This window comes from Anser anser (genome assembly GCF_964211835.1).
Source record: "Anser anser genome assembly, chromosome: 2".
In the NCBI taxonomy this organism is placed as follows: Eukaryota; Metazoa; Chordata; class Aves; order Anseriformes; family Anatidae; genus Anser; species Anser anser.
In genome coordinates, this window is record NC_139721.1 from 134588404 (window position 1) to 134660492 (window position 72089).

At 35.1% G+C, this 72089-nt stretch overlaps 1 long non-coding RNA gene across 1 annotated transcript; it reads right to left on the minus strand.

The window, feature by feature from the left end:
• Positions 1-33110: 33110 nt before the first annotated feature.
• Positions 33111-43845, minus strand: LOC310895744. Its single transcript, XR_014580924.1, has 3 exons — positions 42558-43845; positions 37783-37832; positions 33111-35690 (listed from the first exon to the last, which is right to left on the minus strand). It is a non-coding gene; the product is annotated as an uncharacterized lncRNA (long non-coding RNA).
• Between the last annotated feature and the right edge of the window lie 28244 nt (positions 43846-72089).

The window sequence follows — 72089 nt, forward strand, 5'->3', positions numbered from 1 at the left end:
AAAAAAAAAAACAAACCACAAAAACAGCAACTTGCACTCTTAAAATAAATGGTCAAAGAAAAAATCTGCCTTCTTGCATATGGAATTTCTAATTGCTGTCCCATTTTATGTGGTTAAAGGTGCAATGATGTCTTGCTAACTTTTTCTGCAAAGCAATTTAACTTTAATTAGCATGAATACTAATGAACTGAGCTTTTCCTGGTAAATATGGTCTGCTTTTTTAGATGTTTTTCTTGGTATTAAGAGAAATCTTTACCCTTAACAGCTTTTCCCTGTAACTCTGTTTTGAATAGAGTAAAAATTCAGTTATTTTTCCAATTCATATTGTAATATTACAGTCTGGAGAGTGAAGTGGTGTGATTAGAAATGGGTTGAACATTGAAACCCCAAATCATAGAATCATAGAATCATTAAGGTTGGAAAACACCTCCAAGATCATCTGGTCCAAATTTTGTTTGTTTGTTTGTTTGTTTTTGTTTTTGTTTTACCATAAAAATTCACTGATGTGAAAGTCTTACAGATATTCATGTTGAATGTATTTTGTGTGGTATCTCTCAGCTTGGCTATCAAACCAAGATGACTTCTTGTCCCTAGTCTCTACTAAGATGTACAGACCTTTCAGCTCTGTATCTGAAGACTGTAATAAAACTGTATGTTTTGTGAATCATATATAAAGGATAATTAAAAACAAAGAAAAAAACAACCCCCCACCCCCACCCCCCAATGTTTTATTGCTTACAATAATAATAAGAGAAACTAGTCTTGAGTATGTGAGCTTTATAATGCTTTTAATATGGCCATCTTTGCCCATACCAGTAATGTAAGCAAGAATGGATACAGGCAGGATGTAGAAGAGTACATAAGTTCATGCCATATGACATTTGACTAAAAGAATGAAAGAATGATAAGTCATATAAGTAAAGGAGTTTAGACTTGAGTACAGTTTCATATGATCCGTGTCACATCTAAGTAAGATTTTTTAAAATCCTTTTTTTTTTGTGTGTGTGTGTGTGTGCATTTTTTATTTTTTTTTTAAATAGTTTACTGCAGTAAGTTACAAATGTATTTATTTGGGTTTTCATCATTGTGCATATGAAATCTGTTCACATTTAAGTCTTTGCCACCACTCTGCTTATGGTTTGCAACACTTCCTCTTGGGAACAGTCACAGAAGCACTACTCATGGTGGATGAGGATTCCAGATTAGGACCAAAACTAAGCAATGGTGTAGCCTAATATTTTTAAGAATGGCAGTCTGTATGTGGAAAGGTTGCACAGAGGAAAAAAAATAAAAAAAATTAAAAAAAAGACAAAGCCTAAACACAGTATTTGTCCTGACTAAGAAAGGGGAGCCTGTAGTTTGCTTTATATTCAAGGTGTGGGAACAAAGCATAGATCACAGCATCATCCAGTAAAATGATATAAAGATGTGACAGAAACAGGAATGTTTTATGCCATTAAAAATGGTAATTAGTAATAAAAACTCTGTCTATTCTTTGTAACAACATCTGTCTGAGCATCCATTATAATTTGAAATATAAATTATCCTTAAATATATACCATACCTGCAATGCTTACATGGAAACAGTGACTCTCAAGACATTTTAACATGTTTAGATATTAGTTCTGAAGTTTTCTGGACAAGCTTTTAATTGCTTACTTGATAACTCTTTTTATTTAAGATATTGGGTTGGAAGCCAAGCTGGTCTTATTAAATGTATAAATGTTTTTGCACGTTATTTTTGCAATCCATTGGGACAAATCAAGGTTTTTACCCTATGAATTCATAGAATCATAGAATCATAGAATATCCTGAGTTGGAAGGGACCCATAAGGATCATCAAGTCCAACTCCTGGCACCGCACAGGTCTGCCCAAAAGTTTAGACCATGTGACTAAGTGCACAGTCCAATCTCTTAAATTCAGACAGGCTTGGTGCAGTGACTACTTCACTGGGGAGCCTGTTCCAGTGTCCAACCACCCTCTCGGTGAAGAACCTCTTCCTGATGTCTAGCCTAAACTTCCCCTGCCTCAGCTTAACACCGTTCCTGTGGGTCCTATCACTGGTGATAACAGAGAATAGGTCACCTGCCTCTCCATTTCCCCCTCGCGAGGAAGTTGTAGACTGCGATGAGGTCCCCCCTCAGCCTCCTCTTCTCCAGGCTGAACAGGCCAAGTGACCTCAGCCACTCCTCATATGTCTTCCCCTCTAGGCCCTTCACCATCTTTGTCACCCTCCTCTGGACACCCTCCAACAGTTTAATGTCCTTTTTGTACTGTGGTGCCCAGAACTGCACACAGTACTCGAGGTGAGGCCGCACCAGCACAGAGTAGAGAGGGACAATCACTTCCCTCGACCGACTAGCAATGCCGTGCTTGATGCATCCCAGGGTACGGTTGGCCCTCCTGGCTGCCAGGGCACACTGCTGGCTCATATTCAACTTTCTGTCAACCACAACCCCCAGCTCCCTCCCTGCGGGGCTGCTCTCCAGCATCTTGTCGCCCAGTCTGTACGTATAGCCAGGGTTGCCCCATCCCAGGTGCAGGACCCGGCATTTGCTTTTGTTAAACTTCATGTGGTTGGTGATCGCCCAGCTCTCCAATCTGTCCAGAACTGTTCATATAAATGCAAAATGAAGTTGTAGTTCTTTAAGACTAATGTTACAGAGAGACATGTAGAAGACATATTCTGTTTTTTAGATGATGTCAAGATTACATCCCGCACTTTGAGTTTTAAGGTAAGGCACATCAGAATTTACTTTCATTCTTCCAACGGGTATAAGAGAGAAACTTGTTTGGTGTGATTACTTATTGTCAACACTTTTGTGGAAATCATGAACTCACGTTATTATTTTACTAAAGTTCATACAGAAGCAATTATTTTGTTACTGTTTTACTTAGGTGAATAATAATACTTTCCTTAAAAAAAAATGAACTAGAAGGAGATTAAGGAAAAATAAAAGCATTTGAAAGTAGACATATTTGGTTTTCTTAGAAGATGCCAAATGTAATATTCTGACTGAATTTTAACTTGCAAGCTGGCAACAACTAAAGTCTGGATTTGCATCAGGAAATTACATCCAAATGTTGTGCACATGACTGGTTTCTCTCATTTGTGTCAGAGGTGTAGCTCATCCATATTATATTACTTTCTCTACAGGTATTTGAAAGAAGGAGAAAGATCTGCTGAAGGAGAGAAGGTATAGTCCTGTGTGACTCCAGTGCTGTTTAATCACCTGAAAGCACTTCCTCTTTCAATCTTGACAGATTCATATTATTACCTTAAATATTATTCATAAAGTTATGATCAAATAATGCAACTATCACGAATTGTGTCAAACAAGTCTACTCAGAGATTCTCATAGTAGTGCTGGATTTACTACATTAAAAGATTTTCCCTTAGTTTTCTTTAACTAACTGATGCATACAGAAATGAGATTTTTCCTTGGCAGGCAGTAGAAACTGGTGCGTATGTATTCTTATGCCACATTACCGTAGATGGAAACTTTATGAAAATAAATGAAATATATATATATATTTGTACTGGACACCCATAACAATATTTCTTGTCTGCACTATTTTCTTTTGTTGTTTCTAAAACTTACAGTTGATCAACATTTTCAGGGTGAAAGAAAATTCTGTAGCCACTTACATTGTAGAAAAACTTGCCCAAAGAATGCATCTAAAAGGGAAAAGTCAGTTCATAATTTTCTCCAACCAGAAAAAAATCTGAAATGGACCAGAATTCCTACTAGTCTCTCGCTTTCAGAGACAATTTTTACTTTGGGAACACCTTGCAACAAAAGCATAGCTATCATGCTCAAATATAGATAGATGTGGTGTTCAGAAAAGAGAGCTTCTAGTCAAATAGCTCTTTTCAGTTAAATTAATTCCACTTTTCTTTCCAGCAAGTGAAACTGACACTGTACACCTTTGATGCAAAAGAGATATAAAACTTTCAGTGTTAGTGCATCAGTGCTCTCAATGCTTTGTTTTGAAAACAAAGCCAAAAGTGCACTAGAATAATAATTTGTGGACTGCTATATAGATTAAAAGAGCAGGACTGAGGATTTTCCCCAAAAAAAGGCAAAGGGAGGAAAACTGTTGATCATCACCTGCCCCAATACATGGGTAAAATTAACATGCTATGACTTAATCTCTTTAGCAGATACATGGAAAAAAATAAAAATTCTGCAGCATACAACTGATACAAATGAACCATTTGTGGATCCTTACTTGGAGAAGGTAAACATATGAAAGGATAAAGATGCAGGTTCTCCTCTTCTGTTGGAAGTCTGCTGCCATTTGTCAGTGTATTGCTTTCTACTGTGAGACAAGAATTGAAATTCACATCAAATAAACATTTTCTAATTGGTGTCATTTAATAGATCTTGGTTGTTTATATAGTAAGAGAGAGATCTCTGAAACTGGAGAGTCCAATATGACCCTAGATTCTTAGGGTTATTAGTTTTTTTTTTTTAAATTATTATTATTTTGCTTTTTGAAAGAGAAGTACTCTTGTCTGAGACAGCAAATTTCTGAAGTGATTCTATTTGAGGGGCAAACAGTTTTTTAAAGGGAAACAGGAGTATCTTCAGTTCAATAACCCTGAAAATCAACAAAAATAAATGTTCTTTCCTTGTAGTGCTCCTCTTCATTTTCACAGTAACCTCACCTTAGGGCTTCCACTGCAACTATGAGATGCCTGAGGAATTCTTTAAAATCTTGTCTGAAAGTTCAGAACATTCTGAAATTTAGGGGGAAATATATATATATTTTAATTTATTTATTTTTGTCTCCTCAAAACTCATGTTGGCAAAAAGGCTGTTCCTGAGTCAGTCTAAATATCTGTTCATAGTCCTTTCTTGGTTGAATTGATGAAGATCTGACAATCTGAACCCCCAAATGATACCTTTCTTGTTTCTAGCTATTGGAAAACAGTTATTTGTCCAAATTTAATAATAAAAAGTACATATCTAGCTAATTTTCCTTAATCATTGAATGTACCATTTTTCTTGATTTAAAATTTCACTTTTAAATTATCCTCTCCATTTAGCTGTAATGCACATTGATAGCTGTCCAGTCTTGTTCTACTAATTTCTGTTCTTTCTAATTTCTGAAATCGGTCATTTCTGTTCATAGAAAATTTGGCCCTATTGAAAAATGTCGAATTATACCTTTTGTAGTAAATAGCAGAGTCTTAGAGAACATGCATTGTTATTGCATTCATTCAGAATATAATGTTGCACCCTTAAAATATACATTGTATGAATACAGTAGATTTGTAAGTTCATTTAAATTATATTATTTTTGTTCAGCTCTGTGTATTTAGCTTTAATGTTGAATTATTGGAAACATAACAGAAATCTCTGCCTTCAGAAATACTTTTCTTCTCATTCATTTTCATAGAGTATAACTGAAAACATAGGTCCTTCCCATGAATTTAAAAAGACAAAACAGGACTAAATCTCAGCGAAAAAGTGAAGTTCATTGCATTAATATATTTCAGGATATAAGTCTAATTTTTTTGCCTTCTGTTCTACTGAAGAATAGTAACTGAGAAGACTTCTTTGGAAAACTAGAAAAAAAAGAAATTGAGACATTTTTATTTTCCAAGACTCCTATAACTATTGCTCTAATATCATTGAGGTTCACTTGTCTGGAGAGATGTCCTTGTGTTTTTTTGAGAAGATTTATTTTTGACCAGAATCACATACAAAATAATAATAATAATAATAATAATATATATATATATATAAGACAATGGATTGTTTGACTTTAGTTCATTCAATTTATTACTAAGAACAGTAGTAGAGAAAATATGTGCTTTTGGATTCATGTAAGGTTTTACTATAAATTATACAACACACTAACATAATAAAGCCTAAACACTGGAACTGATGCTGATGTCCCAAAGACAGGAACCACAGACCAATTCCTTTCATCTTGTCTCTGTGACAACCTTGAATGGATGGATCAGCAGACTGCAATCCTGTGTTTTACTTATGGACTTCACCTCGTGCTGGCGGATAATGTCTGATTTTCTCAGTCTTTCTGGCAACAGGGAAACAGGAACAACAACAAAATTGGGCTGTTGTCCTGAATATTGTCTTTATATATATATATATATATATGTCTTTATATATATATGTCTTTATATATATTTATTTTTTATATATTTTTATATATATATAAATTCTGGCTAATAATTCTGGCTGTAGATTCATTGTAATCCCATGCTCTTTGCTTCTCTGCAGAAGGCTGTAGGTGGGCTCGACATGCACCACCCTTCCTGTCAGTAGTTTCTCTAAAATGTGCAGGCTTTGTTTCTTTTTTTTTTGGTTCTGTTTCAACCCTGTTCAGCCATATCCCCAAGTAACTACACAATGTTGATGATCAGCATAAAAAAGCAAACTTTTTAAATGGTTCCATGATTTTCTTGAAATGAAACTCCCTCTCCCTCCCCCTGTCCCCCCCCCCCCCCCCCCCCAGTTGAACCACCATACTTACAAACAGTGTCAGGCAGCCCAGACTACTACAAATTGCACTGTGCCTGGTAAGTCATGAAAACTAATGCTTAGAAACCCATATCTTTGTTTTATTCTCTTATAAAATACAGAATTGTAAAAGCAAACAAGTTGGCACACAGAACTGCCAACCTCAGCCTACATTTCCAGCAACTATATAATTAAAATAACTAGTACAAAAATATGTGTCTGCAGAACAATGTTTGCTTAGTTGAAGCAGTTAATTATGAAAAGACCCCATACTGTTGAAAATAATATTAAGGCATTTAATACTCTGGGCTTTATTAAGCCAAACCTTCCTCTCTTCTTCCAAAAGATCTCTCTCAGTGTGCCAAATTATTTTTTTTCTCTATAGAAGAGCTTCTACTAAATATAATAGTTTTTAGTTTGTTTGTTTGTTTTTACAGACCATACCATCCTCTGGGACAAAGCTGTTTCTTCCCACTTTATATGGTGTCATAGTGCTTTCTATTACCATAGAACTATAAACAATTCATAAGAAGTTTTCAGTGTTAGTAGAAAAAAGTGCACATGCATCTTCAGAGACATTTCTTGCAAAGGCAGTTTGCCTTATCTTGTCTTACAGCATGGAAAGTCATAAAACATTTGGAGATTAAAAGATATAAAACATTTTGTTCAAATTTTCAATGCTACTATTATTAACAGCTACCATTAGGCCAACAGAAATTCTACAGTGTGCATTCATTTTAAAACTAAAATATTTGGCTTTCTACTTGTTCTAGGATTTGAACTTTTTGTTCACTGAGGATAGGATAAAGAATGGGTAGGGAAAATATTAGGATATACTTCCAGCTATACTGTATCTCTCACTATACCTCAGAATATTACTTGTTTGATACAGGCAGAAGAGAAATCGAAGATCATATTATTGTTGCTATCTAGAAAACTAGCTTGACATGCTCAAGAGTATGATGACATGCTAGAGTTGCTCTATTCCTCTCATCAGAACTTAGTGATCAAGAAGTAATGGTCTAGTTTATTATGTATGTGCAAGGCTTAACAACTTAGTCATGTAGTAAAAGGCATACCAAGTCATTCATTTTGGTTCATTATGGGCAGGATGAACCCTTACTACAAATTGTCAACTACCTCAGGGTAGCTTGCCACAAATAAGCTGACTTCCCCTTCTTGATCTGAAGCTGTTCTTACCTGTACCATTGTAAGGGACAGGTGTGTGGTGGTTTTACCTTGCTAGGCAGCTGAACTCCACCACAACCGCTCTCTCACTCCCCCTCCTCAAAAAAGGAGGTGAAGAAGAAAAGGAAAGAAACAACTCATGGGTTGAGATAGGGATAATTTAATTAAAGGAAAAATAATTATTAAGGAAAAAAATATTAATTAAATAATTATTTAACTAAATGGAAAAAAGGGCAGGGGAAAAGGAAAACAAACAAAGAAACAACAACAACAACAACAAAAACCAAGCAAAGGCTGTGTGGAAGTGGAGAGGAAAGACATTACTTTCTACTTCCCACCGAGTGATGCTTGACCACATCCTTGAAGCAGGGCCTCAATGCATGTAGCTATTGTTTGGGAGGACAGACGTATTCACAACGAGAGCCCACCCCTCCCCTCTCCTTCCTCTTTGCACTTTTATTGTTGAGTGTGACATCGTATGGTATGGAATATCCCTTTGGTTGGTTTAAGTCAGCTGCCCTGGTGATGTTCTTTCCTCACTTCTTGCCCACCCCTAGCCTGCTGGCTCTGTGGGGGTTCGAAGAAGTCCTGATGTTGTGCCAGTATTACTCAGCAGTAGACACAACACTGGTGTGATACCAATGCTGTTCTAGCTACAAGTGCAGAGCACAGCACTGTATGGGCTGCTGCAGGGAAAATTAACTCCATACCAGCTAGACCCAGTACAACCTTCAACCCTTATTCCATAACATTTGTTTCGCTCTCAGGTCCCACATACTCTAGCATATAAGTATTCTCATCACCATTTTTCCTCGACCTTTAACAGATTGCTAGGTAGGTACTTCTTCTCATTCTGTAGTTCTTTCTCAAAAAATGTTCATAAGATCCATTGATGTTTTCAGCTTCATCTGCCAAAGTGGTCACTCAGGACAGGTGGATTTGAATTTTCGGATGCCAGCACCAGCTTAGCTCGAGTCATTGCTGCACTTGCCGGATTCCTTGCAAAGTTGACCTGTCATTGATCCTGCAGTGTCTTCCTAAAACATATAATTTAGATTACAGATTAGTTTTCTCCCAAGGTTAAATCTCCTTGAGGCATGCACCTGATATCCCCATTCTTTTGCATGACCCACGAGGTATACCTGGGTCCTTGATGGAAGACAATCCCATGGGTGGGTTTGTTTGCCTTTTCCTGAGGCAGGAGCAACGCACATCACCTTCCCCATCCAGTTCCCTACATGCACTACAGGGACTTTAGCTCCTCCCATCATGTGTAGGGTTTTTGTTTCAGCAGGACCAGGGTGGTTGTTGGACCCTCTGCTGTTAACTAGCCAAGTGGCTTCTGGTAGATTTATGTCCCATTGTTTCTATGTCCCAGCACCCAATGCTCGTAACATAGTCTTTAACAGTCCATTGTATCTCTCAACCTTCCCAGAGGCTTGAGGCTGATAGGGGATGTGATACACCTACTCAATGCCATGCCTCTTGGCCCAGGAAGCGGCAAGGTTGTTTCAAAAGTGACTCCCACTGTTGGACTCAGTTCTCTCTGGTGTACCATGTTGCCACAGCACTTGCCTTTCCAGACCCAAGGTAGTGTTTCGGGCAGTGGCATGGTTTATGGGGTATGTTTCCAGCCACCCAGTAGTTGCTTCTACCATGGTGAGTATGTACTGTTTGCCTTGGTGGGTTTGTGGGAGTGGTCCGATATAGTCAATTTGCCAGGCCTCACCATATTGAAACCCTACCCACCTCCCCCTATTTCAGGGAGATTTTACCCTCATGGCTCTCTTGATCGCAACACAGGTTTCACACTCATGGATGACCTGTGTGATGGCTTCAATGCTCAGGTCCAATGCTGTTCTTGCTACAGGTGCAGAGCACAGCACTGTATGGGTTGCTGCAGGGAAAGTTAACCCCATCCCAGACAGACCCGGTATAAGGTGATGCCACAATAAATTAAGCTACCATAAAGCAGCAGGAGGAAAGATAGTGTGAGGCCTTGAAAGCTGAGAAAGAAGAGTTAGAAGAGTAGAAGGTATGGAATCTTTCTGTGTCCCACTTGGCCCACAAAGGTGACTTGGTGTTTATTTCTCTGTTTATTTTATTAAACTCAGTGAGTTTTCTACACAAGTTTTATTTTTAATTCATTAGAAATCTGAAGCAGAAAAGTTTTCATCACCCCCAAAATAATAGTAATAGTAATAACAACAACAACAACAACAACAAAGGATTTTTGAAAGAATTAGAATTATATAAATGTCATGGAACTTTCCATTTCATTGTCAGATATTGTGTTAGGAAAGAAAGCCATCATTGCTTATATCATAAATTAATTTTGTCAACGTAACTGATTATTTTCACCTTCAGCTGAAGACTCACAGCCATTCCATACTGAAACCTGCATACGTGAGTGCACACAGCAGAAAGTGAAATTATTATGTTTTGTTTCCCCTTCCACACTATACTGTCATGTTCAATACAGTATGTAACAGGATTGTTACTCCACTATCTAGCATTGTGACCTTTGCAACATTCCGTTGACTTTTTGTGAGAGGCAGATGTCAGTATCATTGGTTAAATATGGTATATGATTTTTTCTTGGAAGAAAGCCAAGAGGTATAAACTCTTCTCCAGAGAGAATATATCTATTACTTAAGATCTCATCATTTCACTCCTGTCAAAGGCAGCAGCATATGTCAATAACAGCTTACCTTAGGTACTGAAGACTATTTTTGGATCTATTAGAAGGTAAAAAATAAAATCTAACTCTAAGCTGCGCAATCTTTTGAAAAAAATGAATAACTACTTTTAATATAACAACAACAACAACAAAAGTGTCGTGGGACTCATAAATATGTTTCTTTCTAATAAAACACTACCATCCTGTTTCTGGAAAGCATTTAATTTTGCAAAGCATACTTAATTGTAAGTACTGGAATATACTTACCATGAATCATATGCCTAAATAAGGGCCTTCATTAAATTTATTTAAAATATAATTAAGGAAACGATAAAATGTCACATTTTTATTATTGTTTTGCTACTTGAATATAATATAGATTTTAGCATCTTCAGTAGCATAAACTGAATTACCAGTGTCCGTATCACATTGGGAGCATGATTTTCCACAGTGTAAGTGTGAAATGGTAGAAAGTTGCCGTAAAAAACCTATTTCACTGCCACATGAAAGGTGTGGAATTACCAATTATAATACACTGAAATCTGATTCCCTGAGTTTTCAGGTATCACCTCTTTTTCTTCATGAGGAAAACATCTTTTAATTAAAACAGTTAAACTCAGTAGGTTTTAATGACTAGTTAATAAAGTGTGTAATAAAGTTGTTTCTTATATGTGTCTAAATCAGAAATCCTACATGTGGAACCACTCTCTTCCTGCTAAAGTTAAAAACCTAGAGTTTAATGGAGCTTGTCAAAATAATATTCAACACTGAGCATCTTACTGAGTTTACAAATCACACAGTTATGTTGGGTGACAGGGAGAATGGTTTTCTGCATGTGCAGTATTAGAGTTTGTGCTGTGGGGATCCTAGTTATTAGTAAGATTTTTTTTTTATTTTTGTTTTTAGTGTGAACTATTCTGACTTCAAAAATGCTCTGTCATGCTATCTAGTGGCTAAATCAAACCATGACTATCCTATCAATAATAAAACACCAAATAAAAGTTGTCATTCTATCTTTTTACCCTCTTGTTTACATAGTCTTTTCTTTCTTTCTTTCTTTCTTTCTTTCTTTCTTTCTTTCTTTCTTTCTTTCTTTCTTTCTTTCTTTTTCTTTCTTTCTTTCTTTCTTTCTTTCTTTCTTTCTTTCTTTTTCTTTCTTTCTTTCTTTCTTTTTCTTTCTTTCTTTCTTTCTTTCTTTCTTTCTTTCTTTCTTTCTTTCTTTCTTTCTTTCTCTCTCTCTCTCTCTTTCTTTCTTTCTTTCTTTCTTTCTTTTCTCTTTCTTTCTTTCTTTCGATTTTCTGAAACCTAATTTGAAATGAGGTAATGATTAGTGTTTTTCAGTATGGGTGATTAAACACCATTTTAGACAAGAAAATCAGTGTATTATTTGTAGATAACAAAGACAATCCATCACCATAATGATTCAATAGCCTTCAGTGTTTTAAATTCAACTACTTTACCGTTTGTGAATAGCTGTTTTGCATAATGCTCTTTCACTTCTTTTAACCATTCTAAGTGACCATTTGTCTTCCAAGTGTCCTGTCAGGTACACTGAAGACACTTCTTTTTATTCAGTATTATAGAAAAATTATTATATATGGATATAAATGGAGCTTCAGATAAATAACTTTAATACTGTGGCAGAAAGTGAAAAAAGATCTGAAACTGAAAGGTGAAGCTTTGAAACAATCATGGAAACATATCAGCATGAAGGAAAAAAAGTGCAGTAACTGAAGGAATCTGTATCAAACTACGGGTTGACTATCCATCTTTTTCCAGCAGGGCAACAACCAAAATAGTATTTTAAGCTTATATATATCTATACACATATATATACACATACACATATACATATACACATATATACATATACATATATATATATCAGTTGGGGGAATTTTCTTTTTTTACATTAGATGAGAGAGAGGGAAAAAAAATATATCTTTATCAGTCTTGTCAATAAACATGGATCACATGAGAGCTTGATGTGAACCTTTTTATTGACTCAGCTGATTACAATTGGATGTAAATCTGTTTTAGAAATAGTTTGAGTGTTTGCTAGAAGCTATTCACACTTCTTAGTAATAAAGCTCCAACTCTCCTATTTTTATGCCAAAATATCATGAGAATAACAGAGCAAAAAACAAATCTACAAAAGACCACTACCACTAGCATATAATTAATACATGTATATTCTTAATGCTGTTCATAAAGGTGGTGGTAAGTGATAATGCTTGTCACTGAAGTAGACAGAGTCTACATCCACTTGTAGTTCATGGACACACATCCATATGTCTCATGCAATTGAACAGAACCATGCTGTTAAGAAATTGCATGTAGATCTGCTTCATTCACATTGAGTTGTACCTGATTGCATCTTATGGTATGGACCTCATCATAAAGAACTAGTCTGGGTAATACTATGCCAGACCTTTCAGAGTCCCATTCCACCCCTGCCTCCCCGCCTCAAAAAAAGAAGAAAAAAAGAAGCAATTATATTTTATAAAATATTTCATATGGAAACACATGTACATGTGATATCAGCAGTATTTGAAGGCAAATAATTCCATCTCTTTAAGACTAAGTGAACAACACATATACCTGTGAGAAGATCAAAAAATGATTGAAGGGGAATTGAATATAATTGAATATAATTCAAATAATTTGTCATATATCATTCTACCATATACTGCTCCTTGATTTCCAGAGAAGGGGGAAATTCGTTTGGGTTATATTGAAGAAAAATGTCAAAATTAGCCAGATAAATTATTTTAATGAATAATTCATTCAGCTCTGCTAGAAACACTTAGCAGATCATTTAAAAGAGGTATGTGTATTCATGTGCTTGTGTCTATTCATTTATATTTATGTCTATTTATGTTTATAATTTTCAGTAGGTTTTGTAATGTTTCATGGAACATTGAAGAGAATGAAATAATGAAGGAACTTGTCTCTTGAATGGATCAGTTACTCAACGTTGTAAATATAGTTAAAAGATCAAATATTACATTGGTTTTGCCTGCAAATTTCTCCAGATGGTAAGAAGTAGAAAAGAAAAACGTAAACAGAAAGACAAGTACTGAAATATTCAGTCCTGAAATGTACAGTTCTGAGCACTAGGTCATCTGGAGATGTGGTTTTTGTAGTGAAAGTTGTGGTAAATGTTTATAGTGTAATATCTGACTTTTACTGTATATAAACTTAACTCTTTTAATAATAACTTATCTATTTTAAATCAGTAACAATAAAAATTACAACATTAGCATCAAAGACATAAGAAAGATATTTTTTTCCATGAAAAGTTCTTTATTAACATTGAAAAATGTTGGTAACTGGACATACATGATAGAGTTTTACATTTTCCATTACCTTTAGTATTCTCTAGGCACTGAATCTGGCCTATCACAACCTAAGTGCAAATTATATATGTGCATTTCAGAACACTTCATATCCAAACTTGCAGCTGAGTGTGATTTTTTGTTGCTTAGTAGTAAATCTTTGGAAAATAAGGTTTATAATTAAAGTGCTGATGCATGTATAACTGTAGAAGCATAAGCAGTATGGCTATAAATATTGCAGCAACTGCAGTGGCAGACGTTGTCAAGTGTTTTGTATAGGGCAGCTAAGCTGTGGCAGCTGATGTGATGGAATAAATTATGTTGAGGTCTGCAGATCAATTCCTTTTTTACGTTATTGTTAAATCTTTCTCTTCTTCACCAATAATGGACATTATGTTTGTGTCCCCTGTGTGGGCATTGCTTGAAATTACAGTGCTCTACAATTACCTTAAAAGAGGCTATAGTGAGGTGGGCATCGGTCTTTTCTCCCAAGCACTAAATGATAAGACAAGAGGACATGGCCTTAAGTTGCACTAGGGAAGGTTTACGTTGGATATTAGGACAAATTTATTCACTGAAAGAGTTGTGAAGTATTGGAACAGGCTGCCCAGGGAAGTTGAGTCACCATCCTTAGAGATCTTGAAAAAATGTGTAGATGTAGTGCCTAGTGATGTGGTTTAATAGTGGATTTGGCAGTCCTAGGTTAAAGGTTGGACCAGATGATCTGAGAGGTCTTTTCCAACTTAAATGATTCTGTGATTCTATGAAATGGTCAATCTTTTTTTAAGTAATACACACATCTAACTTTTCAGTAAAAGAACAAATTGTACTTGACAGACCCTGTCCTTGACATCTAAAATTATACCATTACTGATTATACTTGATGGCATCGAGATTTACAGGACTTCAGAAGGGGACTGAGTTCACTAGAATATTAAAAAAATTCACTGTAAGTGGTAAGAAATAATGGAGGATTTATCCAGAGTTAGTATTATTTGGGGTCAATCTGGGAGAAGTAGACCACTGTGTATACTTTAAATATTTAAAGTTCTCAGGAAGAAACAAAAAGAAAAACGTAATAAATTAAAAACAATGTTTGCAAGCAGTTAATATCAATATGAATTAGCTTAGTGCAATGTATAATCCTGAAAGCAATTCTAGTTGGTACAGAAAATGCTATTTTGGTAAAGGAATATTTTTTGGCAGAAGTTTAAAATGATATTAAATAAAGTACTTAAAGAGGACATAAAAAAGATGGAGAGCGATTCTTTGCTTAATCAGATAATGACAGGACAAGGGGGAATGGTTTTAAATTAAATGAGGGGAGATTTAGATTAGAGGAAAGTTAGGAGGAAATTCTTCACTCAGAGGGTGGTGAGGCACTGGAACAGGTTGCCAAGAGAAATTGTGGATGCCCCATCCCTGGAGGTGTTCAAGACCAGGTTGGATAAAGCCCTGGGCAACTTGATCTAGTGGGTGGCATCCCTGCTTATAAGGCAGGGGGGTCGGAACTAGATGTTCTTTTAGGTCCCTTCCAACCTGAGCCATTCTATGATTCTATGATTCTACTCTTATTGTCCATGTATTCTTTATTATATGCAGTATTTCTTTTTCCTTTACAGATTTTATTGATATTCTCAGAAACTGCAGAGCTATTAGCACACACTCTAATGTCAAGCTATGCTCTTTGACATCACTTAGTATGTTGCATATGCTGTACAAGAAGACATACCAGTATTATTTTTCTTTAATAATGATAAAAAATATTTTTTTCTTCCGTACTCATCAAATCATTCATGTGTGCTGGCATCTTTTTTGGCAGAAAAACAATCACCTTCTCTGTTTCCAGACAAAGTTTATTAGCTGTCCAGTGATGTAATAGTGATCCATAATAGTGTATTTCCTCTTAGAAGATGCAGCACTAAATGCACTTGAGGACCAAATCTGCCCTGCTTTTCACAGTATCACAGTATCACAGATTCCTAGGTTGGAAGAGACCTCAAGATCATCGAGTCCAACCTCCGACCTAACACTAAGTACTCCACTAAACCATATCGCTAAGCTCTACATCTAAACGTCTTTTAAAGACCTCCAGGGATGGTGACTCCACCACCTCCCTGGGCAGCCTGTTCCAATGCTTAATAACCCTTCCGGTAAAGAAGTACTTCCTAACATCCAACCTAAAACTCCCCTGTCGCAACTTTCGCCCATTCCCCCTCGTCCTGTCACCAGGCACGTAGGAGAACAGACCAACCCCCACCTCTTTACAGCCTCCTTTAAGGTAACTGTAGAGAGCGATAAGGTCGCCCCTGAGCCTCCTCTTCTCCAGGCTGAACAAGCCCAGCTCCCTCAGCCGCTCCTCGTAAGACTTGTTCTCCAGACCCCTCACCAGCTTGGTCGCCCTTCTCTGGACTCGCTCGAGCACGTCCATGTCCTTCCTGTAGCGAGGGGCCCAAAACTGAACACAGTACTCGAGGTGCGGCCTCACCAGAGCCGAGTACAGGGGCACAATCACTTCCCTAGACCTGCTGGCCACACTGCTTCTTATGCAGGCCAGGATGCTGTTGGCCTTCTTGGCCACCTGGGCACACTGCTGGCTCATATTCAGCCGACTATCAACCAATACTCCCAGGTCCCTCTCGGCCAGGCAGCTTTCCAGCCACTCATCTCCCAGCCTGTAGCTCTGCTTGGGGTTATTGCGCCCCAGGTGCAGGACCCGGCACTTGGCCTTGTTGAACTTCATACAGTTGACCTCAGCCCATCGCTCCAGCCTATCCAGATCCTCCTGCAGAGCCTTCCTGCCCTCGAGCAGATCGACACACGCACTTAGCTTGGTGTCATCTGCAAACTTACTGAGGGTGCACTGGACGCCGTCATCCAGATCATCGATAAAGATATTAAAGAGGACCGGCCCCAGTACCGAGCCCTGGGGGACACTACTAGTGACCGGCCTCCAACCAGATTTGACTCCATTCACCACAACTCTCTGGGCCCGGCTATCCAGCCAGTTTCTAACCCAGCGAAGCGTACGCCAGTCCAAGCCCCGAGCAGCCAGTTTCTTGAGGAGAATGTTGTGGGGAACTGTGTCAAAAGCCTTACTGAGGTCAAGGTAAACCACATCCACAGCCTTTCCCTCATCCACCAAGCGCATCACTTGGTCATAGAAGGAGATCAGGTTCGTCAAGCAGGACCTGCCTTTCATAAACCCATGCTGACTGGGCCTGATCGCCTGCTTGCCCTGCAAGTGCCGCGTGATGACCCTCAAGATAATCTGCTCCATGAGCTTTCCTGGCACTGAGGTCAAACTGACAGGCCTATAGTTCCCCGGGTCTGCCCTGCGGCCCTTCTTATAGATGGGCGTCACATTGGCTAGCCGCCAGTCAACTGGGACCTCCCCCGATAGCCAGGACTGCCGATAAATGATGGAAAGCGGCTCGGCCAGCTCCTCCGCCAGTTCTTTCAGTACCCTCGGGTGCATCCCATCCGGCCCCATCGACTTGCGCACATCCATTTTCGTTCCTTTCTTCCTACCTGCCATCTTCCTTTACATCTTAGAGAGTGGTACATGGGGCCTGGTTGACTGTGTCTGCACTAGAAAACTAGAGGTCACTAGAAAACAAGGTCAACATTCAATCTCGAGCACCGAAGGTCATCTGTAGTGTGTAACTGTTAAAACATATCTTGGTCTTGTTTTGATCAGCTGCCAGTGCCTGGGTATAATTTGAGACATGGCAATGTCTAGAGGGTGATCCATGTAGACATTAGGTAGAAAACCATCCTGTCTTATGGGGAAAGACATTTAGTTATCAAGCTTTGCTATGTCACTGGCCTTCAGCTGGAGGAGTATACCCTGCCTATTTTACTTAAAGAATACACAATTGGCTGTATTGAAAAACAAACAAAAAAAACAAACAAAAGATAAAATCCATCAGGATTCAGACACAGGTACTCAAGTCAGTTAAATATCTGTTTCTAGGACAGTTCATGACATTAATTTCATAATTCATTATCCCATCTACACAGAAGGATGCAAGAAACTTAAATGTAGTTTGACATGCTCATATAAAAAGATTCATATTCCCTTACAAAAAAATATTCTAAGTAATTTGATATCTGTGTTGTTTGTTTGACACTATTAAAATTGGAATAAAATTAAATCTTCTGCATTGGTCCAAAGGAAATTCAGTTGTGTTGATCTCTGTGTTGGCATAAAACCTATTTGAACTGAAGATACTATTCTGTCCACTGATTGCATGTACATGACATGAATTACCTCAGTGCAGTGATTAATGTCTTACCAGGTATGGAAATTGATATTTAAGTATTAGGCACCCAGATAATTATGTATTGAGAAGAAAGAGATGTTGGTGAGAAGAACAGGAGTTTTCAAGACAGTGAATTTGATTGTTGTAAAAAAATATGTCAGATAAATTACAGCATTTTGACTTCAACCCAAAAGAGTTTTAAATGTAGCATGGACTGTTCTTGTGGTTTCAAGTAATGGTTGCTATGGGTGACCCAGAAATGAAACCAATCATGGCATTGTAATTTAAAACTAAAACAGCTGGCAAAATATTTCCTCTCAAGCCTGTTGTCTCAGAAGTAAATGAAAAGGTCGGGAGACTTTCCATTTACTTCTGAGACAACATGGACTGCCTGAACCAGGGAACATATTAATGTTTTCACCACAGCATTCTATTACATGTCAGGAACTCCATTCCAGGATATCACACTTGAGGTGATGAAAAAAGACAGATGATAGAACGAAATGGCTGGACCTAACAGAAAATAATCAACCATCTTTATATTTCCACTTTACATGCTATCAGGAGTCCTGATTGCATTCTATAGGTGGTGGTATTTCACCTAGAAATAACAGCTGCTGCAAAGTACATGGCTGTTCACACAATTAAAGTTCAAAATGCTAAGAATTTGCATGTGACAGTATAAGCTTGTCATAGCAAATTGTCATTTTTCCTATCGAAATAAACAATGGTAACCTAGGCCAGACACATACAATTTGTGACTAAGATTTACCGATAGCTACAGAGCAAGGGAAGGTAAGTTGGGCTTTAAAAGTGTTGCCATTTTAGGAGAAATTCTTGTAACAAGCAATATGCTCACAGCATCAGTGCCTTGAATAAGGAAACATTCAACAAACAGTGGTGCCTGGCATGATCATTTGCAATACAGGCCATAGTTTGGGAGGAGCTGAGAGGGAATACTGCATTTGCATTGCATGCCTGAATTAAATGTATGCAAACCTTAATGTTAGCTTTTCCCAATAATTAAATTACAAACATCCTTTGTAGACTTTGCTTAATGATTCATACATCATTATTGTATTTTAATTAATTAATTAATTACCACTTTTCCTGGCAGTTAGCTTGCAACACCAAATACAGCAAGTGTCAAAGAAAACAACTTGAAAAGCCCCCTAGTTTTAAGATCAAGAATCCTGGTACAGTGAGTTGGAAAGAAAAACCTCAAGCTACACTGGAAAACAATATCATAAACAGAAGTCAGTGAATACAGGTTTTTCTAAAAGAGGCTTCCAGTTGCCCTTCCTTGCTGAAGTAGTGTTGCTCCCAGAGTGTTCCCTGTAATAAGGATGATTGTGGTAAAACAGAACAAAGAATAAAGTCCACAGCGAGCACACACAATTTCAGTCAACACTAACCAGCCCACCTTTTTTTTATTAAAAGAAAGAAAAGTCACTAGAATACACAGGTTCCCTCACAATGCATCTTCATTAAGACTTTGATTTTGCGAAGTCCCTGACAAAAGGAACTTGAGGTGTTAAGGGATTTTGAAAACATTCAAAGAGACACATAAGACATTCTAAACTAAGCAAACTGAAGTTTTAACATAGGGAAGAACCTGAAATCTTTGCAACTGTGGAACTTGGCAATCAAACAGCAGGGACACACTTTACCAGTAATTATTTTAACATTAGCCACAATCAGTGAGAAAAAAGCAGAAAATGCTTTTCTTTCCGCCATGACTTCCAAGATGTACTGCTGTGTGCTCTTTCTTCCAAGCTTTAATAAGAAATATGATGATAAATGACATCCTTTGCTAATGTTTTTAAGGCAGCCAAGATTAGAAGATAGTTTTTGGTAATAGTTTTGTAGCATGCTATATTAGATGTGAGAAATCAGAATGTGAAACAACAAAAAATGGAGAAAAGACCAAAACGTAAAGGAATCACTGTCTCTGGGAGATGCTTTCTATGTCACAAATACCTATTTTTCTTAGTTTTGATTCTTTATAGGCCCACAGCTATAAAACAGGTGCCAAAGGTCATTCCCTGATTCTCTTATTTCTTCTCTTCTTAAACAAACTCTCTTATTTCTTCTCTTCTTAAACAAAATTATAAGTGCCCGATGTTGTAAATAAAGTATTTAGTGCTTACTTCTCATTCATTTATAGATGTTGCATATATTAGCTGTATTCTTAATTAAAATTGTGGAAACAACTACACATGATAACAACATATGTAAATTACACTGTTGTTAAATGCTCACATGATGCATTTAACTCATTTCATAACAGATCATTTTAGCTATAGGCAAATTGTTGGAAATACAACAACAGCAAGATCTCCTGCGAAGCTGTGCTGATCTTCCAGACAGGATAGGATTTAACTTACCACAATACTAGTAGAGATGACATCTTTCTGTGGTATTTTTCTATTTTGAACAGTTGGTGTGGAGGAAGCTTAAGGAAGAAAATGGAGATAACAAGATAATCATATACCTACATCTGTAGGCAGCTCACATACCTTTGGTTTTACTTTACATGGAATTCAGTGTATTTCCACAGTTAAGACTTGATTTCTCAAGAGTTTATCCGGTCATGTTGCTTGTTTTCTGCACAATGTTATGGTTTTCTACATAAGGCTTCATAAAAGTTTCAGAAGCAATAAATGAGGTTCCAAGCAATATATCCACCAGAATTTTGGTTTCTATATAAATGTTAACAGCAACAATTGACAGCAAAACTGAAAACTAGGGACCACAAAATTCAGATTAAAGATCTTTAAAGATCTTTCTTCATATATATATATATATTTAAATTAAAACCAATATATATATGGACATTTTCTAAAATACTGATCGACACTTCTCTTACCATTTTGGCATTGTAAATATGAGTTGCACCACGCTGACCTGAGCTTATTTTGTGAAAGGTTGAAACTATACCATGGGAACTTTTTCTGAGAGAAAGGTGCCTGTTTTAATATTGTTATGAACCTTAAAACACCTTAAAAAGCCCGTATGCTACCACAAAGGAGCTGACATTTCACTAATACAGATTTTCACTGAGATGAATAATATGAGTCAAGCAACATAAAGCAGTTTCAAATAGCTCAGAAAGTGAATCAGAAATTCAAACCATGCTGAATAGCACCCTTCTGGGTTAGCTTCATTTCTAAGCCAAAAGTTCATCTCTACTTTAAAGCACAGAATTGAGCCTAATGCTCTGAAAAAAAAAGCAATTTCTGTGGGTCCAATTGTTCTAACTACATTGCCAGACTAGATTAGAGTTTTTTTCTTAAAGATCTGGAAAACTTTGATGTCTCCCGTGGTTTGAAAAAAATATATTAAAAAAAATTCTCAAACAAACAGAAAAACCCACCAAACAACCAACAAAACACAACCCTACAAACAAACAACAACAACCCCCCCCAAAAAAAAAAAACCCACCCCAACAAAAATTCCATTCCAAACCCTTAAAAAACAAAATCAGTTACATCCAATGCCACGCTGTTTATAACCAACCTTTGCAGCTACAATGAAATGGTTTGTAGACGAGAAGCTGTGACCTACCTTTCTTTTTACTTTTCTTTCTTTTTTCCTTTTCCTTTTCCTTTTCCTTTTCCTTTTCCTTTTCCTTTTCCTTTTCCTTTTCCTTTTCCTTTTCCTTTTCCTTCTTTTCTTTTTCTTTTCCTTCTTTTCTTTTTCTTTTTCTCTTTTTTTTCTTTTTCTTTTTCTTTTTCTTTTTCTTTTTCTTTTTCTTTTTCTTTTTCTTTTTCTTTTTCTTTTTCTTTTTCTTTTTCTTTTTCTTTTTCTTTTCTTTTTTTCTTTTTCTTTTTTTTCTTTTTCTTTTTCTTTTTCTTTTTCTTTCTTTTTTTCTTTTTCTTTTTCTTTTTCTTTTTCTTTTTCTTTTTCTTTTTCTTTTTCTTTTTCTTTTTCTTTTTCTTTTTCTTTTTTTTTCTTTTTCTTTTTCTTTTTCTTTTTCTTTTTCTTTTTCTTTTTCTTTTTCTTTTTCTTTTTCTTTTTCTTTTTCTTTTTCTTTTTCTTTTTCTTTTTTTTCTTTTTATTTTCTTTTTTCTTTTTCGTTTTTCCTTTTCTTTTTTTTAGTTTTTTCCTTTTTCTCTCTTTCTCTTTCTCTTTCTCTTTCTCTTTCTCTTTCTCTTTCTCTTTCTCTTTCTCTTTCTCTTTCTCTTTCTCTTTCTCTTTCTCTTTCTCTTTCTCTTTCTCCATTTGTTGCTAAACTAAGCCAGAGATCCAGAATTTCTTTTCCTTTTTTCTGTAAACTCTGTCTTCAGTGTCATCAGTGGCCCAGTTGATAAATGCAGTGTGTTCTAACCGTATCCATCTCAAGGAACTTCTTTTAACAGGAGCTATGCTTCTGAATGAGGCCTCCATCTTTTTCAGGCTCATTTTTTAAAACTCATCCTATTGGGTCTTAGTGGTGTAAAAATTTAGACAATTTCTTTGTAACATCAGAAATCCTGAAATCACAATTTAAGAATACTTAGTCTAACAAGCTCCCATGATATTTCTATTGATTTACTGGACTTTATCAGTCAAAAAGAGAGGAACCCATTATTGTCCATGGTGGTTGCATGGTCTTGATAATGAATAAAATCTTGATAATTTCTAAAATGTTGGAAAATAGGACTTTGATAAGCGAAGCTGAATGAATCAAGAAGTTTTCCTCCTCGTCTAGCCTTCCTGAGCGGAGGTTATGTCCCTAAGGATTACTAACGTGATTTCGCATAACCTTTGTATTGGTTAAAGAGAGTGGGACAATGTATATCACACCAACATTTGATAAACAGCATCATTATGCCTGAGATTTCTTTCAAGACAAAGAAATGTGAGAACTAATCTGAGGAATATGAAGGCAATTAGGATAAATGAGTTTTATCATTCACTATCACGTAAGTTGTCTCACCCGTTGAGTCCAGACTTTGCAACAACTATCTGGCAGATAAAATAAATAAATTCACTTTTAAAGGGCCCCCTTCCCCTCCCCCCCCAACAAAACAAACAAACAAATAAACAAAAGGGCTGAAAAGAGAAAGGAGGAGGTATGTTATGTAGGCTTGCTTAGCATGAGGTTAGACCTCGTATACCACCTCACTGTTGTGCCCTGTATTTTAAGGTTCACTTTACTTTCCATATCACTTTTGCTTCATCACTGTGAAGTTCTCTTTTGTTCTTTAAAGGGAGAGACAGGTCAGTTAATCTGCTTTGCAGTGTACTGGAGGAAAGGCTATGAGTTCTCTTTTCCACATATCTTGATACTACATTACTGCCAGTCTGACCAATTCTGTGGGGAAACCCTACTGTTCAGGAGATCAGCCCCCTGAATGCAAGCTGGAGTCAAATATTAACAGTGAATTAAAATTGCAGGTAAAAATGGTGACACTGGCATATTCCTGTCACTGGGCTTGACAGGAAATTTATTTTGCTGTAGCTGAAAAGTAATTAACCTCTACTGTGAGAAATTCTATTACGAGTAGCTATTCTGCCATGCAAAGTACACTACATGGAAATGTTACAGGCCATCAAGCAGAAAAGGCAGATTTGTCTGCATTTTAAACTACCCCCCCGCCCTCCCCCCCCCCCCTTCTCTCTCTCCATTCACTCTATCTTCACTGAAGCTAGAAATTGAGATGCACATGGGGTAGAAAGAAAATGGTATGAGACATAAGGATTTTCATAAGGTATTTGCAAGAGTTAATTTATGTGAGAGTGAGTGTGTATGTGTGTGTGTGATAACACAAGTGTGCTCTTTTCAACAAACCCAAGCTCTTTATTGGGAGGAATTTAGCAATGATCGAGAATGGCTTTCAAATCAGAACAACTTTGGTGTAGACACGTATAGGGCAATGTCAACATATCATTTGACAGACTTTCTCTCTTGCTCTCCCTTGTGCTACTGGTGAAAAGTAAAATCATTCTCTTTCGATAAATGACAAAAAAATAAAAGTTCTGATACTTGGAAATTGACTGTATGCTGAGGGGAGAAATAAAGCTTTTTCAAGTATGTTGTATGATTGTACTTTGCAAAATATGACTGCAAGGTAGAAGAAACCATCCAGCTTCTCTGTGAACTTTTGCCTGGCTTAGGAAACCAGCATTTTTGGAGAGGGGAAAACTGTTATCAAGCTCTTCCCTCTGAGATCAATGGCTGTCAAAAGTAATTATGTATGAGAGAGAATCCACCCATCTCTGTGTGTGATTTTAATTGAAAGTTGAGATGAAAACCAGAGTTGCTTTTCTGCTTCAGAAGGAGAATTTTCTGGTTTTGTCTTCATGCTATGGTTATACCATGAATTGGTTGTGGTGGGTTATTGCAATTGGGAAGCCAAAAAAGCAAATCTACTGAAAATTACAGGGGAAGACAATTTTAAATATTACAGACTAATGGTTTTGTCCAATTGCTTGGCAGGCAGGTTTGTGAGTGACAGCTGTGCATTAACAGCATGCTGTCCTCCTCCCTCTCAGGAAGAGATGGTGGCTAACACACTGCAGCTATAGAATGACTTCAGCTTAGTAATGGACTGTGGGGAAAAAATATATCTTTAGATCTACATTTTAAATTGGCAGTGCACTCTGGGATTCCAGATTACTGTTATTTGTGAAGGAATGTTTAATACTTTTTTAGTGGGGGTTTCTGAATCATGCTCCATTTAAAAGAGATTTCACTTCTCTATTTGGAAAAAAAAAAAGTTTCTGGGAACAAATAATTGAAGTTTACAATGTACCACCAAGGAACCTATTCAAAGGTCTTTTATTCTCCTTTAACAAACCCTCTGTGATCAAAAATCAGAAAATGTATGTGCTAAAAATGAGTAATGGACCATAATTGGGCTTTCTAATGTTTTCTATATTAACAATGACTCCCAAACCACCTCCAATCAAAACCTGAAGTCAACAGTTTACCTTAGAGTTTTATAAACAAAACAAAGCAAGAAGAAGTTGAGGGAATTGGCCTAAGACAACAAATTACAAAAACATGAACACTAGGAATTTGGCATTTAATGCGATACAGTTTTGAAAGCTACAGAAATGACTGCAACAAGAAGGCTATTACCATGGGAAAATGCATTCCACAATGTACCTCTGCATATGTACAAATATAAATATAATGTAAGTATATATTTTCATGAATTCATTTTGTGTAAGGAAAATCACTTAAATCTTTAAAATTAAATAGTGGAGCTCTTATCTAAATTGTTTTCACATTCAGCCTTTGTGCTTATTCAAACTTATGGGTCAAAATTGCACTTTTGGCAGGCTATGGGTGATAACAGAAATCTATTCAGAATGGATCATTACTCAAGCAATTTTCATTAGATATTTTGAATGAGAAGCTGCTTCATTCAGGTAAAACTAGTCCATATAATCTCCCATGACATTTTACATAGGCAGCAGTTCTTTGGTGACATTTTGGAAATCCTGCACATTGTCAAAGTGTTGTATCTTGCAATTCTTCTCTCTTATTTTTGTCACAAACACAGTGAGCTTGGGCTTTGGGTAAGACATGTACAGAGGGCTCAAGGACCTCTGCTGAGATTGTGACCCTTTCATGCATTGGGATAGATTTTACCCATTAGTAGCAATAAACCAGGAAAAATGCAGGTCCCTTACTCATTTCATTTTTGTAATCTAAAATTCAGTCATGACTCCTTGGCTCACTTTGATACCTAAATTTTCCTGGTGGTTCGCTATCCAAGCCCCACAAAGGCCATGCCTAGCTCCCATGAACAAACCCAACTAAGTACATGCAATCTAGCACAACTAGGACACAGAGAGTTTTAACTGCACCAGAATCTCATTCACAAGCAAATTGCCATCAATTGCTATACTCTGTGGCAAAAGTGTAGATATTCCGTCTCTATTCCAGTAGTCAGCCATTTCATGATTTATTATTGTTTAATCACAATGGCAGGAGCAGTGTCAAAGTGGTAGTAGCTGAGACCTCACCCATGCTGATTTGCTTGCTTTTTACATCTGTTGCTTGTTGAAGCTACAAGACATCCACGATAATATCTTTTATTTCACTTCCAGAAAGTTCTATTCTCTTTTGGCAAAATGTCTTTATAGATTATTTCTGGGTGCTGTTCCAAAATTTAAGAGGTATAAATCCAGATTACAGTCTATAATGGTCCTGTAGTTCCTTGTTTTGACATCTTCAGCCTTTCAGACAGAAGGTAAAGGAACTAACTCTGCTATGCTTGAACTACATTTGATTGTTAAAGGGTCAAACTCTTGCCAACTAACTGTAGTTCATTGTCAAATGTTACTATAGAAGTTTTGAAAAAAAAAAGACTGAAATAAATGGATTATGTAAGTGCACTCATTCATTTAAAGTATCTCAGAAAATAAGGATAATAGTTTAGAGCATTTTTTTCCCCAGCTACTCAAATCTTTGCATGCTTACCCCTGTAAACAAGATGTTTGTAGTAATTTATGTTATTCCTTAACAACTCATTGTTAGATTTTGACCAAAATATGCTTCTTTCTGTGTTTGAGTCCTAATTATTTAGCACCATGAACCCTGGAATGTTGCCAGAAGGTCTTGCGTTACATCTTTCAAAGATACTGCTCCCCACTTCTTTCAAAACTTTCACAGTTTTATGTGACACCATCAGAAACATATTAAGCTGGAAACCTGGTAGCCATTTTTATTTACCAACACCTTGTTTTCACTTGTAAAAATCTTCTTTATTCGTGTTTATTTATTTATTTATTTATTTTGATTAATTTGTAGGAAGCAGTAATATCTCTTCTCAATTTTCATTGTTTTAGGTTAAATGTGTGTATGTTTGTGTAGTGGTATGTATTTGTGTAGATATTGTGAATAGGCCAGAACAGAATATCTTGAGTTGGAAGGGACCCACAAGGATCATTGATTCCAACTCCTAATGTTAGCATGAATGGATATATATTTGCATGTTGGAGATATGGAAAACAATTTGTAGTCATGAAAGAACAAGGAAAAGATTATTTTTTAGCAAGCTATGCAGCATCAAACAAAATTTCACAAAAATCATTTTCTTGATATAAAGAAAAAAATGAGGTGAAATCTATTTAATCAAAATAAAGGGTTCTAACTAAGAAAACACTATAATTCAGAAATTTGAAATGCATCTGCTCTGTATGAGCACCAGAAATTGAATAAAAAGGGGAAAATCCCCATGTATTACCACTAAGCTATTTCCAAGTACATTTATTGTCTTCCAAAAAAACAGAGAAAAAAATTACCTGAGATTTTTGTGCAGATAGAATTCATTACCAGATGCCTGAATAAGGTTGGTAGTGGTCTTTTTTTGTAGTTTTATGAAGTAATTAGATGTTTTAGACATAAATGAAAATCTATAGATAGAGAGCTAGGGTAGAAAAAAGAAAAAAAGAAAAGTTTGTGTATACAACAAAAAATGGTACAAGCAAGTGCTCAATAAATACTATAAGAATTACATCCTAAAATGGGAGGAATGGTGACAATAATTTAAAAATTGGTTTAAATGAAATATCTGTTCCACCAAATAAAAATGATTACTAAAGAAATATTTTACCATAATATCAGGTAATGTAAATGTTTTAGATGTATTTGTAAGATTGACTATATTTCTAATGTTTTACTTTAAAAATAAATCACTTCTATGCTGAATCGCCCTCTTACATCTTCCTTCATCTTCCCTGCAAAAATTGTGAGTTTAGGTAACTTTCTAGAAAATTATCATCAAGTTCTAAGATGTTTCCAACATTTTGTTGACAGATTTTTAGTCCACGGATAGAGTAAGATGAAAGAATCTCTTCTTAGATGGCCACAGAATTACCTAATTTGGAGAAGATCGCAGAATCACAGAATAGCTGAGGTTGGAAGGAACCTCTGAAGATCATCTAGTCCTGCTGAGCGGGATCACTTAGAGCACTTTGTGCAGGATGAGATCCAGGCTGGTTTTAAGTATCTCCAGAAAAGGAGACTCCACAACCTCTCTGGGCAACCTGTGTCAGTGCTCCCTCACTCTCACAGTAAAGATGTGCCTTTCTGTTCAGCTGGAATCTCCTTTGCTTCAGTTTTTGACCATTGCCTCTTGTCCTGTTGCTGGGCACAACTGAAAAGAGACTGGCTCCATCCCCTCGACACCCTATCCTCAGATATTTATACACACTGATGATGTCTCCCCTCAGTCTTCTCTTTTCCAGGCTAAACAGACCCTGTTCTCTCAGCCTGTCCTCATATGACAGGTGCTCCAGTATTCTAATCATCTTAGTAGCCCTCCTCTGGACTTGCTCCAGTAGTTCCACGTCCCTCTTGTACTGGGGAGCCCAGATCTGGACACAATACTCTGGGTGTGGTCTTAAGCAACAGAAAGTGGTACATAAAGATACATTACAAAAGTTTTCTACTAGAAGGTTTAGAGCAGAAGATTGTGCAGTGGGGTGTCCTAGAAACCACGTGCAAATGAAGAAACCTTCTACAGGCACTGAGCTGCTGCTGTGCAATAGACTCACAGGCAACTCCTATGGACAGTGCTTCAGGGCTTAGAACCTGATGTAAACACATGCTGGAATCTGAGCACAAGTTGAGAAAAACAAACCAGAAAGCAAAGAAAGCATTTTTGTGCCTACACTACAGTTAATAAAAACCTTTCAAACAGAAAAGATGGACAAGATGCACCAGTGTTTGGAGTCTCCCTGCTTCTTCCTGCTCTTCACAGTATCACATTTCTCTCCTTTCATGGTGCTTTTCTGAATAAGATGGAGATGAATTTTATAAGGCCTGGATTGCAAACCATTTCCTTATCTTCCCTCATTCTAAAAATAAATGGAGAAAAAATAGGTAGGCTTAAATACTTGAGTTTTTGCGCTTCTGAAACTGAAAACGTTTCACAGAAAAAGCCTGACAGAAACTCCTCGTTTTCTTGTCAGTGTAGGTTTCTTTTTCTATGCTTTGCATTGTAGCTTATTCCAAAGGAGATAAGATAGTGATGTCTTTTTAAGCTAGTACTGAGGAAATTGGAAGAGAATGTAATCACTATCAGGAAGGAAAAGATATAGAAGGATCAGAATGGAAGTACCAACAAAACAGCATTCAGGATGTACCTTCTTGGTACTAGGATCACTATTAAAAGTGGACATCAGGCAACTGATGTGGAGAACATAAGCAGATTATTAATGAAGATATCTCTTAACAATGCTTTCAAGCATCACCTTGAGCAGTATGTTTATTTGTAATACTGGGTTAATGCATTTGATAATAGAAGAACACAGGTATTTCAATAAATGCACATCACCATATAAAGGAAAATGAATCTATAAGAAGAATGCCAGAACTGATGAATACTCTGTAGAGTCTCAGCGTATAAAATGGCCAAGGTTATGTCTACACTGCAAACTGCTGGACAGTATGGTAATCACTCATTTAAAGTTCTTCTATGCTGAGGCCTGCCATGTGATTATATGCTGAGAGGCTTTTGAAGTATTAATTCTATCTGTGCTCTTAGAGATAATCTGCACTTGACTGCAGTATAGAAACTCTTCTTTTATTATTTTACAACAAAAAATATCATGCACTTAGGCTTTGATGGGAATATTTCAGTTCCTTTTATCTTTCTGTATCTTTAAATATATCATTAATTTTTATTTCTGCCTCTTATTGTAGAGTTATAGTTGTCCTTCTATTTCCATAGTTAGACACCCTAGCTGGCAACTTTAGAGGGTCTTTGACAAGCTATCAGGATATCAGGAGTTAGCACTGGAGTTCCTGGTGGCTATTCTATAAGAACTGTAGCCCACAGTGAAAGGACTTAACCTCTGCTTCTTGACTGGAGTCTGGGAACCAAAGAACTTTCTTGCTCTAATGATGTCAAAGAACAGAGTTGGGTGACAGTTTGCCTTCTCTACTTCAGTAATTTATAATATATTTTATATTTTGTATATATTATATATATTAAAATATAATAATAATAATAAAAAAGGAGGAGTGACAAAAAAGTTACTTAAATTTGTTCCTATTAAAGTAAGTGACCTACATTTCTCATAATGGTTTAGAGGTTTATGGAGTTTTAGCTCCATATTTACCAGTGTGGAGAAATATTCTGACAAGGTCTGAATACTGAAATTTGTAATTCATTTTTGATATGCTTCAGTGACTTATATCCAGTCATCAGCAGGATGTTCTAACTGTCCTTTAGGAAGCAAGTTTTTCAAATGTGCCATGAGGTAGCTGACTTCATGTTTGCGGTTTGATGTGCACATCTCTGGGCAGCACCAGTTTTCTCTAGTCCAGACTAGAGAAAAGTTCCATTCTGGAACCTTGATGCCTCCCTCTTTTTAATGAGTACAATTGGTTGTGGAGCAAAGTGGTGAACCAGAAAGAGGAGATGATCTTTAACGTGTCCTAATCTTTCATGAGCCCACATTATCATATATCCACAATAGCACAAAGTAATTCCTCAAAGCTTGTCAGGAGTAGTCTGGATTATACAAATAGATGGGAGGGCAACTGTAATGAGGAACATAAATAACAAAGTGAACATAAATGCAAAGATGTCGGAAAATGAGTAAATCTGAACTGTCCTCCTAAAAGCATTATTGCAAACTTTTTGTTGTTGCTCCTAAATAATTGTTAAAACACAAACACAATCATAAGATTCCCTACAATCTTGAAGTACAATTTGCAGAAATCCCTTGTTTCCATAAAGGGGACTGAAGGTAATTATCAGTGAAAAGCAGGGGAAAAATTTAATTAAGCCAAAATCTGGAGAGCAGAAGTGTGTGTTTACACAATTTGGTCCTTATAGGATTGTTTTCCAAAGACAGAAGGAGTTTGTTTGTGTTAATAAAAATGGTCTGTTTCTGATTCCAGACATTCAGCTTTGGTGGCTTAGTTTATTCAAAATTCATGAAGTTAGAATTATGCATATGTAAAGATGCTGTGGTCCTTTATATAGAATTGTCCTTGTCCATTTTTAATATTCATATCTTGACATTCTAAGTATATGATAATATTTCAATTTAAAATAAATACTCTTTAATGAGAATATATTGAATCAGCTTTCATATTAGCCAAAATTTAAAAAGAACCGAAGGCACCGGAGTATACTGACAGCCAACAACCCATAGAAAGTTCAAGCTTTTAGTTCAGTTTTTCAAATTCAGCTTTTAGATACCATCCTGTAAAACATGACATTTATTAGCATAAAAATTAACTTTTTAACAGTTACTTTATGAAAAAAAAAAATGTTGCTGTGTAGTGGGTTTATGTGGCAAGGTTTTGGTAGCAGGAGGCCTAGGGGTGGCTTTTGTGAGAAGGATCTAGAAGCTGCCCCATGTTTGGTAAGGGCCCCATTGCTGACCAGAGCTGAGCCAATAAGTGATGGTGTTTTGCGCCTCTGTGAGAGCATATTTAAGACACGGAAAAAAAAACGCTGCGCCACACAGCAGCTGGGAGAGTGAGAGGAGTGAGAAACAGCCTTGCAGGCACCAAGGTCAGTGAAGAGGGAGGGGGAGAGGTGCTCCAGGCGCCAGAGCAGAAGTCCCCTGCGGCCTGTGGCGAGGACCATGGTGAAGCAGGCTGTCCCTCTGCAGCCCATGGAGTACCATGGTGGAGCAAGCTTCCACGCTGCAGCCCGTGGAGGAGACCACGGTGGAGCAGGTGGACCTGCACCAACAGAGGCTGCGGCCTGTGGAAGACCCCTGCTGGAGCAGATATTGGGCCGGACCTGTAGCCTGTGGAGAGGGGACCACGCAGGAGCAGGTGACCTTGCAGGAGCTGCTGCCTGTGGGGGATCCAGGTTGGAGCAGTTTGCTCCTGAGGGATGGACCCCATGATACGGACCCATATCTGGAGCAGTTCTTGAAGAGCTGCTGCCTGTGGGCAGCCTACGCCGGATCAGTTCAGCAAGGACTGCATCCCGTGGGAGGGACCCCACAGCACAGGGGACGAGAGTGACCGAGAAGGAGCAGCAGCGAAGAAGAGCTATAGACTGACTGTAACCCCCGTTCCCCTGTGCCGCTTGGGGGGAGGTGGTGGAAGGGGGTGGATGGGGGGGAAGGTGCTTTTGGTTTCTTTCCTTTGTTTCTCACTTCTCTAGCTTGTTAGCAATAGGTAATAAAGCTTACTGTCTCCCTATGCTGAGTCTGTTTTGCCTGTCACGATAATTACTGTGCGATCTCCTCATCCTTATCTCAACCCTTGAGCCCTTTTCATTCCCTTTTCATTGTATTTTCTCCCCGTTCCTCTTTGAGGAGGGGGAGTGAGAGAGCGGTTGTGGTGGAAATCGGCCGCCCACCCAAGTAAAACCACCACATGCTGTACTATGGCTTGTTTTCTGGTCAGGAATTGCTGTACTTTGTAGTATGAAGGGAGAGAAAAGCTTGTTTTTAAATAAGGAATAAAGAAAACACTCTAGGTTCATGTACCCTCTTGCCACCATTTCTTCTGTCACTACCTGACATACACAGTGTCTCAGTTGATATGCTTGCACTTAATAACAGATAACTGCTCTCTTTCATCTATTTTTTTCTTCTTATATATATATAATATATATATATATACATGTATAGCACACTATTTTGTTTGAGAAAAGGAGCCTGAAGACAAAGGCAGTGTATGAATCACAAATGTCATAATTTCTATTTGTCTTAGACATTCAAAATACAGTATTGAAAGCCTGTAGCAAAAGCAAATGAATGAAAAATAAGAAAGTGATATAGCAGCTGCTCCTGTTGGTATGTGAAAAAAGGGTAGAATAACAGGTTTTCCTTTTCCGTATAGTTTTATTTTAGTGACGTAATTGTTACAGCTCAATCTTAGTCATATATTTAACTAAATTAACAAGCAAGATCAATGATTAGATAGCTAATAGGTATTAGCATATGTGATGGAGGCTTTGAATAAAGAAGCACTAACTAAAGTCTTTGGATTTTCTTGAACTGAAGAAAATAGACAGTTACCAAAAAGGATCCCAGTCAGCTGAAATCACTCAAGGACACAGGAGCCATTTGAATAAGGCAATAGTTATTTGATAATCATACGACTGTAGTTATCCAGATCTTATGCAACGTTAAATAAACCTCTGCCTAAACAGATTGGATGCTGTCTGATCTCTCTTGAAATGCATAAAAACTTCTAATTAAGGGCAGTGGTATTAACAGAAGGAAGGTATAATCTTTAATTGGCAGGGTGCACATTTCCAAATAAAGAAGAAATAACGTTATCTAGGATAATAGGATAGAGAGCACTGTGAGTTTGGTAACTTCACCTGACTGAAGAACTGGTGGAAGGCTTTGTTTTGGCAGTGGCTACTGAGCTGTTTTACTATATAGTGTAATGACAGATTTTACTTCCTTTGAAAAAACACAGTAAAGTACAGTAAAAACACAGGACAAATTTTCAGTGAAGATTGTATCTTCTCCGTATCCCATTGAATTAAAGGTAGCTGATAATGAAATGTGAAAAACTACAGTAATATTTAATAGTATAATTATTCTAATTACTCTGGCTTTGGAGGAAGATGGCACTTTTCCAAAGTGTTATCACAGGACAGTTCCTCGTTTTTGTTGACAAAAATAATACAATTAGGAAGGATCAATTTATTGCTTCAGAAATATTGGAATACCACTTGGTCAGAGAATCATAGCACCATGTAATTGGCATGGATGAATGAGGGAGAAGGAAAGAAAGTGAGAGTTGTTGGGACTAAGGTCTTTCACATGATCTGTTAAAATATGCCTTGCTTTAACAAAATATATTTTTATTACTAGCTGAGTTTAGCTGAACCAGTGGTTCAGCTAAAAGGTACTTCCAAAATGAGGTACACAGTATCATCAAAGAGTGATACTCATACAGAGTACGTCATAGCCATCTCCTTCTTGCAACTTCTCCTTTAGGATTAAGATTTTTTTTTTTTGTTATATTTCACACAATTTGAAAAAATACCTCTCAGACTGTCAAATAGGGCAATACAAATGTACTTTGAACTTCTCCAATGTACAGAACAGAGAAAAAAAAAAGGAAAACAAAAGCAGTAGTAAAGAGCTTTTATGGCAAGCATCTTGCAATACAGTGATATGAAGTACACACCTAGGATCAATGATGGCCATATATTCTGATACAATGAAGTACCATATTGAACAGGTAACATTACTAAGCTCACCAAGAGCTTGAACTAAAAAGCCTGTGGTTTGTTATTTGTATGCTGATGATGTTCAGAGTAATATTTTCTTCCTTACATTTCCACATGATATTTGACACCAACTTTTTGAAGCTTGACATATATCTTTTTGGTTGTATAAGCAACTTTTGATCATCAAAATGGTTGAAAATGGACAAAACTGAAATTTTATTTATTAGCTGATCCTGTCTGACAGTTTGTGATCTCTGCTGCTTTTTTTTTTTTTGGTGAAATTATATCTTCCCTCTCAAGTGTTGTTTCTATTTTCTGCCTTTGCTGTTTCCTTTACATATTGCTTTGTATATACATAAAATACGATATTGTATTATAGGTGTTCTGCTGAAATCAAAAAAGAGAACCTGCACATTTATAATGGCAGAAGTGGACCTATTTAGCTCAGCTAACATAACTGATTCACACCATCAGTTTAAAAATTTGATGGAAATAAATTATGTTTTAGACAGGATTTGCAGTTAAAATGTTCCACCACACTCCAGTAAACTTCAAGATGAATTATTATAAAATATTATCAGTCCTCCTGTGTGTTCCAGTTAGGTTGTAGCCCATACAAAATTCTCTGACCTGTGCAATTTTTCATTTATTTTCCTCTGTATTAAAAATTTTCAGGACCTTGTAGATTCTCACATAGAAACTGATAAAAATACAGTCACAGAGTTTAATTATTTTAAGTCTTAATTGGGATATAAAGGAAAAAAGTGGACATGAAATATATATACACAGTATGTCTATTGCTATCACTGTAAGTGCATGCCTTTGGCCTTGAGGCCAAGATTAATTAGAAGTAGCGGAGAAATGGTAAAAACTCAAGTAATGTAGCTAGTAATGGGAAGTTTCTCTTATGAAATATTTTTGTGATAATGAAAACTTTTAGTTTCATTGAGACTGTGCTTCAGAAATTTTCCACACTTTCTGTCTGAAAACCAGTAGTTTGTTACTTGTTTTATATATATATATATATATTTATTTACAAGAATTTGAGGATTATATTTCATAGAATCACAGAATAGTTGAATTGGTCTAGTTCAAACTGCTCGGAGCAAGTTCAGCCAGAGCAGGTTGGTCGGGACTGTGTCCAGTTGTGTTACGAATATCTCCAGGGATGGATACTTTGCAAACTCTCTGAGAAACCTCTTTCTGTGTGTGATTTCTTTTTTCTTTTCTTTTCTTTTCTTTTTTCTTTTCTTTTCTTTTTCTTTTCTTTTCTTTTCTTTTCTTTTCTTTTCTTTTCTTTTCTTTTCTTTTCTTTTCTTTTCTTTTCTTTTCTTTTCTTTTCTTTTCTTTTCTTTTCTTTTCTTTTCTTTTCTTTTCTTTTCTTTTCTTTTCTTTTCTTTTCTTTTCTTTTCTTTTCTTTTCTTTTCTTTTCTTTTCTTTTCTCTTTTCTTTCTTCCTTTCTTTCTTTTAAACATTTTTACTTTTAAGTAAGGGCTGTCTTTCACTAGAAAGTATTTCAGACACTTCAAACTACGTTAAAAAGAAGTAGTGATGTCAGATTTACAAATGTGGGAAAAGAAGTTTAGAATCTTGAGCCAAGAAGGAAAATCTACATGAGAGACAAAAAAGATTATTATTATTTTTTTTAATTTTAATAAAATCTTCATATTAAAAATTATATTACTGTATTTAGTGGTGTTCTATTTTGTTAAGGTTTTGACTAACTTTTTCACTTTTTTTTTGGTCAACAGAAGAAGCTTTCTCATGTTTGTCCATCTCTATTGGATAAATGTAAACTTCAATGTCATTACTAGGCCATTATACTGTGGATGATTTAAGTTCCTTTCACAAAATACACCAGAAAAAAAAAAAAAAGATAAAAGACATAATAGTATGATAGTAATAGTGTTATAGTATAATAACACATCAGGATATTCTGTTCAAATGTCTTCTGAAACAAAACTGTTATGAAAACAGATAGAAAATAGTGTGAGTCTATTTTCCTCATACCAACATCCTAATGGACAGCTGCAGTCTGAGCAGTTTTGGTAATTTGTAAGAGATGCATAGAAATTCTTTAACAAATTTTCATGATCCTAAGGGTGCTAAGCTGGTGAAATCTATTGTCCTAGAAAGTCTATATCTGAGATGTGCTCTCCTTGTCATATAGTATATAAGAAATTAAAAGGTACGAAATATATTCAGAATACTTAAACTGAAATATAGGAATCAATTCAATGTGGAATACTCATCGGAATCTGATCATATTTTGACCAGACCCATCAGAGACCACAACAAAGTTTGACACGTATAAAACCAGAGAATTCAGCATTTCATATGCAGTTGTGAAGTACATGAGATTTGATCTTTTTAAGTCAAAAGAGAAAGCTTTTGTCACTCTTCCTTTATCAAATGTTTTTCTCCAAGACTAGCAGTGGTTATCTGAGGTTATTATTTTATTACATTGGGCAATGAATCAATTTAAAAGAGTGATAGTTCAACAAAGGACTCACACCACAGTAGAATAACTGAATATTTTTTACCACAGTGAGCTCAGATATTTTTCATATGCACGCCATTTTGTTTTAGTCTAAGATTTCAAATACTTATTAGATGATGCCCTATTATTTACATAATATTCCCTCTTAAGTTTCAGTTTCAAGAATCTGAAAGGTTTTTTATTATGTCCTTCAGAAACACAAATTTTAAACATTGAAAAAGTTGAGTTTTATTTTTTATGATTAAGAAAAAGAGTTAGGGTGTGTCTCCCTCATGTTTTTGAAACACATTTGTTTTGAAATGGAAGCCGCTTACAGAAACAGTCCATCAAAAAGAGACAAATTTTGGAAAGATACAAATAACTAATGTTCCTTTCTTTGTTGCCTGATGCAGCAGCTATGATAAATCTTGACATTTTTACACCTCTTCAATTATATCTTGAAGGTTGTTTTCATCATAATTATTAAAGCTTATTACTTCTTGTTAATTATGTTTATGTTTTTATATCTTTCAAATGTTTTCTTGTTATGCTGAAACATTTTGATATGGAGAACATTTGGAAAGTTTTTTCATTTCTAGGAAAATAAGAATAGAACTGTTTTACTGCATCCAACAAATCTGCTAGGGGAAGATTAAATATATTTCAAATAAGTACAATTATACTGCAATACTGTAATGTGAAATTTGTGTTCAGCATGGAAAAATAATATTTCCTTTGTGATTTGCAAAACGAACTATCATATTTGCAAGGATGGCATCATTTAATTTTTTAAGGATTTAAATAACCTTATGTTTCATAAAGTGCAAAGCTATGGGATTCAGGAGAGAAAAAATCATAATGAAAAGCAGATTCTTTAACACTTTTATTTTTTTTCCTCAGAATGCTTGTGACATTTCCCTTCAGTGTGAAATATTATTTGTAATATTAAAAGGAAGCATGTCCTTTTTACATAATGAAATGAAGCAACTTGAGTTTCACTGTATTTTGACATACATTGAGAGATATTTGGAAATTTTTGGCCATTTCTTTCTTCTAATTCTTATTAGCCTATAAAAGCCATTCAATATTTAATGAAAAGGGAAGGATTACAGAATAGTCAAGATATCTGAAGCCAGCAGCTTAGATTACCAGCTGTCTGACATTTTCAGGTATTGAGATTTGTACTTCATTTTCAGGGGACAATAGTAATTCTCTTGCTTACCAAGCATCATGTAATGAAGATGTTCCACCATATGTGACAGACGTAGGGTCCTGTAGAAAAGACATATTTTATTGCTATGCACTCTCTACAGTCAAAAAATTCTAATTGATATTCTATAGCAACACAAGCAATCTCCTTAGCTACTAGAGAATTCAACAACAAAGGCTACTAAAAGTTAATTATTGCTATAGTGCAGGGCTTTCACCCATCTTTCCTTCCACTTAAAACAAAAGGGAAAAAAACTGATTAAGAAAACCAAGTAGAGGTTTAATACAAAGGATAAAATTTTGTCTCTTACTTGGATGTGACTGAATGGGAAAGAACTCAGTGAGCCTCCAATTTTATATCCTGGTAATTATACAGAAGTAAGACATAATCAGGTTGTAAAAACTGTAGAAAGTAAATGGTTAGTGCAAAGAAATGGCAAAGTGACATGCTTTGTTGCATGACAGATATCTACCTATCAATTGTACAAACATAGAACACTTTCATCTGCCTTGCCCTTCCTCTTCTATTTTTTTTTCCTCCTAATATTTCTAAGCTCAGGTAATACACTTTTTATCTTTCTAGAGAAAGAAAATATCATAATTCAGGAACTTTTTAGGGATGGATTAACTGTATAGGTACACCATTCCTATAAAGCTGTTCAATCCTAATTGTTTCTGGGGTATCTTTACATGACTGTTTTCCAAGTGCTGCCAGTGAACTGGTTTAACATTGCTCTTTTGAAGCAGCAATGTGAGGGACAAAGAGTATGGTAAGTAAGTTTACCGAACCTAATGTATGGCAAACAGTTCATGTGACTTGCCCAAGGGTATGCAGAAAATCAGTGGAGAAGATGGAAAAAAGTACTGGAATCTCTCTGTATGCTCACAGTCTTATATCATTGGCACAAGATTGTCCTTCTCCATTGTAATTAGCATTAATACAATTCATGCAATAATTTGACTGATTATAGCACCAGTGAATTAGTGTTAAGAGATAGTGCATTGTCTGCCTTCAAAATAATTTTTGGAGATATGGCCCTGTTTCCCCTTGGGAATCTGTGTGCCAAAGTAGTGAAGCAAGCTAGTGAGAAACCAGTCATTAAAGTACTTGACCTTCTCCTACAAATTCTTTTGCCCTGCTTTTACTGGCAAGCCAGTAAAGCCAGAATAAAAAGCCAGATTAACAGCTGGTAAATCAGTGTAATAACAAAGGATTTGGTAAAGCTCCATTTATTTATCTCCACTAGAGATTTGTCTTTTTAGTGTTGTGTTGTTGTTTATAATAATACATTTCAGACATCAACAAAATAACAAAAATTACCTCAAATATCAGAATTTGTAAAAATAAATAATCTTAAGGTCATTTAAGTTTACTTATATGTTTAGAGTCATAAATGTTTTGATTGACAGGCTGAACAAAATTGTTTTCCCTGAAAAGGTATGTAGAGAGGTTTTAGCAAAGGAAAATTTCTCCCTGTTTGCTGATAGCTGAGGAAGCTTTCATTATTAGTTAATTATTTGATTTACTGAACAGTCAGAAGTGGAGTTTCCTTATCTCATTGTTTAGCAGATGGCATAATATTCAAATCAGGACTCCACAAAGCTGAGAAATGTACTCATTTTTTCTACATATCAGTTCTCATCTTTGCCACGTAATTTATTTATTTATTTATTTCACATCTGGTGACATAGTAGTGTACGTGTCTTTCATGCACATTGGAATCATCACACAGTTTAACTCAACAGTCAAAACAAATTCCTACACATCTGACCATAATTGACTTCAGTGTTCTCTCTTCTGTACACGTGCAAAAGAAATGAATGTACTATTCTCAAATCAAATTATAGGAATTCAAATCCTCAGCATGATGTTCTGCTTCACACAAGACTCAAGTTCAAAGTGTAAGTATCTTGTTATTTCAGAAGGAAAGGCATGTTATGTGGCTCCATTATTTAGGTAAAACCAAATTGTTTTGCAGCTTTCATATAATTGTCTGAGCTGTATGCAACTGGGAATCTTTCATATTGTATTGAAGTGGAGGAGAAAGAGATAATCGAGAATTTCTCTTAAGCAAAAATGTCTAAGAGAAATGTGTTATTAAATTTTTCCAGTCTTGGCCCATATCTTCCATACGCTCTTAAGTTTTCCTTGAGTTCATTAATTGCTTAATAAGCATAAACAAACTTTGATATCAGGAAAACATCAAGATAAAGGTAAGTTAACACAAGTCCATGAAAATCTGATGACCAATATCCCTCATGCACAGATCTGTTTACTGGTCTAATGGCTAACAAAAGGCATAGAGACGAAATCTAAGTGCACATAAACCATAAGACACAGCTCTATTGATATCTATTTCCTTTTGGTACCTAGATGATTGAGGTAGACTGGGGATAAAGTTACAAAAAAGAGGAGATGAAGCAAGAGTTGGAAGCATAAAGCTTCGAAGTCCCAATGTTAAGGTACACACAGACCCAAGAACATGTGGAAGAAAGTGTTTTTATTCACTCTTCCATTTGTCATGGGGATTTACGTAGCTATACATGGACAGCTACACTATCTGAGCAAATGTATGCATAGAAAGGCAGACCGCTGGTGCAACTGATCGGTTGGTGCTAATACCAAGCATGTGGTATCACATTTTTATTTCAATTACTTTATTTTTTGAGAGAAATGAAGGAACTAGCCCCTGTGATGTTGTATAATTCAAAACTGCTGTTTCGGTATTTCACTTTTAGGTTATAACTAAACATAGGAAGGATGTAATAAGCTTAAAAACATAGCAAGGGAAAGTAACAATAGCATGTTCATTTTTGTAGGCCAAGTGGATCTTCTTGGCTCTAAATCACCTGCAAGTTTTAAGATTTTTATGTTGATGTTAGCTAAATGAAAGCAAAACTGCAAATAAATAAATCACTTCTCCCTGACTTCTGTTTTTGTTGTGTAAGTGTTAGGTGTCACAGTAGAAGTGATTCTTGAAGAGGTAAATCATCTTACAAAGAAGTAACTGTTGTATTTTGTTGTTTACCTTTAAGAACTTCTGATTTTATTTGCAGACCTGCACTCAGGGAACTTCCATTTTATAAAATTATTTTAGCTCTGTTTCTAAGGAAATGGTCAGCACAGTCACTTGTTAAAAGAGTTAGTAGAGGGAATAATCCTTACACCCATAATATTCGAAGTAGTTTTATCTTATTTTTAATTCATGTAACCTTCCACAGGCTGTAACATTTGGATATTTGAAGCTGTTAGACATTTTTTGCAGGTGGGCCTGGAAGAGTGCTAATTGGAGTCCAGTATTAGCTGGAAGTGATAGAAGAAACAATTCTCTAGATTGCTAATTCTGATGTTAATGGCCCAGATGTTAGTGGTAGCTGCCAGCTGGGAACACAATGGCCAAAAGCTTTGCATATGTAGTGTAATTCTGATGAGTAAATCATTTGACCATAGCTAGTATTCTTGGCCTGTGTGATTTTTATGCCTTTTAACCTTATTGCTTCAGCCTGCATCTTAGTTAAGAAATTGAGTGAACTGTTAAGAAAACATTAATGAATTTCAGCTTTTCTGCTATTCAAAGTATTCTTCTGTCTCCCTCCCCCCCCCCAACCCCAATCCCCGTTTTACACTATGTCACTCATGATATTAGATAAATAAATTCACTATAGGTAGATACCAGCATATCTGTGCAAGCTTACTGTCTTATATGCAAAAGAAAGACTTCCAAAGTAGGTGCGCTTTTTTTTTTTCCCCTATATCTAATAAAATTACAAATTTATCACCTGAAAACCACAGAAAAACTATATTTTAATTTTCAGACAGTATTCTGTAAGGTTTATACTTCCAGGTTATATAAAAAGAATTATAGATGATAAGCTCTGTCATTTGACTTATTTATATATGTCAAGTTTATGCACCTCCTGCAATGCATTTAGATACTTAGGATTCCTTGTGAAGGTAATGGGGGACAGGAGTGCTTGCCACTCAGTGACTCACGTAACTGCACACTTACACATGCCAATAGGTTTCACACTGGATCCCTATGATTTTTATGATTTTTTTTTTCCCCAGGATATTCTATTTAAGGGTTTCACATATCATAGATTATTTTTTTTTTCCAAATAATATATTTCCTTAAGCAAAATTCATACATGCATAATCAGTTGTAGAAATCTTGGCAAAATAGAAAGGCGGTCTTACTTCAGAGATCCTCCTCCATTTTAAATTAAGTAGTAAAGATGGGCACGTGGTAAAGACTAAAACATATGATTTTAGACAATAATAAAAAAAAAAGGCCAAAAACATTGGAAAAGAAGGGTTGCAATGTAGACAGACTATCATAAAATTCTAAGAACTTTGAAAAGGTAACATATCTTTCCTAACAACAGTTCCAGTAAATACTGAATTAAACTGCTGATTATACTGCAGTGTTAAGGTCAAGGTTATGCTTCAGACTTACAATATAGATTGTACATGATCACTTTTTCTTTGTACTATACAGTATATTGCAACTCTTACCAGATAAAACACAATGTGGTTTCTAACATATGAGTTTTTAGAATTAAAAAAAAGAAAAACAAGAAAAAAAGAAAAAAAGCACAGCAAAGCAAAACAAAACAAGCAAACAAAAAGATAACGTTCTTAAGTATTTCAATAGTAAGTAGTAAGTAGTTAAGTAGTAAGTCAAAATAAAAGTAACTCAATTTCAAAAATATTGCGTGACTAGTGTTATGATTCTCTGTAGTTAAAATAATAATCAATAGAAACACTGCAGATTGCCATATAATTACCTGCATTCTTCTTGGGAAGTCTATACCTAGTATAGTTTAAAATACTTGCATTTCAGCTACGTCTGTGACCAGCCAGTCTTCAATCCAGATCTATACTAGAATTAGGCGGGAGATTGAATTCTGTCTATGAGTAAGGGAAATAATAAGCACAAAACCCCTCAGTTTTCAGGTCTGTTTTCCATATAGTATCCCTTGGTAACACCTTCTCTGTAGCACCTGGCTTCAATGTAAACGAAAGAAATACTGTGGCTTATAATGGGTGAAGTGCATTAGCTAGGTGGGTTCTCTGCCTATGATACTTGGCCAGATAGCTTTTTCCAGGAGGATTTAAAAACCTACAAATATTCATAAGCAAAGTTCTACCTGCTCTTTGTACAAAAAAAATAAAAATAAAAATTAATTTTTGGCAACTTGTGTTTTTCATGCTACTTGTAAGAACTTACCTTTTAATTTTTTTTTTTTTAATTTGGTCAAAGCTGATCAATAAATTGAATAATAAGTTGAATAAATAAGTTGAACCAGAATAGAAGGCAAGAAAGAACTAGACAGAAACGAAGATTGTTTTTTAATGAAACCGAACTGAAAATAATATATGAAAATAATTCGATGTTTTCACACTGCTCTAGAAAAGACTAAAAATGATTCTGCCAGTTTGACTGTTTATCTCATCAGAGTGATGATGTTTTGCATGGGGTTTTCATCATTCAATAGATCTTGAACCACTTGTTCTATGGCATGAAATAATGGACCTTCTTATTTGCTGTTTTATGTTGGTAAGGAAGCTGGAGTGCATAGCTGCGCATAAAAGAAACGGTATCTGAAGTCATGGTGGCGAAAACTAAAATTTTCACATTTGGGATCCTCTGTAGTTGGACCTAGCACAGTTGAAATCCCTCTGCTCTCTCCAGAAAAATATTTAATGCACTGTAATGAGCTATAACATGCTGAGTGAGCAGGAAAATCTGAATATGTGAGTAATAGGCTGAACAGATGTTGAAGGAGAAGTTTGCCCTGTAGCTAATCTGTTTCTGGGGAAAAAAAAATAATAATAAAAAAAATCACATTTAAACAGTTGGGTTCAGCTCATGAAAGGGAGAAATAAGTAAAAAAAAATGCTGTATTTCAGCTCTTCAGCTTCTCAGCATCTTGCAGGATCCAAAGAAGACTTTGGTGTCCCTCCTTGTTTAGAATGTCATACACTAGGAGGACAGAAAGAAAGCCTATAAGCTCTGGGCATGGTGAATTAAGCTTTAACTGCACTCAGCAAAAGCATTACCAGCACTGGTTAAAAGAAAAATTCAATTCAATTTCTGTTTGTAGATGATAGCATTAGATGCTCTCTGTACATCACTCTTCATTTAGAAGGTGAGCTTCCAAAAGAGATGTCTCTGCTTTTCTTCCTCTCTTTAATCCATTGTACATAGAATTTTCCTGGGGTGGGTGGGACTTCAACTCAGTGTCTTAGATGCTTGAGTTTATGAGGTTTTGACAGAAGTAATGAAATTACGTTAGTCAAAAAGTTGGCATTTACTGGAGCTACTGTTTTCTGTTCAGTTATTAAAGACAGGAGACCAGGTCATTTAACCTCGAATAAATAACCTTGAATAACCTAGAAAACAATCTTAACCAGTCAGCTCTGCTCACACACAGCTCTTGTTCAAATGCAGATATTTTTGCCATTATATTTCCATACATTGTTTCCTGGCACCTTCTTACTACTACATATTACATACATACCCTAATGGTAGAAAGACTGCCAATACTGCAGGTAATAAAGAACTCTACAGAATATGTATGTTACTGGATTGCCATACCTTAGACCTATTTTTTTTGCAAAGCCTAAAGGAAACATCTGCTTTCGATTTGTGCTTTTTCTTACTAGAAATCTTGTGGTATTGACTCTGAAAAGACTGGAAAAGAAGGGGAATATACTACGAAAAGAACTTAATCCAGAGCTGCTGAGAGCTATTTATAGTATGATCTTGCCTTGTATATCATCACTTTTGGCCCTCACTGTCTTTGGTTAGTGTCAGCTTTGTATCTGTCTTTGCAAGAATGTATGCTATTCAAAAAATAAGTGGTATAAAGCATGCCCTATACAAACTTAGGTAAAAATATTACCTACAAGATAACTCAGCCCATGAGCTAAAATGAACAGCAGAATGAGCGCTCACATCCCTCTAAGAAACAGAACAATGTTTTGACACTCCATTTATGGACAAACTCACTTATTTTACCAACTATATTGTAAATTGTGCTTGGAGGTCAGAGAGCAGCACTAAGCTCTGAGAGTAAAAGGATAAGGAACAGATTCTAACTGTAACTTTTAAAGTCTATTCTTTTGTCAGTTTGTGTCACAACCCTAAAGTTGCATCAGCTTAGATTAAAAATAAATAAGAGTCTGGATTGAGGAGTGACTGTCTAGTCTATTACGATTCGGCTGAGTCACAGTCTTGTCAATTCCTTTCAGCACTACTGGCTCCATGAAGTATGGCAAAACAGAGCACTACTCAATTGTTACTTTTCCACGCATCCCTAAGTTCCCATTAAATATTCTTTGCCTCTCTATAATCTGGCTGTATATTTCATTGCAAAATAAAACCTTCAAGGTAGAACATTTTCAGATTTAAAGTAAGAGTAAAGAGTTCTTTCAAATTCAAATCCACTTACATTTATGCAGTAATTTTCTTTGTCTTTAGCTTCTGTTATCACAATTGCTTTTCATTTGTCTACTACTAAGTAGTATTTCTGAAATAAAGAGAATTAAATAAAATGAACTCTTAAGAAAATATTTGTTCTTTTCCTCTGTTAAGAAGTGACTTCTGACAAATATAATTTTGTTGGTGATAGCAAAGCAGAAGTAGATAAGAATACCTTTCCCAATTGCATTTTTAAGTCAAAAATTGAGAGCCAATAGGTACAAAAAATCTCTCTGTATCAGTTTGAACCAAGTCATTGTTACAAGGTTTGGAAAAGAGTTGAAGTCAGTGTGCCTTTCATATTCCCTTATGTGTCTTACTTCTACTGTTAAAAAAATTGCTTCAGTCTGTAATGTTTCATCTACAGGCTTAGCTTCAACTTCCTTATGCATGTAGAAAACTTGCCCTGGAATTGAAACCTCACCCGGAAGGCATACATTTGCATATCTGACAGTTATTTGGGTGAAACTTGACGATCCTATGAAAAAGGTAAGTGACAAGTAAATAACTTCAGTAAAAAGTTCACAAGCAATAGCGAAACACTGCAGTCACTGAAGTAGCCTGCCTTTCTATAGATTTGAGCCTTCCTCACTTAGCCTTCTTCTTCCCCTTTATTTTTAATGGCTATATAGAAGTCATGTATTCTGAGAATTATTGAGCTACTGACCAGCTCATAGTTGCCAAGGTGAATATGTAACATAGGAATTAGTCTGCCTTTATATCAGTAGTGAGAGAAGTTTTCATTTTTGCTTCAACCCAGCTGAGAGAATTTTAAGAGAATTTAATTAACTTTGTCATTTCTTTCCCATTTTCAATTTGATTGAAATTGGTTATTATGCTCAGAAGTTGATGGAGAGGAAAGGGCTCACAGATGGACAATGAATAGACAATATCTTTAAGAAACCGGACTTCTTATGTTATACAACTGTTGCTGAACCCGTAAGTTCAGCTGTGTTTGCAACAGATGTTATTATGTTATGTGAATACCAAATTACCACTTTACAAAGTACCACAGTTTAAACATTGGAGAAAAGCTTTGACCTAAAAGCAAACACCCTGATCTTCCATGAGATTTAGCAAAGTACCTACCCAGAATAAGTGTTGTGCTGCAACTACTAGCTGTAAGGCAGTGTGAGGCTTACAAGAGTAGGTGCAAAGGTGCAGAAGAAGGGTCAGCCATCTATCTACCATAGTACAATTGTTGTTTCTAGGCTTTGAGAAATAAATGACAGTGAGGGAGATCAAGGTTGGATCAAAAACAAAAGTTCTCAATTTCTTGCCAGGAGCGCCCCGGTCAAGATCTGAAAACTGTGATGAGAGATCACTTCTCTTTATGTTACACTTCTCAAAGACAAATGAAATCACACTTTTCTAGAGCAATGCCTGATAAAGATTCACGCTGAGATTTATAAGTACTTTAATGGGTGATCATGTCATGACTTCATAACCTTTTTTTTTTTTTGTATCTAGAATAAAGTAAAACTATGAAAACAAAAAGCTATTTTTTATCTGCAATATTCTGTAATATTTAAGAGCATTTCATCATGCCCAGACCTGATCAGAAACAAAAAAAGGATGCTAGAGATGATGTTCCCATATGAAAATACTTGTAACCAGTATTTCTGCCCAATCCATCTATTCTTGTACTAGAGAGGCAAAAACTTCATTGACCACCAAGGGATGGAATTAACAGCTTTCACAATTCAGTGTAGGAATGCCACTTGCTCAGCAGGAACTCTGCAGATATTCAGGTACATGTGTATGAAATATATGTGTCTAAATATATACGCATGTCTATATATATGCATATATATATGTGCAATGCATTTAGACATGCACACACATATGGATGTTATATACTAGTTTATTTCATTGTGGCACAAAATTATCAATGTATGCCTTAAATGTGAAATTTACTCATAGATGTGAAACATTGAACAATTTGCCCATATATCACTTACTCTGTTTACAGACTGGGATGTTGGATGTTCCTTTGCTTTCTTAATAAGCATTTCACATAAGCATATTTGGGTTAAACTGTAATTCACATAAACAAACAAAACTGTGCTAAAAGATCTTAATTTTTTTTCTTTATTTCTTTATTTTTATTTTTATTTTTTTCTTTTCTTTAGATACATCCAAATAAACCAGATAAAAGTTCTGCAGATCATGATGCAATTGCATGGGTGGGGCACTCTGGACAAGGATTTCCTCCAAACATAATTTTGATTTAGCTAGGGTCCTGTGGTAAACAAGGAAAGAAGGACATAAAGCAGGGATGGGAGGAGAAAAAAAGAAAAAGAAAAAAAAAAAAAGACAAAAAAAGACAATCAGGTTAGAAAGCAAATATTGACAAAGTAAAAAATTACATTCCAGGTGTCTACATGCAAGAAATAGTTATCATGAGGAAAAGCAAGAGTGTCTGTCATTTTGTTGCACTATGTAATAACTAACTAGATAGCTACAGATTCTTCTGTTGGAGAATATTCTTAAGAGATTCCCTCTCCATCTGGTTGAACAGATCTGGAAAGAAAAAAAAAACACAACCAACCAAACAAACAAAAAAACCCCACATCTCTTACTCTCCTTAAGGGCCAGAGATAGCAGCATTTAACAGCAGCTCTGGGAGGAAAAATGTCCTTGGGGTATTTCCCTTGCATGATGTTTTTAATACATAATTAAGACTTAACATTTAACAATGAGAAGTTTTTCTTTTTCTTTTTCTTTTTCTTTTTCTTTTTCTTTTTCTTTTTCTTTTTCTTTTTCTTTTTCTTTTTCTTTTTCTTTTTCTTTTTCTTTTTCTTTTTCTTTTTCTTTTTCTTTTTCTTTTTCTTTTTCTTTTTCTTTTTCTTTTTCTTTTTCTTTTTCTTTTTCTTTTTCTTTTTCTTTTTTTCTTTTTCTTTTTCTTTTTCTTTTTCTTTTTCTTTTTTTTTCTTTTTCTTTTTCTTTTTCTTTTTCTTTTTCTTTTTCTTTTTCTTTTTCTTTTTCTTTTTCTTTTTCTTTTTCTTTTTCTTTTTCTTTTTCTTTTTCTTTTTCTTTTTCTTTTTTTTCTTTTTCTTTTTCTTTTTCTTTTTCTTTCTTTTTCTTTTTCTTTTTCTTTTTCTTTTTCTTTTTCTTTTTCTTTTTCTTTTTCTTTTTCTTTTTCTTTTTCTTTTTCTTTTTCTTTTTCTTTTTCTTTTTCTTTTTCTTTTTCTCTTTCTTTTTCTTTTCTTTCTTTTTCTTTTTCTTTTTCTTTTTCTTTTTCTTTTTCTTTTTCTTTTTCTTTTTCTTTTTCTTTTTCTTTTTCTTTTTCTTTTTCTTTTTCTTTTTCTTTTTCTTTTTCTTTTTCTTTTTCTTTTTCTTTTTCTTTTTCTTTTTCTTTTTCTTTTTCTTTTTCTTTTCTTTTTCTTTTTCTTTTTTTTTCTTTTTCTTCTTTTTCTTTTTCTCTTTCTTTTTCTTTTTCTTTTTCTTTTTCTTTTTCTTTTTCTTTTTCTTTTTCTTTTTCTTTTTCTTTTTCTTTTTCTTTTTCTTTTTCTTTTTCTTTTTCTTTTTCTTTTTCTTTTTCTTTTTCTTTTTCTTTTTCTTTTTCTTTTTCTTTTCTTTTTCTTTTTCTTTTTTTTTTCTTTTTCTTCTTTTTCTTTTTCTCTTTCTTTTTCTCTTTCTTTTTCTTTATCCTCTTTTAGACATCAAATTATTATTTTTGTATACATTTCACTAGTTTCTTTTCGATTCAATTTCAATTAATTCCTGCACATTTACATCATTAGTATAATTACGCCTAATTGCCTGTTTTAGTATAAATAATTCTCCTTGCATAATTAAAATAAAATTATGGCTCTAGTATATGATGTATAATCACATCATTACAATTACTGATGATGTCACAAAAATTCCAAGAAACTCAATGTTTATTACACTTTAGTTATGTGTTTTAAGTGGCACTGTAGTAAGTGCTGAGTTCTCTTAGCAACATCCTTTATGCAGGATATTATCTAGATGATTTATGCTCTCCCCAAAGGTGAGATAGTAAAGCATAATTAAAGTTTTGAGACAAATATGTACAGAGAAAATCAACATAATTTTGAGTACAAACAACGTTGGAAAAACAGATGAAATGCACAGAAGCAGCTAATTGCAAGTTTTGTAGTATGTTAGTACATTCCATTGTGTTTTTTTATCATACATTCCAGTTTTAGATTCACTCAAACAAAAAATGGAGAAAATGTTGAATTTACTAATAGTGTAGTAACTAAGACCCTATCCAATTCCTTAACTTCTTGCAAAAGAGACCTGAATAGAACCTCAAATGTTATAGGTTGTAGAGAAATATAACCGGGGGAAAAAAAAAAAAATCTGTATATCAGACAACCTCTGAGTATATATATTCATGGATAGGTTGACAAGTGGCAAATACATCCCACAGGTCAGGCTAAATCTATAGTCCATTTTGCTAGCCCACTAATCTTTCCAGTTGATTAAAGAGAAGATATATACAGCAGTCTACTGATATAGTTCTGAGACTGTCCCACTGGGTCTTTGCGTAGCTTACACCTTATTTTTTTTTTTAAATATATTGTTTCACAGTAGAAGATGCAGTTGCAGTGGTTGAAAAATATCCATGTAGGAATAGAGGGTGTGGAAAAAGGAAGAAAAACGGGATAGTATACCCACCTCTAGTGGGTATACTTATTTCAGACCCTAATTCTGAGGTGTTTTTACAGATGTAAAAACAGATTGTCAGCACACATGTTCATGTAGGTTGGGTTGCAGAATTTCTCCTCAGCAACCTCTTGAGGATGAATTCCTAAGTTTTCCTTGTGTTCACAAAAACATCCCATCTCGACTTTTAATAACATTAAATCTAGCTTGGTGACTTGTTGTCAATGGCATTCAAGGCCGATACTGTTTAATATCCCTATTAATAACCTAGATAAGGGGATGGAATGCATCTATGGCAAACTTCATTGGTGATACCAGACAGGGAGGCAAGCTGGTACCATGGAAGGCAGGGCTGATGTTCAGGGAGACTTCTACCAGCTGGAGAGATTATGGAACAGGAACCTCATAAAGCTGAACAGAAGTGATCAAAACTGCTGCACCTGCCTTAAATACAAAGTTCAGGAAACTAGCTGAAATTTATGGTTCTTTGTTGTTGTTGTTGTTGTTGTTAGCTGGATTAAGTAATAAACATCAGTTCTTGCCTTATGTAATATGTGGACCTATAGCGCTGTTTCATGCCCTCAGAAAAAGTTCAGAAAAGTCCTTTTATCCTCCATGATCCTTTCTAAACTGTCAAAGGTTGTATACATTTCAGACCAGTCCTAAGTGTCAGCTGAGAATTGATAAAGTCAGTAAATACTGCTGAGCAATTATTCATTACATGTCAAAATTAGGTCTTTCAGTTCTGGGAAATATAGAGACCTCTGCCTTCATACTTTGAACTTCTGATTTGAAAATGTTGATCTATTTTTATTCCTATATGACTCATTCTAGATAAATATGGGAAAAGAGTATGCAGCTGAACAACAGATTAGAATACCATTAATTATAGGTGGTAGGTGGAGCTGATAGCAGCACATATAATTAAAATTGACTGACACTTCCCATTGCAAAAACTTGTTACTAGGTTGCTTATATCTTTGTCAAGTTTTGATCATATGTGTTGAAATATCTTGTGGCAGGTGTTTGCCTCAGGTTAATTTTTTTTTTCTCTCTCTCTCTCTCTTTTTTTTCTTTTTTCTTTTTTTTTTTTTAAGCTCTGTGACAGGTCAATTGTTTCCAGTTATGTCAGAATAAGTCCCACAAGTCTTTAGTTAGAAAATTACCACCTTTTTTATTTTTTTGTGGAACATACTTGGTAGGACTCTAAAAGATATACTGCCTAAATTTGGATAATCTGTCTAAATTTGGATAACTCCTAGGTACTTAAAAATCTCAGTCTGTATATTCACATAGGTATCTGCAATGCTTTGGCAGCTAAAGTCTCTGAGAGCTCTTTCTGGTCTGATTCTGCAACACCCTTTTGCAATTCCCACAAGCCAATACTCCATACCCCAGAAGCTCTCTGCATTTCACAAATTCTTATATGGTCTAAGCTGATGTAATATTCAGGTGCAAACAGCTGTTATAAACTTAGAGCTTTATGTCAACATCAGACTTATTGGTTCAGCTATTGAAATCATCAAAGCAATCAACATAAATGAAGTTCTCATGCACCATTCAGCTATTCCAGAAAGACGTTTGGGTTTTGGCCCCAAGTGTACTTATCTCTGCTATCTTAATTTCTTTTAATTGTACTTTGAAATTCACCATATCTGGAGATTTGGAATGGAGAGAGAAAGCTATAATTCCAAAGCAAAATACCCTGGTCTTTAAAGATCTAAATACACCAGGCATTTTGTACATTTTAACAGTTCTGAGTTTCCTTATAGGTGAAGAACACACAAAATACCAAAAAGTTGAAAAATTATGTAATTTCTAGGGAATATTTTCTGCAGACTTCTGAACAGCTGGATCAATTGAAAGGTCTAGGAACTCAAATGGATTTTACATTTTATATAGCAAGCTACTAAGGTGCATCTCTTTTCAGCTGGAGCTTTTCCAAAGGTGAAATATCTGAAAGTACTTTTGCCTGTGCTCTCTAAGTCTATTTGCATAGTGTCTGGCTGCATCCTCACAGCTTCTAGCTTTTCGTTGCTCATTTCAAATGAAGCCTCAAGTTTTATCATTTAACTGGGGTGGGTGGGAAAATCTTGACCTTTGACTCTATTGCATGGAGTACAGCACAAACATTATTCAAAAGAACCTCCTCTACCCAGGCATCAACAGGTTCATGGAAGACTCCTACAACAGATGAGCAGTATTGTTTTTTGTTTTGTTTTTTTCTTCTTTTCTCTCCCGGGAGTTGTGCTATGCAGATTTTTCCTGTCTTAAGGATTTAGAATGAGTATAATCTGTTCTGTCTTTTCATGAGTGTACCTATCATAACTGCTTGTTACTTTGCTTATTCATTAAATTCATTATCACAAACTGACACATCTGAATGTTTAGCCAATGTTTCACTTGCTAAGTGAAACTATAGCAAACCATTGCGCAAGTTCTGCTTTTCAATCCTGACTGAAAGAAGAAATGGAGTTTTTTATCTCCATCTCAGTCAGCCAGTCTGAACAAACATAACTATAATACTCCTTAGCACATAATCATGCTGGATTTCCAGTGTTAAACTCTGACCTTTGAGAGGCTGGTCACAGATCTTTTATTTATATTTAATCTTCTCTAAAACCAAGGCTCACAGACGGTTTGATACTTCTTCTTATCTTGTAGTCAAAAGACATCAACTGCTCCCTTTCTTCCTCTTCTCACTTTTTGTAAAGGAAGATTATCTTATTCTGTTGTTTATGTATCAAGTAATTCCAAAGGATCTTTCTTCCCTTTTTGTTATGCACAGCACTGCCTCTCAAGGAATTAGCAGTGTATCTTTTCTGCTTAGCTTGCTTGTCATTTTTCATTTGATTTGCATTTGGAGTAAAATCTCTACATGACTTTACTTGGATATTTCCCTATGGATTACTTTTAATGTAAAAGATCCTCAGTTCCAAATGCATTACTATTCATTCACTGACCATAATGAATTCATTTGGTAGAAAACTGACTGTCACGTTGACTTATATAAGAGAATCACTATAATTCATCTTGGTTAAACATTTGTTAATTAGCAGACACAGTATGTTGCTAGATTTTACACAAAGTGAATCTGTAATGATTTTCTGATCTTCAGTTCACTGCACAGGTATTTTATGTTTCAGACTAATTTTGAAGAGACGATTTATTAACCTTTAATCTGGTACTTTTAGGATATAATTGGCTATCAATATGTTTTTATTCCTTCTAATTAGAAGCAGAAAGGGTTAACAACATATTCCAGTCAAAAGAAGAAACAGCCTGAATTCTCACTTCTGAGATTCAGTTTTACTTTAGTAATTCTATTAAACCTCTGGGAGAGTACTAAGTACTCTTTTAAGGAGTGTTTAATAAGTTAGCATTATGAATGAAATAATTTTTATTAAAGGGAAGACATAAATGATCTCACCACCTAAATAAACTAGACAAAAGTGTCCAAATCCAGGAGTATGACAGAATATTTCTTTCTGACATGAATGCACCACCTAGCATTTACAGTACACTTTCTAGTGCTACAATTTATTTATTTTATTTTATCACAAGTTCTCTCTTTCATTGATGGCAGACATAATAGTTCTGAACGACATGCAATCACATTATAATGTTATCAGAAATGTTATATTTTTCATATAACTTCCCTAGAAAGTCCAGGGTTTGTGCTGCAAGTAGAATGCTCCATAGTGCTCTTTAGTACCTTATATGACTTACAAGTTGTCTTCATAATCAATTTGCTCCTTGCCAATCACACTTCATCCTTACAGAAGAAACACTACACATTTATTAAATGCACATTTCCCTGTACATTGGGGTTATTTCTAAGTCAGGCCAAATAAGTAAACAACTTTTCCAGCTTGGATATTTGGAAAGGTGAGGCAACTGAATACTACTAAAATTAAGAGGTCCTCTACAGAAGTTGCTTTCTAATTCCACAAAGACAACCTCTCATAGTGGTATATAATGCAGTCTCTTTTTTCTTTTTCTTTTTTTTTTTTTTTTTTCAAAAACAGTGCTTAAGTTGTGACAGACATCTGGAAGCACTTCTGTAACAAATCAGGCTACATGAGAAATACTGTTTGTGCGAGAAAAAAGTATACAATGAGGTAACAATTACTAAACCAAAAGATTAAGTAAATAACTTTTCTCCGGCAGAGATATTAATTTATCAGGAGATTTACATGAGCAGATGGGAGTGGGGAAAGCGTGCCATAATATGGGACTGTAAAATGAAAACTCACTCTTCAATGGTAATGAGCCTTTTGTGGCACATTACTATAAAGTAGTCTATGCCTGAATGAAAGAAGCATGTCAGAGAGAAAAGAAACAGTATTCAGAGAGGTATGAGAGGGAATGTATTTTCAGGAACAAAGTCAAATAATCTGTGAGAGAAACCTTTCTGCTGGAGAAAAAGAGTTCTTTTACTGAGTGAAGTTTATTTCAAGTAAAGAATATAATGATGTTTTTTATACTTGGCCATGATTGTATATTCTAAGACATGCACACTCAGGCCCAAAAGTCAGAAACATATACAAATTCTTGCTTTCTTGCCCAAAGACAGAACCCAAATGGTGATGACGTGATACTATCTTTCCTGTCACTCATATTAGGAAATCTATTATGAAATCTACTATCCAAAAAGAGACACACACCAAGAAAAAAAAAAATAAATTAGTAGGACAGCTAGGAATTCCATGAGAACAAGCCTATTTCTTTTTCTTGACCACAACATTGTCCCTATTTATTAAGGCCTTGGAACTTATATGGTTGAACGGCTAAAGTAGGCCAGAGAGAATAATTTTCTGGTGCAAAGAACCTCTGTGCTCTCTACCATGGTGATAAGATTTCAATGTGGAGCCTAATATGTCTCATGAAAGGTGTGCAGCAGATATGATTCAGTGAGTCATATCTAGAGAACTGACACAAAGGTGAGATTAAAAGAAGGATAAACTCAGATTTAATTTATACTTAAAACTGCCCATTGGTAGAAAAAGTTCATATGTTCAATGAAAGAGAATAGGAACCCCATCCTATGATACATTGGGCCCTGGCAGCTAGCTACACTTGATAAAAAGGAAGACAACTGGTCCTGACCTGTCTGGAAGGACTTCCTGCCTTCACCAAAACTCAACATACCAATCTCTCCTGCAACATTTACCTATTCAGTGCTGCTATTTGACATTAGTTTCAGGTTCATGAACCTGTTTCATTATTTTTGTCCTCTGAGGTATGGGCATTTGCACACCTTATCATTTCTCTGTACAGCTATCCACAAAGTCCTTTAGACTTCCAGAACATGAGTTTTTTTCAGCTATTTATTGTTATGAATATAACATATATTCATCATTTATGCTCATTGCCAGGCCCAGAGAGTGGTGGTGAATGGAGTGAAATCCAGCTGGCGATCAGTCACCAGTGGTGTTCCCCAGGGTTCAGTGTTGGGGCCCATCCTCCTTAATATCTCTACTGATGATTTGGATGAGGGAATTGAGTGCACCTTCGGTAAGTTTGCAGACGACACCAAGTTGAGGGGAAGTGTTGATCTGTCGGAGAGTAGGGAGGCCTTGCAGAGGGACCGGGACAGGTTGGATCAATGGGCAGAGGTCAATGGGATGAGGTTCAACATGGCTAAGTGCCAGGTCCTACATTGTGGCCACAACAACCCCCTGCAACACTAGAGGCTTGGGGCAGGGAGGCTCTAGAGCTGTGCAGAGAAAAAGGATCTGGGGGTGCTGATTGATGCTCGGCTGAATGTGAGCCAGCAGTGTGCCCAGGTGGCCAAGAAGGCCAATGACATCCTGGCTTGTATCAGGAATAGTGTAGCCAGCAGGACCAGGGAGGTGATCATCCCCCCATACTCTGCTCTGGTGAGGCTGCACCTCAAGTACTATGTTCAGTTTTGGGCCCCTCACTACAAGTTGGACATTGAAGCCCTGGAGCATGTCCAGAGGAGAGCCAAGAAGCTGGTGAAGGGCCTGGAGCACAAGTCCTATGGGGAGTGGCTGAGGGAACTGGAGAAGAGGAGGCTCAGGGGAGACCTTATTGCTCTCTACAAGTACCTTAAAAGGAAGGTGTGGGGAGCTGGGGGTCAGCCTCTTACCACAGATAACTAGTGATAGAACTAGAGGGAATGGCTTCAAGTTTCACCAGGGGAGGTTCAGGTTGGAAATTAGGAGACATTTCTTCTCAGAAAGAGCAGTCAGGCATTGGAATGGGTTTCCCAGGGGAGTGGGGGAGTCAGCATCTCTGGGGGTGTTCAAGGAAAGGTTGGATGTGGTGCTTAGGGACATGGTTTAGTGGGTGACATTTAGGGTGATGGTTGGACCAGATGATCTTGGAGTTCTTTTCCAACCTTAATGATTCTATGATTCTATGAATATTTATCAATTCTTTAATACCAAGAGTATTCACAGGACTGCACAGATAAACTAGATAGATCCCAACTAGAAAATTTTACCAATGATTAGCTCTTACAGTTAATCATAATACAAAGGAAAGAATACTGAAATACTGAGTTTATTGGAAAAAAAAAAGTGTAAATCAACAAATAATCTGATACTACTAAATGTGTCAAAGTGACATTAAAATATTCTTAATTTGGAAGACTTTTTTTTTTTTTTTTTCTTCAGAATAACATATTAATACTTACTACCGCATGCTAAAACATTCAAAGGGATTTCTTTGGTACATTGTCGATCATGTTGGCAATCTCAGTAATGTTTCTTCTTAATTCATCTTAATTTCTATATAAATATAATATAAATAATATAGTATAATAGTATAAAAATGTAATAAAATTTATAATTCTCAGTCTCTGCCAACACTCCTGAAAGCAACTTTTCCTCGAACCTGTACATTCTCTCATGTTTCACTGAAGTTATTTATTCTCTTTATTATTACATCTCTCTACCTACACACAACATCCCATGTTAATATCTGAATATTAGAACGAAATCTAGTGTTTCATAATATGATTTTAAATCTTCGTTTTTTTAAATTTATTGTTTAATATAACATGAATTTTTTCACTTTTTCTTTTTTTTCTTTTTTTTTTTTTTTAAAGTGTTGTGCATTGAAAATACATGATTTAAAGAAAGGTTCAAACTAATATACAGGGAAAGAGAACTTAGTATTATTGTATCTTATTTCTATTTCCTTATATCCCATCTGTTGAATTTTTGATCAATACTAATAGAAGCCTTTTAAAACATTTAAAAAAGCTTAAAAAGTTTAAAATAAAACTTTCAAATTAAAAGTAAAAAAAAATATATTGAAAAAACAAACATAATGTTGAAATGACTAATTTTCCTTTCCCTACATTGTTTTCCCCCTTGTTAGGCAAATTCTGCCATAATTCTTCCTAAAATCCTGTTGAGGTTTCAAAGCATTTAAACAATGTGTTTTTAAAAAAGTTTCATCTCATTTATCCCTCAAACCTTTGTCTTGACCCGAACTTTTGAAAGGAAGATTTATAAGCCTGTGCAAACTACAAAAAGTGCTACACAGTGCTTATATATTGTGAAATCCTGGTATTGCTGAAGTTTGTGGCAGAAATTCCTCTTCGTTTTTAATCAAAAAAAAAAAAAAGCTATAGAGAAAAAAAAGAATTCTATTCAAATGTATATTAAAAAAGCCACAAGTATGCATTAAATGGTTTTCAAAGAGGAGTCTCTAGATAGCAACCTTTATCTTAAAAAAAATAAAAATAAAATAAAATGCAGTGAAGTTAATTTTATAAACATTGTTTTAACAGATACTACACAATATTTTGTAAGATATATGTTTTTCTTATTGCACAGGGTATCTTTTATCCCTTATACAGAACCAGTTTGAATAAGTGAGCCATTTTCTAATCTCTTTCAATTTTGAATAAATATGTTTTTAAAGATTTAAATTTAAAAATTGAGAGGGGATGGGCTGTCAGTGAGGAGAAAAATAAGGAAGGTGATTCCTGTGATCCTACCTATTAACATGAGGCATACCTGAATTATTTAAAATTAAAACAAAACAAAACAAAACAAACAAACAAACAAAAAACTACTTTTAAAGGCTATTTTTAAAAGTGTATTTGTTTTAGAGGTTCTTGCATTTCACGCAGTAAAAATACAACATATCACCCCTGGTTTTAGGAAAATATTTAAGAAATATATTGAAAATGTGATAAACTTGGGAAATTATACAGGATGTAGCTCACTAAAATTCTTGACTGAGACTTTAGGTAGAACTGGTGTTTTTGAAGGTACAGAATGATAATACACATTAACAGCTGGCAGAGAACTATGGCAAATTAGTGCTCCAGCCTTGCACAGTTCCTTGTACAATTTGATATATTTGTAGACAAGAAGAAAAACAACGACATATTGCAAATATCTTTCTCTTCCTTTACCCTTTTCATACTATAGGAAGTAATAATATGATTTCATTTTTCACCTGTGCTGAAATGAAGCTAAAGGTTTATAGAGAAAACCTGTGAAACTGCTTTTGATTTTGCATGCTTAGAGGCCATATTATCTTTTTCCTTTTTTTTCCATTTTATTTTATTTATTTTATTTTATTTTATTTTATTTTATTTTATTTTATTTTATTTTATTTTATTTTATTTTATTTTATTTTATTTTTTATTTATTTTATTTTATTTTATTTTATTTTATTTTATTTTATTTTATTTTATTTTATTTTATTTTGTCTTGTCTTGTCTTGTCTTATTCTTACCAGTGAATTTAAATGTCATGATTAGACTTGCAGTCAAAAATCGATAAATAAGGCTGGGAGCAGGATGAAGTTTCAGAAAAGATGGTATGGCAGACATAAAATGTGTAAACGAACATACCGTAGGGTGCAGAGAGACATACAGCCTCACAGAAGTTAACTGCCTTCACAGCAGGCTCAAGTATATCTAAATTATTCCCAATAATTATGTTGGTAATGATAGAGATTCTAGAATCTCCCTAGGCAACCTATTTTACTGCTTATCTGTCCTTTCCATTAAGATATTTTTTAATGTATAACTTAAATCTCCCCGATAAAATTTAAGCCCATTAAGTCTTGTTCTATGCATAGTAGACAACTTTGCAGAAATTTTCCACTTATTTGAAGACTGCTGTCTCCTATCAGTATTGTCCTCTTTAGACTTAACTCTAAGTCCCTTAACCCTAAGTCTCTTTTAAGTGATGCTGTTTGAGATTCTACTACCATTCTTCCACTATTTCGTTTCTCTTCATTTGCTTCGAAGACATACTGCTGATATTTGAATGTAAGTACTCTAGCTGAGGCTTTACAATTGAAGGATACTTTCTGCGTCTTACAGAATATGCTCTCTTCACAGTACTGAAGACCATGTGTACAGCTTGAAGTTGACAGCTATTGATACACAATACTTGCTGGTCAGTTATCTGCAGATCAGCTGCATGTTAAATTTGTTAGAAGTGTGATATGCTTGTCATAAAATATTTTGTATGCTGACAAATAGCCATTAGATCTTGCTTTCAACCTAGGGGTTTAGGAACCTGAATTTTTATACCCAAACCTGAAAACTGTGCTTTTAAGGAGTTACAGATACCATTATATATCATATTTCCAGTTCAGATGAGTCTTTGAGCAACCTTGTTGAGTGGAAAGTGTCCCTACCTATGGCAGGGGTCTTGGAATTATATGATCTTTAAGGTCTGTTTGAACCCAAACCTTGTTATGATTCTATAATTCTATGTTAATGTAATGTCTACCCTTTCACAGAATTGTGAGGTAGTTTGATTTATATTCAGCCTATGATTTCTTTTAATCCTGGAATACTTTTCTGCAGTACAGATGCTTAACTAGGTTATATTTTGCTTTTGGTTATTCTGACGTAACAGAGTTTCTCACTTTCTTTACTCAGGTTCATCTTATATTTTATAACATTATAAATCCAGGTTTCCAGTGACTCTTTCAGATCTTCCAATGCATCTTTGACAGTGAACCATTTACAGGTATTCTCCATTTCCTAACTTGTTTCTTCCTCATCTAAGTACATTTTAATCTAGGCTGTCTTGTCAATTTGCCTATGAGAATGTGCTTCAAGATCCGTTATTTACTGGAAATGAAAATTAGTCCATTTTACATGACACAACTTATTCCTAACAATTTTGCTTTGTCTGTTACCCATGTCTTAAATTCTTGTTGCCCATGTTTTACATTCATAACAAGTTTGTGCTAAGAGTTAGTTAACTTTATTTTTATTTATTTATTTATTTATTTATTTTTCTGAAAGAGTTACTCTTAGGCTGTCTGGTCTAAAGTTCTCTTGTACAGTTTTTCTTCTTTGTAATAACAGGCTCAATATTTGACTGATCTTCAGAATTTTATAATGCCACTAGTTTTCAGAAATAATTGTTAAAGGTTCTGAGAGTTTCAGACAGCTTCTAAATATGTCAGCACAAATTTCTTAGAATCTGAGAAATCTGCTACCATCAAACTTATTACAATTTGTTCTAGGCTATGTCTCCAAACCTCTGCCAATGTCATTAACTGATGATCTGCTAACATTTCAGAAAACTGTGAAGCAGAATATAACTAAACATTTAGTTTCCTTAGTTCACTAAGAGAACAGTTCTTAAGGTTTTCATTAAACTTCTAATAAAATTATTTTCTTACCTTTTCTGCCACTTACTAAATAGAATTTCTATTCTTATTGTCCTTTATGGTTTTGACTCCAGATTTTTTTTTTAATATATTCATCCCAACTATTTTTTTTTCTACCTTTTATATGCTTGCCTCTTAAGCTTCAGAAAAATAGAGTTCCTGACGTACAGCTTAGTATTATATTATATTTCTTATTTCTCCTCTGCACTGGTATAGTTCAGCATTTTGGACTTCATGGCCTATTATAACCTTCAAAATTCATTTTTTACATTACATTTGTTTATGCATGAAGTTTCTGAGTTTATATCCTCTCATCTCTGCTTGCTAAGCTTTCTCTTACAAATAATTACCAATATACTCTAAAAACTTTCGGGATTGTCTGTTTTTTGCTATATATTTTCTACCTTGTTTAAATTCTCTACTACTCCTTTGATTTTGACACGTCTGTGTCTTATTGTCACCCTCCCCTTTGGGTTAAAATACGTTGCCCTTCCTCTGTTGGCAACACTCTTACCTTCTTTCCCTTTAACACAACCAAGAATTTTAGTAGAGATTTCTACTCTTTAAAGAGAAGAGGAGATAAGGAAAACATCACAAGAAGAAGGTGAATCCAGCCAGGTGAAAATGCTTTCTTAAGTCACAAGAATTTTTATCTCCATGTTCTCCATCATTCCTGTGTTAGCATCCAGACATCTAACATGTTCAACAGATTGGGCAGTGATTCTTATTTTCTGTGTAATAACCTGTTACAAAGAATGTTACAGATGTTTACAAAATTTATCTGATCTGTTTTGGAGATCAGCTTTAACATGAGAACATTTCCAGTCTAGCAAACACCAACTATAGTGACTAGAGGTCTGCTGACAATAGTGCAAATTATTTTAAACCTCCTTCCCTAATAAAATAGAGGAAGTTTCAGTAAAACAGATTCAATCAAATTAGAAGATGTAAACATACAAAATGACTCAAATCTGATTTCATGTGTTCTCACTCGATATAGTATATGCTTTATAATGTCTCTAATAATTTATGACTTCTCTAGGAAATATCGGAAGATCCTGACCTTGAATCTTTGTGGAACTACTTTTCTTTCTGCTCATTATTATTTTAACTACACAGGATAACAAAAGGAGATAGAGGTTACAGTTCAACTCTCTCTGTTTCTGTCTGTCTGTCTCTGCACATATACAGTGAATCATTAGACATGAAATTCCAGCTCTGTTGTACTCCAAGCCAAAATTACCTTGGATTTAAATTCTTTTAACTTTCATGCAGCTATTGTCACAATAAATCAGCTAAGGATCAGCTAAAGAAAATAATTAAAAATATACTGATATTTTCAGAAGCCCCTTTAAAAGTTCACATAAACAATACAAAGTCATTGTCTATACCTCCAAGTATCTACAGAAGGCAGAAAAGTGAAGGTACTTCTATTTCCCTTTATTCTGTCAAAGATATATGAACAAGATAGATGCTGAAACTGAAGTTCTAAATTATATTTTCTGAGGTTTAAGAATAATTTATATTTAGATATGTATACGTGCCCAGATTTTTGGAAGAGCTTCAGTCAGATAAGCAGACATATTTTGTAACTCAGAATGTGTGTAGCTCCAGATAAACTCAATTATTTCAAATTGTAGGTCTGTGACCACTATACTTTAAGGTATTAGTTATACAATGACATACCATCAATGTAATGGTGATGAAAGTTGCAGCAATTTTGAAAAAAAGTAAAACTTAGATTTTGATTAATGCAGTGGATTTCTGTGGTGCTGCAAATAGAAGAAAGAAATTGTTTTCATCTAGTAAACTCAAAATATGAAAATTATGAATCGATATTAGGTTATATTAAATATGTCTTTACTCCTCTAGAAAAGGAATTTTTAATGCGGGCCATGTAAATGGTACCTGATGACATCTGTAACTGATAACACCTGTACACCTGCCTCTAAAACTACTTTCAAAGGTTCTTTTTTAAGGCTCTGTGCCCAGGTGCATCTGGTTACACTCGAAATTAATTGGCAGGTGTATATATGTATACATTTTATATACTGTATATATATCTGTACACTTATATGTGTATATATGTATATATTTTATATATGTAGTTCCAACAAATTACTCTAAGTGAAATTAATAGTTTAATATTCTGATAAGAATATCCCCAAAAGTTATCATTAGTACAGTTACAATGTTGCTAACATTTTTATTGTACATCATTAATTATTTCAGAAAAAATCCCGTTAATAACGCAGTTGAAATTATTGCACATAAATTTCATGGCACCTAAATCTTTTACTTTGTTCTTATGCTTCACCTCTTCAAATAATCTCTGGATCTAAAGGTCAACAGCTGAAATTTTCTTCAAGAAAGAAAAGGAAGGAGATTTTAGAATAAAAGCATTAGTCTCAGATAAAAGCTTAACCCAGAAAATTCAACAGTTTCCCAAATGTGAGAAAGACTAGAAAGGCAGCTTCTCTTCCCAGAATTTTAACGTCTAAGAAAAAAACTATCAGTTTTACTTTGGTATTTCTCTGTGTTATAAATGTAGAGCCCTGCAGCTGGATGTTTCAAGAAAAAGTTGGTTTTGTGATTATCTTTTGATGAATTAGAAATTTCCTTTCCTTAAAATTTTGGATCCTACTCAATTGGTATTTTTTGATATTACAAACATTTGAACTTGATGGTTTTTGCTTTTAATTATTGTCTCTGCTACAATAATACTACACAGAGCACCACCAGGAAGTTACGTGTTCTTGAACAGTTCTCTTGCTATTATCCAATATATTCACGTAATGCAGGACCGTTGTTATAGATTTCACATGCCACTTGAAAGTAAACTTTCAGGCCCCTGTATGATCTGAAATAAAAGTTGCAGGGTTAGGAAGAAATTGGCCCACTCACCCCATATACGTATATTTTAGCAGAATTAACCTAGTTATGTAGGGTATTTTAATCAGAAAAGTTATGAAACTGATAGGGCACTGCTGTATACAGAAACTGCTCCCTTCAAATGCAACTAAATAGTCAGTGTTAGTCATATCAGGCTTCCTCATTTTTCTTTCCTTGACAGCATTTTTATAAGAGAACAAGATCGCTATTGTCTGCCTATAGTAGGGTAAGAAGTAATTTACAATAGCAAGAAATAAAAAGGCTATAAAATATTTTCTTGCTTTCCTGGCTACTGTCAAGTTCTTATGGCCAAGTTCTTTTTCATAAACTCTTATATTGTGCTGTGTATTGAAAGGCTTTCGCCTATTCATGTAGCCACAAGCAGAATTGAGAAAATTTTCTTAGTGTGCTGATTTTGCTGAAGTTTAAAAGAATGACCCAGAACTACATTATAAATCAACAAAACTCATTTCATTATTACTCTTTTCACACTCTCCTACCCATCCACATCTCTGTTGCAGGTGGGTATTAAAGATGCAAAAATCTCTAAAAATTTTGGTACGGATATGCACCAGGATCCCATTGCCCACTATTCCACTCAGGAGCCTTATTATTTATGTGCCTTATTTAGAATTATTACCCTGTACAATTCCTTGTTAACCAATGGCATCCAAATTGAGTCACGAAAGAGGAAGGAGCAGTAGTCTACATCCTTTCTGGAACTAATTTGTAATTAATACTCTTATGCAATCTTAGGACAGCAGCCTTATGCATGATGTGAATTTGTGCTTTATATTTTTTGTTCTGTTATTATGTTGAATATGCTTTTAAAACCTTCTTACCCATATGGCACTATCTTTGAATAATACATCATCAGTGTGCCTCACTCTAATGATTTACTAGTCTTATAAATCATTTGAAACACTGTTCAGGCTGGTGATGTATTTGAGTAATATGTCATCACCACAAAAAGATGCTGAGATGATATATTACTCTCAAGATGGCGCTGTATAGAAAGGAAGCATGGAACATATTCAGCTACACACTATACTCATTTTTATAAAGACCTGCCAGTTACAAAGCTACTCTTACTTTTAGGCTGAGTGTCATAGCCTTTGTCAGAGGAGTTGAATAACCTTTACCTTTTCAGAAGAGAGATTCTGTGAGATTTCCAGATTCTATTGTAATTTAATTTATTAAAAAATCTTTTCAAAAAAATTTTTTCAAAGATCCAGTTTGGATATGTCTTCACTAAGGGCAAATCATGCTTGACAAATCTGGGAGTTAATGGGGTTAAAACATTGATGGATAGGGGAAGAGCAAATGATGTCATCTACCTGGACTTGTGCAAAGCATCTGACACTGTCCCTCATGACACCCTTGCCTCCAAATTGGAGAGACATGGATTTGATGGATGGACCTTATCCACTTGGTGGATAAGGAACAGGCTGGATGGTCACACTAAAAGAGTTGCGGTCAGTGGTTTGAATTTCAGGTGAAGCCAGTGATGAGTGGTGTTCCTTGGGGGTAGGTACTGGGACCAGTACTATTTAACATCTTTGTCAGCAACATGGACAGTGGGATTGAGCGTACTCAGAAAATTTGTGGATGACACCAAGTTGTGTGGTGAGGTTTACATGCTGGAGGGAAGGGATGCCATCCAGAGGGGGCTGGCCAGGCTTGAGTGTTGGGCCAGTGTGAACTTCATGAATTTACACAAGGCCAAGTGCAAGGTCCCCCATCTGGGATGAGGCGATTCCAAACATGAATACAGATTGGCAGAGAATGGATTGAAAGCAGCCCTGAGGAGAAGGACTTGGAGGTGTTGGTAGATAAAAAGATCAAGATGAGCTGTCAATGTGCGCTTGAAGCCCAGAAAGCCAACCATATCCTGGTCCGCATCAAAAGAACTGTGGTCAGCAAGCTGAGGGAAGTTATTATCCCCCTCTGCTCCACTCTTGTGAGATTCCACTTGGAGTGCTGCATTCAGTTGTGGGGCCCCCAACATAAGAAAGACGTAGACCTGTTAGAACGAGTCCAGAGGAAGGCCACAAGGATGCTCAGAGGCTGGAGCACCTCTCCCTTGAAGACAGGCTGAGGGAATTGGGGATGTTCAGCCCGGAGAAGAGAAGGCTCCAGGGAGACCTTACAGCGGCCTTCCAGTACCTAAAGAGGGCCTACAGGAAAACTGGGGAGGGACTCTTTGTCAGGGATGATAGTGATAAGACAAGGGTTAATGGTTTTAAACTAAAAGAGGTTTAGATTAGATAGAAGGAAGATTTTTTTTTACTGGGAGGGTGGTTAGGCACTGGAACAGGTTGCCCACAGAAGTTCTGGATGCCCCGTCCCTGTAAGTGTTCAAGGCCAGGTTGGAAATGGCATTGGACAACCTGCCCCAGTGGAAGGTGTCCCTGACTATGGTAGGAGGTTGGAACTAGATGATTTTAAGGTCCGCTCCTACCCAAATCATTCTGTGATTCGATGACTCTATGATTATATGATATTTTTCGAATTTATAAAACAATTCTGATTTAACTTTGAGAAAAAATAATATAAAATATATACCTAAAGCAAAAGTATGAGATACAGAAAGCTGGAGAATCTCTATTGTCTTTGAAAAACTTAGCTAAAACCCCAGAAGTGTCCTGTGATAAAATCTCATACGATTACCCAACAAATGAAGGATCATCATTTAATCTACCAAATATTTGAGAGAGCTTTCTAGTTCACAACTTCAAGCTTCATTTCAGATAGTTACCACCTGCATTTAGAAAAAGAAGATAAAGAAACTGATTATAGAGCCATTCAAATCACTGGGCTTTTGGTTTCATATTGGTTTTTTTTTTTTTTTTTGGTTTCATAACATACTGAAAATTTTAAGGAAAAAGAAATACAATTTTCTCTGATTGGAAAAAGCAAACAGACAACAACAAAAACAACCACAACAAAAAATCAAAACACTTTAAGAAAATAAAAAGAGTAAAATCAAATATTTTGTTTTCACCCAAACTTATGTGACTCATTCTATTTTTGTAGGGACGTTCTTTTCCTTTATGAACTTTGATTTGGATAAAGGTTGGAATCAATATTAGCAACAAAGTATTTCAACTTAGTATAAAAAGGAATAACACTTGGTTGGAAATCATTCAATGAGTTAAAAATAAATTCCTTCTTTACTCTTTTTTTTTTTTTCTCCAAAATGAAATAGATTATTGTTTTGAGAAATACAAAGAGGATTTTGTTCAGAAATACAGCCATATTTATGCATCTCATTCTAGATGGCTCTTTGCAAACTTGGTGAGATAGCATCAAGGAAATTGCTTCTTCCTGTAGTTCTATAGGGCAGGCTACTCTGACTGTCACTGAGTAGTGAAGAGAAAACTAACAAGAAAAATCACAAATGCCTATACTTATGATACATTGGACTAGATATTTGACTTTGATGAAGCCTTTCTAAAAAGCTATGCTTTTGAATGATGAGCCCTACAGTTTGGGTTAATACTACCATTTATCAAAAACGTGAAATGAAGAAAAGTAAAAACAACTATATTGAATTAATATAAATGAAATTATGGAAAGTGATGAGGGGATAATAGAATCCCTGACATTCTAAGGCCTACAAATATGAAATTGTATATATGTTACAGTGGAAGAAACTGAGAACGCTTTGGGAGAAACGCAAGTTGGAAAACACAGTAATGTAAGGAAACTTGCAAGTTACAACAAATTATCAAAGTACTACTTTTCTGTTTATTCTCATAAAAAGAAAAAAAAAAAAGAGTCTTCACTGACTCTGGTACTTGGCTGAACAATTTTCTACCGAGTTTGAACCTGACATAACATTGAGGAAAACCTCAGAAATCTTACCATTGAAGAAAACCTGCATTTAATTTATACACAAGAGAGATGTGAAAAGTAGCAATTTGTAGCTTCTGTGTATATTCCTAAATCATTTTTTTCTCTTCCCATAAAAAGAATTACGAATAAGACAAAAAGGGGAATATAACAACTACTTTATTCCCTTGAGCCAGATGTGCAGAGGAATTCCTTGTGACACAAAGATGGTGAAAATGCAAGTGTTTTTTAGACTTGTAGTAATCTCAAAGGTCAAAACTTTGATGTGTGCATGTTTTAACTTTAAGTTTACTGAAACTGATACGATCCCCAAAATAATGAGAGATTATTGGGGAGTTTCTTTGTCATAGATTGGTAAGAGGTTTTGATATAGTGAATTTTAACTTAAGCTGTAAACAGTTTAATTCATTCAAAAATTATTAAAAATTAAATTAGAAAAAAAACCACAATTATTTGGATGACAGCATGATATTAAAAAGGAAAATTAGATTATTTTCAAATTTATGAAAAGTTCTGAAAAGTTTGCAGAAAAAAAGACAAGCTTTAGTGAAAGCAAATAAATTCTTTTCTAGTATAAAATTTCTTATGTGGACATGACATGAAAAATACAGCAGTAGCATAGAATGAAATAATTGAAGTTATGGAAAGTCTTCAAAATTCTGAATAGTTTGTATATATATATTTGTTACTAGTAAGCCACAGAAGAATAAGCTCAAGATATTAATACCAATCACTCTTTCATTCAAAAAAAAAAAATTGAATTTATATAGTTGACTGAATACAAAGTGAGTCTTTTTTTTCTTTTTTTTTTTTTTTTCTCTAGAACAGCTTATAATTAATTGCTTCATAGAAGAATACATGGAAACCATAATTATACATGTAGCATCTTCCAAGTTATTTTTGCTCACTGTGCAGTTGTACCTTTGTCATTCTCTTCTGTTCGGGACAGTGATATGGTCAGGGATTCTTAACACAGCTGTAATATAAATAAATAACAATAATTCACTAACTCTTCCAATTTTTATCCATCACGTCCCTCACAATGAATATGTTCTCTTGAGAAGAAATACATATATAAAGGTAGCTAAACAGAACATTCCTTTATGACATGATGGGAAATCAGACAAGCCTTCTCAAAGAGTAAGGAGGTATTAAGACATTATCAAGGAACAAATAAATTGCTGAAATCCTATTGGATCTTGATTGATCTCTGTGCAAAAGCCAGTAGTAAAGATATTAGATCCATCTTTATCTACTGCCAACTTATTATATTTCAATCAGAAATAAGAGAGCTGAACCAACATCTAACATTAGATCAGTGGAGTGAAGTTTTGTGGGAGAGCTACAAATGCAAACAAACAAGAGAATTTATGAACTGAATGAAGAAATTATCTCTACTCAGAACAGTGGTATTAGGGAACCAATGATTTCACACATGTGATTTTATGTACCTTCTACTGCATTGCTTAGGGAAAAGTAATCTTGTTTCACATTGAAGACAATGAGATAATTTTTTTCATAACATCCTACATAAAACTATAAAATTTGTGATTATGGTATTTGTGGCTCCTTAAGCAATCAATTTAGCTTATGCAATCTGAGCATCAAGATGACTAATAAAAAGTAGAAGTTCTGGTTTAAGCAATAATTACTCAATAACATGTACAGAACTGATTTGATTGGATGCATTAGATATACTTTGCCGGACTTTACAAGTATTGGTCTTTACCAAGTTTCTTTAAAGAAACAATGTACTGGTCTTTACATTTACCCACTTCTTTTACTCCTTGGCAAAATTTCTAACACATTGTTTTTATATACTAGCAAGTTATATGAAGGGTAAAAACTGTTTTAGGAAAATGGAGGAAAACTTGCTAATTGAGAAAAATAATTTGAGATTATGAGAGATATAATATTGATATAATATTGCATAATATTATTTCAATTTAAATATTTCTCAATATTATATATAATATATATAATATTGAGATTTCAATATTATATATAATATATATAATATTGAGATTACTAAAGATTTATTAAATATATAGACTTAATGAAGAGAAAGTATATTAACTATTAATAAAATATATTACCTAGTGAAAATATATTAACTAGCAATAGGACAAGAGGGAATGGCCTAAGGTTGTGCCAGGGGAGGTTCAGGTTGGATATCTCTTATCCGAAAGAGCAGTTAGGCATTGGAATGGGTTGCCCAGGGAAGTGGTGGAGTCATAGTCCCTGGGGGTGTTTAAGGAAAGGTTGGACATGGCACTTAGGGACATGGTTTAGTGGGTGATATAAGTAGTAGGGGGATGGTTGGACCAGATGATCTTGGAGGTCTTTTCCAACCTTAATGATTCTATGATTCAATGATATATGCATCCTGTTCATTATTGCTGGAGTGAAGCTTGCATTTTGAGACATGTCCACTCATGCTGAATAATGTCATTACAAAAGGTAACGGTCTTATCCTCTGATGGACTAAAGAAGTAAGAAAGAAAATGGTTTGTAGAGGAACAGGTATCATTCTTTATACTATTTGACACTGCTTAGAAACTCTCATGTGAAGAATCAGATCTGAAGGAGGACATATTTAACTGATAGCTAAACCACACACAACTAACTTTGGGGACTATTTGCAGACAGAGTTTTATTCACAGGTACCCAATAAATGTTTGCACTTAGCCTGGTTTTCACAGCTACTAAAAACATGTGGGATACTGCCCACAATGGCCAGGAAGTCTTGGCCAGTCTACTGAAGTCCTATACATACTTATTTATCTGTTTTCGGTTGATCTTATTGAACAACACCTACCGGTTGTTTAGCTCTCTTCAAGAGCAAAGAGTGTTGTGAAGATCTGATATACTCTCAAATTTGATGGAAAAACTATGGACTAATCATCATGCCATGGAAATTACTAAAGTGCCTTTGATTGAGTGTGGAATCTACAAAGGCTGTCAGAGAAAGGATGATTTTTCCTGGGACTTGACCTTGGCCTTAGAAAACATAAATCAGAATCATATATTGGTAATATGATTGCTCTGTTAAAGGTTTGACATTTATATTTTGTGCAATGAGAAAATATCAAACCCAAAAACTTTAAAGGAGCTATTTATCTTTCTTTGAATTTAGACAAGTTATTTTAGGAAGTTTACCTTTTGCAGTAATCAAGCAATTTAAGTGTTTAACGTTTGGATGTGTGCACACATGCATGTATAGACATTTTGAAAAAAAATGTTTTCCAAGGGATTTCATTGTTCTTGTTTTGGGTCATCATTTAACTTTCATGCTAAGTGCACTAGTTTTACCATTTCCCATAGGGACATTTCATTTAATTTCCTTTTGGATTATCTGGTACTCTGAGTTTGAATTTAAAGTTTAAGGGAACCATTTGATTTTAATAACTTTTATGTGTAGTGCTCCATTGAGTTTGGAGTTTAGCACATAGAACTACTTTTCCATAAGGTGATTTTTAGTAAATCCCTGTGTGTAAAAGAAAGATAAACACACATCAGTGAGTTTGTTATTGCAATTAAATTATTGGCTTTTTACATTTGAATATGCTTTGAGCATTGAAAAGCGTGAAGAGACTGTTTTCTCATGTTGGTCATAGACACTTTTCTAACACTCCAAAACTTGAAATAAGCCTGATAGTTTTCTTAGATCTCAGAGAATATTAAAGTGCTGTGGTTTTCAAAATATATACAGTCAGATCAGGAAAGCAATATTTTTTCAAAGACACCATTAAACCAAACTCTTGAACAGTTGTGAATCTCTTTAGATTCTGCACTCTTAGTCAAATATTCATTTATTTACTTGCTTAAATAATATTCCTCCCTCTCCCCCTCCATTTTCAGATGCTCACCAACTTTGCCTCAGATCCATTCATTTCAATTAATTGTAAGGCTGCTTCTTTGAAGTAGATTCTATGCAATGCTAAGTATTAATCCCATGCCCATTCCAGGATTTGCATTCTTTACACATTTTGGTGTATTTTTTTTTCTGTCTTCACTTCAAATTCTGAATAAAATATATACATATATAAATCTCTATAAATCAGGAGATGGCTGCACACTCTTTAAAATTCCATCCTTCTAGAAAAGACTTGGTATTCATCAAAACTGAGGAAACATTCCCCTCCCATTCACAAGTTAAAAACACGAAACCAGATGATAATAGCTAGACTAAATGCTGTCTCCCAGCTAAGGTGTAGGCTGAGAAAACATACCATATATTGAACATTCCTTCTTTGGTGCCTATAATTTTAATTAATATTAAGAATTAATGTGTTAAGAAGGTTATAGCATTAAATGTACATTATATTTGAGGTCATACCAAAATTACCCTGGTATTTGGAATAGTTGTGCAGGCAATAATTTTATTGTCACAGTTTCCTAAAGGTCTGGTAATGCAATTGACACTACATGCATATACAAATCTGTTATGTGTTCAAGAGTGTTTTCTACATCTTCCATGTTTATTCCCTGACATTTGTCACCAGAATAATTATGGGCACAGAAAATGCTCTTCTAAACTATTATTTTCATGGTAATATGACAGTGAAGATAAATTATTGTAAAATAGCTTTTAAGTCATGGAACTCCTGTGTTAAATAATAAAAAATAATTTTAAAATGATGATTTCACCTGAAAAAAATGATGATTGAACCTAAAAATGTTGTCAGTCTCTTTTCTACACCTATCATGTCAGCATTTCCTCCCCTTGACTGAGAAAAATATCTCATCTTGAAGACATTCAGATAAATAATTTACTACTTTCCCCTTTCCTACTGTTGCATTTTGTAGGATTTTT